The 72089-nt window shown below is 40.5% G+C and overlaps 2 pseudogenes; both read right to left on the reverse strand.

Moving 5' to 3' along the window:
* The window catches only part of LOC113014374 (low-density lipoprotein receptor-related protein 2-like), a 38331-nt pseudogene extending 37678 nt beyond the window's left edge, over positions 1–653 (reverse strand).
* A 24836-nt stretch (positions 654–25489) lies between these two features.
* LOC113014380 (low-density lipoprotein receptor-related protein 2-like) lies at positions 25490–56641 on the reverse strand (annotated as a pseudogene).
* Between the last annotated feature and the right edge of the window lie 15448 nt (positions 56642–72089).

The raw sequence follows: 72089 nt of genomic DNA on the forward strand, positions 1-72089 counted from the left end.
CTACAATGAAGCCATCAGGGCAGTAGCATGCACCACCCTGAGGAGATGGGTGGCAGTAGAACTCACAGCTCAAGGCTGAGCACCTTTCCAGGCCTGTGAGTCAACATCACAGAAATGAACATCATGGACAAATGTAAACAACGGTAAAAGTGTAAAATTAATCCTATTCTAAGAAGCTTGGATGCCAGGACGTTATTGGTATCGTAATAAGCTTTATAGGCCTGAAAATGACCTGCAAAAAGTTAATATTAAACCAAGTGTGTGTTAAGGCAGTGATAAGGAATGCAAAAGTTATGATTATAGTATCTGAGCAGCTGACATCTGGTAAACATTTGTGATTACTCAACACTATAGCCAAAGCCCTTACACCCAAATTTATCAAATTGCGGTTTCTGAAAACGTGAGACATTCTACACTCGACAAGATCTCGATCACTTCAATTCCTTCAGATTCATCTCATTTGTTTGTTGTTGTTGTTTTTTAAGATTAAAGGGCAGGTGTGACATGATATTATCATAAATGGTAGAATTCTTAGTGCGGGACTTGTACACGTCAGGCTTACCGCAGGTTTGCTGTGCAGTGGTGTTGGTCTCATCTGTGCCTCCAGGACAGTCAGGCTTGTCATCACACACGTTTCCCACTGGTATGCACATGGTCGAGCCTGGGCATCCCCACTCACCGGGGGTAACAGTCTCCGGGAGTTACTATCTGAAAACATTGAAAGACGTATAATTATGTTAAAAATATGCAAACATTCTTTCATGTTGTTGTGAGGAAAAAATCTTTCTTGATTTGTTATGATGGTATAATTTGAGCTTTAACTCTTGAAGAGTGATTTCAAAACTCAATGAACCTTCTAATACGTCTAATAGTTAAACTAATCTTGACATTTTCATGAACTTTTTAAAAATTATTTTATTGAAAGTCATAAACAATGTCACATATTAGTAAATCAGTCAAGTTTTCTCACCACATCCTCTCTCATCACTGTAGTCCCCACAGTCGTTGAACTTGTCACACACCCACTGCTGAGGAATGCAACGGCCACTGGCGCAAGTGAACTGGTTGCCACTGCAGCTCTGGTAATCTAGACAACCAGTAAGTTAAATGGCAGCCTGTGCTTATTGAACACAATTTAAAATGTAAAAGAGGCTCATAATTAGCTAGCATGTGTGTTCGGTCTCATTCACCCGTACCACAGTTTTGCTCATCACTGTCATCCCCACAGTCATCCCAGTGGTCACACACAAATGACATCGGGATACAGAAGCCATTTGCACATTGGAACTGGTGGATGGGGCAATGCTGAGTTGCTGAAAATAAAACAGAGACTGGATTTACAGGAGGTCCAGCAATATGTTAATTATTAAAATGAGTTATGACTCACAAAAACTAAAGTAACAAGTGAACACATCTCAATTTAGGTTCATCAAAATCACGAGGAGTCCAGACTGATAAAGATCCAGAGGTACAAAGGTTGAGACTTTACTGCTCTCTGGCACCATAGACTGCTAAACTATAATAATGCATAGCTGGGCTATCATTACCTGTAAACCAAATAAAATTAAAATACTTCATAGCCATTATGCAGAATAAAACTGGCTAATTAGGAGTTAAGCATAACTATCAAAATATATAATATGAAAATAATAAAAATGAACTTTAAAAACTTTTAGTTGCTTTAAAACACGGCAACCGTTTTGTGAATATGTTCTTTAAGCAACTGGGATGAAAACATTCTGCAATGTTGCTGCACAACATCATTTCATGCATCATCTTAACACCCCATGCAGGACCTACCATTAGAGGCCAAACAAATATGGTGTCTGGAAATGGCTTTTTGCTATGTTTATACAACAGGAGAACACTAATAAAATTTAGGTAATAGCATATTTTAAAAATATAATTAATAGAAAAAGTATAAATATACATAAATTTATTAGAATTTTTGTTAAATTAGACGCGAAGAGACTACAGAAGCCTATTTCTGCTACTGAAGAATTTTTTTGCCGTCCATGAGGCCCAACATCAGGTTGGTATCTCAAGTATCTTGAAATTCTGAGTTTAGTGTGACAAAAGTTTGACTTGCTCACAATTAACCTGAAGTTTTGAGTCGAACTTTTGAGACATGTAACTCAACATGTTGACTTAGCTGTGCTCGGCACTTTAAAACGGTTTCACTATCATTGACAACCATCTCTCTCGCTGAATAACACGGCTCTTCATTCTATCAGGAAAGAAGAGATCAAGATACAAAAATAAGAGAAAACAAGCGAAAGATAAGGCCTATACAAGAATCATATTAAAGAACTTTGAAATCGTGGTCCAACCGTTACGTACTTTTTTTCTGTTGCATTGTTTATTGATTGAGGTATTTAGAGTTCGTATAGTGAGTATCAGGAACTGGTCATACCACTTGCAACCGAGAGCCAGCATCATCAATATGATGCACAGGGCCAGAATGTGGTGTTGGCCGTCGCAGATGAAACCAGGTAGGTTCAGTTGCCTATCGGTTGACACTGGAACAGGACCCTGCTGAACAGTAGCGGAGGTGGGCAGTCCCTGAAGGTTCATCCGAGCCATCACCACAGTCCGACTGACCATCACACTTCCCCCAACTCGGTACCCCCTCTAAGAGAAGTAAAATGTACAAATTTTTTTTTACTGCCTAATGATGGTTATCGATGAAGTTCAGTACACAGTAATAAGTATCATGAAATTCTGTCACACTCGAATCTGATTCTCATTCTGTCACCACACAGCGAACTGATGATTACTGGAGCAGATCTAGCAATACTAACCTGGATCTTCAATCCAACAGCCACACCAATGAAGTGATCAGGATGACAGCCTTCGCAGTAGCTCGCTGACCTCCAGGCGCGATCAGGAGACAGAACGCCAGGTCGGTCATGGACGCGCATGCGTTCCTCACACTCTGGGAATTAAGTAACGATTCAAAATATAATTATCTTCTGCCCCAGTCTCTTGTGTGATCCTGGGAATATTAATAGCACACAGCTTCATTATATACTTCTTCGAAGGTTTCTCCCTAGATCGAAAGATCCGTGAATTCATAGATTGGCCGAATGGGTGTTGTTTGCCCCATGAACTGTAGCTCCCTCCGCCCAGTGTAAACTTATGAGCTTTTTCCACCAGTATTGCGTGTTCAGTCTGTCCAGTAGACCCCAGTACCTCAAAATAGAGAAACAGCAAATACATGGCGAAGCGAGCCAGCGATGGCCCGGGCCGATTCTGGCACGTCACCACAGATCTCCTGCAAAGCTAAATGCCACGAATAAGGCACCATTATACACAATGGATTAATCTCACAGTAGAAAGAAGTAGAATCAATGTTTAGATAATTCGTTGAACACATGAATAAGAGCGTTCTGTGGGATACTTAATTGGCACACTCACATCCAAGTATAATGTGGGCATGAGGGAGCCAGATATCATTTTTGTGTATCGTCAGTCTATAGTTACGACGCATTGGCCACTCCAGTTTGTTGTGAAATTGCACGATATTTGTTCCATCCTGCCAGCTGCGAGATATGAGTGCTGCGTCATCACACTCAGTTGTCGGTCAGTACAGGCCGCTGGCAAAAGGAGGATGAGAGGAATGACAAGGACTGTAGGGAGAGATGATGAAAGAGTCGAGAACGCGAGAGAGAGGGTAGAGAGGACTAAAGACATCGAGAGGGAGGTAGAGAGCAAACTGCAAACGTATTTGGATGAGACGTCATCACTAAGATTTTCACTAGTACTCTGTGTGTGCGTGTGTGGTGTCTGTGGGTGTGTTGTGAATACCCATATTTAGGCTGTTAGCGTAGCCGCACAGCAGAGGTCTGGTGAAAACGAGCTGTGTTGATTTCTATCTGTAAAGTGTCCGCGAAAGCAGTTTCTCTGAACGCCGCCCATACCCCACGCTCCATCACACTGAATACTGGCCAGCCTGGTATAAGCCCTGTCTACAATTACCAGTACAAACTTCCTGAGACAGGAAGGAGAAGAATTTAAAATAAATATAGCTAAACCTCCATATAAGATGTTGTTTTTGAAAACACTAAGATGCAAGTTAATAAAAATTACCCACCATTCATATTACTCTTTTTTTTATTTATATTATGAAGATAGTTGTGGGTGTGTGTGTTTCAATCGAATTTTCTTTCTACAGGAAGCGATTTTTGCTACGTTATCAAAAATCAAAATAGCGGAAGTCCCATGTGCAACAATTGTTTCCAATTGTGCGATTCCTTCTGTTAGCTCATAATTTGACCTAAAATTAATGTAACAGAACTATTTATCTTATATCTAGGTGGTTTGTGTTTCTAACAAGATACACACCTGCCAACCAGTCCGCGCAGGCAGACGCTTCAGTCATCCTCCTATATTTGGCTACACCAGCGCTCCCTGGTCGTTCGCGATCGGCGGATCCTCTCAAAAATCTTTCACTGACGCTACATCCAAAGCTTCAGTACAGCCTCTTTCTCATTACGTGATCAAATTCTAATGCCACTTGCGACGATCTGTCACGACCGCTGCATGACGAGGCTCCACTGCTAACCCGTTCAGTGGTCCAAATTGCGGATGTGAGAGCCATGATTTGCGTCTGACAACCCAGGTTGCCAGCAGTGGTTGGGTGATTGGCGCGCGGTGCTAGCAACGGCAGGAGTTCAATTTCAACCGGTTCGCCGACCCTGTACCGCTGGGGCGCCAGTTGGGGGTAACCTGAGCCAAAACTGTTTCTCACAGGCTGATGATGACTGGCCTTGGCAGGACGGCGGGTAGTGAGCATGGACAACTAGCTGTCGTGTGAGGGATCCTACAAGCAGGCTTTAGAGACATCGGCATGAGCTACGTAGCCTTGGGTATGCAGGACACGTGTAATTAACGGTATGAGGTCGTTCGTAAATAGCATGAGTTTGGGGCGACAGCTATCGTTTGTGGACTGCTGGGTTGAGACACTTTATATCATAGTGACCTTTTCCTACAAGAGAAATAAAGAAAAGTAAGCAGAAGCTGAAGACAGATATAGGTTTTTAAAGACCTTCAGCAAAATAATTCAGGTAACAAGATGTACCTCAAAGAGCACTAAACCTGCAATGTAATAAGAGGCAAAGCTAAAATCTGATGGTTTTACATTCATAGTGAAAATTGTATAGATTCTTGATATATGAGAATAACGAAATGTTTTTTAAAAGAGCTACACCACGCTGACAGTAGCTAGTTATTTTTCCACTGATTATAATAATTGCTTCTAAATGTGGAGATTAAACCAATGGAGAAACTCAAATGACGTATTGGACCTTTTATATGCCCTTCATTTTGTGCTCACCTGATCCTTTGAGATGAACTTAAGTATTGTGTACTTTAAGATTGTGAGTATAAATAATGTACATTCTGCCTCACTATAATCGAGAAGTGAGTTGGATGTGAATGACTAGAGCTTGGCAATCGATCAATTTAAATGGACTTATTTGGCTGAACTTGAAGGTCAATAATTGGCCTCTTAGGCCAACCGCCAGGTCAACTCACTATATAACAATCAAGAAAGATTTTTTTCACTCACAAACCAACATGAAGGAATGTTTGGCATATTTTTAAACATAATTAACGTCTGTTCATGTTTTTTAGAATAGTTACTCCACCGAACTGTTACCACGCCTGTCCCGCCCTCTAATTCTTAATTGTCAAGTTTAAGGAACAATCCAATAAAACCATTTTCAAAAGATATGTCATATCTTTGACGTGACCTGATTATTTTTCACCACAATTAAATCATCCTGAGCCTGTTTTGGTGTCTACTGTCACAACAATCTGCAAATGTGTATCTTGAAAACTGTGGATGTTGACTGCTACAAACAAACGAAGACAGACAAATCGTACTCAATTACATATCCCATCCTTTTCAGAATAAATCATCAGTCACCGGTGTAATAGATAGTAGGGACAAGAAACCTGAGATTATAAAGTCCCATTTACTAGAAAGGCCAAAACCTTCATGAAAATAATGAAACGCAATATGGCTTTGGCTCTGATGACAAATATACTTTTGTGACACCTTATCCTTTTTTCATTAAATATACTTTAACCATCTCATGTGAAGATTTGTGCAACCAAAGTTTCTTTTTAAGATGCTGTAAATGACAAGGAAATACATTCATAAATTCTATCAAAATGTCCACAGTTTTCCTATTTTGATTGGCCTCTTACCAGCAGCCGTTTTGCATACCCATGTCGTTCCTGAAGTCGCTTCTGTCCATTGCACACCTTATTGGAATAGAAATCCCGTGCTGACGGTGATGTACTTGTGTAGAGAGCTAGGTAGGGACTGCAAGGGTGAGCACAAGCTCGCTCTCGCCTCGTCCGACATCCAAAACAGAACTTCGTCTTGCTTCCGTCCGCAGATGCTTGAGAAGAGTGAGATGCAGGCCTCCGATTACTGCCAGAAGTGGATAGCTGGTTGACCCTGTCTTGCAGGATCACATAATCCTACAGCAGCAAACTCATCGCTGCCATCTCCGCCAGTCTTCACACTGGGATCGAAGCTACAGAAGACGAGTGTGATATAATTAATCGCCTGTACAATAGAGATCGTGCTTCAGAGACCGAGTAAAACATCTCCTAAGTATTAATACAAGTGTCATCCATGTGCCAAATCTACGGAAGGGAGATGCGGATCGGCAAAGCCGTGGCGCCAGCGCAACTCATTCACTCGGGCAGGTCCGTTGGGACAGCCTTTGGAGCTCATGCAGCTTGCATGGCACAGTCTTTCTCCCCATACACACAAAGCTTAAAGGCCGCCCAGGGATCGGCCCCGGGTACCAGGTTCGGACAGGCTGAAACTGTCAGAATCATACAGGTACGTATTGGCCTCATTCACAGGTGTAACAATATGATATTAAAAAACAGCAAATTTGTGCAAAGTGTGTGATAATGCTAGACATTGTAAGATTATATATAAACGCATTACTCAAAATATATTTGAGAAGCTACGCTGAAACAAATAACGACAGACACTATCTAACTGGTGTCTCACCACACCTCCATGCTCCAGGCAGCTCGTCAGCTGTTATCCAGCAGTCCATTGTGCCCATCCGTCATAGCCAGTGACTCTGGGACGTAAATCCAGCTTTTCCTATTGAGTAACCAAAGTAACAAACATACACAGCAATGTTCTGATAATCTTCTGCACAGTGAATAGAACAGAGAATCAATTTGAGATAACGATAGGTCTGAGTGAGGGAGACTATGAATAGAGGAGAAAAAAAGGTGGATGGCTTTCGCTCAAATACAAGGTGATGTTACTTACTGCAATCCAAGAGTCACTCAATGGTATCTCGAGAATCCTAAAGTATGATAAGAGTCATGTGAATATGTATATAGCTGTCACTAATGTTTCAGCCGTCACGATTCACTCACCCACAAGAGGGAGGTTATCTGTCCATCACATAGCTTTGAGATACTCACATCACCCCAAGTCTGAGGGATCGCACACTTATATCTCCACATTACAAACGGACTGATCGTGGCGCACAATGTAATCAACCCATTCGTGGTAGGGTTGGCATCACATAAAGGGCTGCGCTACAGTGTTGGCTAGATTTTACTCATTTATTGATGTGCACTTTAAAGATATATTTCAGCGTAGGAAGCTACATTCTTTGACTCAGCTCACACAAAAGAAGAGAGGATTCTCATCATCTGGGTTGTCAATCACAAACTTGTATAAAAATGTTTAGCCGTCACATAGTTTCCGAGGGTAAGATGCGAAGTGGTGTTGTGCGAACTTTCATCTGCCCTATGGACATGTACGAAGTCAGCCTGGAGCAGATCTGTTATCAAGAGCACAGATCCGGATCATCCCAAGGCCACTGGCAGCCTTTGACACTAATAACGTAATTATTTATAACATTATTATTTAGCAATATAGAATCATCTTTTAAGGTGTGAGTACAGGCACAGTATTTGCTTGAATATTGTCCAACTTTAGTTTCTGGAGGACACACGGAGTAGATAAACAAGTTGACTCTCAATTCTCATCTTTTATTTATTTTTTCTAGTGCTTGCATGTAACCATCTATTGTTTATATCGTTCAACATATCTTCACGACCCTAACAATTTAGTTCATCTAATATACTCCCTAGGCAGTTGAATTTCGTCGGGTAGCGTTGTCCCGACAGTCTTGTAGGCCATCACGACACAGCTGGTTCGCTAGAGTGACACATCGGTGCAAAGAGGTTACATGTGGGGAAGCGCGCAAGCACTGTTCATCACTTGGGTTGTTATCTACAGATCAATATTGTGTACAGGATGTAGTCTGAGTGGTAAACTTTTGCCACGCAGCGCTCATGATCACCAATTTTGTAAGTCATGTGGCTGAGTCAGCGTTCGAGCTTGGGGAAGGTTAAAGAAACACTCATAGTAGGCATTTTTGCAGATGTTGGTATAAGCTTTATTGCTTTTGCTTCTTGGCTTGGCTAAGTTTGTCTGTTAAATAAGACACGAGTATGAAAAAAAATGTCCAGATTTTCACCACAAAACTTCATCGAGCTCATACACTGTTCATCGGTGGCAGTCATTTACTCTGCATCACACTCCAGGCGTGCTAAGATTACAGTGACCATTGAGGCAGGTAAACTGATCTGCGCTGCACAAGCGTTTTCCCCGTTGTCTTATATACAAGTCTTCGTGCCTCGTTTGCCATATACCAGTTTCCCTCAGAGAGGACACTCTGGCCTCAGAGCAGAGCGGAACCTGAAAAAACCACAGGTACACCAAGAATAACTGCAGGTATAATGATTCCTTGTATTATTGCCTGTCTTTTTTCTGTTGTCTATTACACAACTTATGTGGGATTATGCGCTCGCACTTTTTGTTGTATCAATAAAGCTGCATCTCTACTAGCACAACACAAGACATGACTGAGCACGTTGAACTGCTTGACAGAAGCCTGGAGCAAATCTCCTCTTTGATTCAGCATGACGTGAATGTCTTTTGGTAGGCTACGTTGTCTCAAATTTCTGGGCTAGCCATGTAAGCCATATGCATCATTCCTTATACTTATCTGCCTGAATGACCACACCATTCTGTTCAGTCCAGTCGGGTCAAGTAAGAGATCCTGACTTGTAGACAGTTACAATTTCCTGTGATATGCAAATGATAGCTGACCTTTGCATGATCACTGTCATCGACTTACTCACAATCAGGGTGCGACCGCCCCTGGAAATCAAGTTTTCTGTCGTCACGTATAAAAAGATTTAAACAAGACAAGAATAATCTGCTGCTATCTGTCCTCTCCTCCTAATTTTTAATTTATATGAGAATAAACCTACTAGTCATATGAAGGCGAAACATCTCGGACCCAGTAGATGAGCATCATCTCCTCATGAGTTATAGACAGTTATACCCGTTGGCGTATGTCAGCGTGCTCCAGCATGATGGACAGTCCGGAACGCTCCACCACATTGCTTGCCCATCAACTCTCAGAATGCTGAGCTGGAGATCTCGCGAGTGAGGTCCAATATAAGTAACTGAAAGTGAGAATGCGACTCATGACAGAGTATAAGCAGGGAGTCAACCGCTATCCTTGAAGCATGTGAGACGCTCTTTCAATCTTTGGGACATTTGAGAATGATTAGTTTGTTTTACCTAGCATGGATCAACAACGATGCCTTGGGCCAGTGCCGGGGCTATGATTTGACCGGTTTCTCATCTACACTCCGATCGACTTGACGAATCTCAACGTTTATAATGCTTGTCGGGGTGAAGTAAAGGACGCTTTGTTTTATGCATCAAACTGCCTAAATGAAACAACCCCGCGCTCTGGATTTGTCAAATCTAAGCAGCATTTAGAGATTTGAAATTAAATAAATCACAAATGGAGAAAAATGAATGATGATATCTGAAGAGTGATTTAATGCTTAACTCATTGAGATGATAGTGACAGGGGGGCTTGTGACAGATGTGGGTGGTGATGTAGCCAGTCCGGCCGACCTATCCCGACATATCGAGTTACTTCTGCTGAGAAATTGTTTCTCTCGGAGTCATATATACATAGGCCATTAACAGCCATTGTTCTGCAATGATCACATGTTTTGATAGGGTAGACTATTGATCCGTTGGTCTATCACCTCTTCGGGCTATTAGCCGATGATAGCTGTGGAGAAACCATAAAGAACTCATCCGGTTCATACCAACATGATACTTCGATTATCCTCAAGAAGTGTCCCGTGGGCCTACAGCGCATTTAAATGGTCCTTGGCTTGTCTTGGTATGGCAAGCACGAGACTGGCGCTGGCAAGCTGGTTGTCCTTCGTTTGGAAAATGGGTTAAATATATCCTCTCAGATTGGCAGATGGTGAGCTGGAATATAGCTCAAAGATGGTGACGTCCATCAACACAATCGAGAATTGTCTCGGAATTACTCCTGTAAACAAAGTTGTTATCACTAGCAACACAATCTTTGTCAATAGCATACGGCATAGCAACAGTGAAGAAATGATTGTTAAATGCACAACACACTAGATTCTATCGCTAATTCACTTACATAAAAGTATGACAGACAATTTTTGCCTTCGCTGTTGTCAATGAGCTTTTTCTCTTACATGAGTCACAGTCCCACATGAAACGGTTCTTAATGATAAACCCAAGCGCTAAATTGACCGAGCCCGAGTAAAGACTGTTTTATTTGTGGAGCTGTAACTATTAAGGCAAGTAAACCAAAAAACACGTGACATCAGATGATTATTATAATATTCCAGACTCTTAAAAGAGGTGTATATTCTTCTGTTTACTGCTGTACTATTATGTGTATCTGATCACTGTGGAGAGAATGAGCTAATATATATCATAACTTGTGCTAAATTAGCAATTCAAGCTGTTGCCACTGGCTGGAGGTATTAAGGCTGCGGTCCTCTATACTGGCGGAAAGTTCCAAGCTTTTATTCCGCATCCACGAGTATGTTAGTATGCCTATACTACTCTGTCATAGTTCCTCCATTGCGAGATGGATACGGCCATCCCATATACCAGAATGTAATTCGCCCCTCCTCTGCGCACGTCTATGGCCATATTTGCGTGATAAATATATCAAGCTGAACATCATCTGTCAGTAAGAGGCTATTACTTGTAATCCACACAATGTTAGAGCACACTGAGGTGACGCTGCAGCCTCTCTGTATGGTCCAAACTGTGCGGTTTGTTGCCATCTCGAAGGCCCGCTTGAGTCTTTCGTGGTCTGAGCCTCATCAGTCCAAAAGAGGTAGCGAAGTTTAGGCTACTAGGCCACCACTCAGGGGCTGATCCCATCAGCTAGGACTTATGAAGAATCATTCGGAGAGTCGTGGTTGATGGCCATCACCACAGATTCCAGGTGGTTTCGGTAATCTTATGAGCATTGGTTGCAATACATCAGTTATAGTGAAAAATATGCTATGAGTGAGAAAAAATTCTCCTAATCTTATGTTTTGTAGATTTTTGTAACCATTTACTTAATGCTAGTAAGGTGGATGGATAAAATTGGTTGGTGGGACTTGTTGACTATTATGTGATTGCGAAGCCAGTCAACAGCAGACACCTGAAATGCTCTCTTTCCCGCGAGACTTCCTCATAGGGAGAAAGTCCCGAGCTAGTCAATGCCCTCACTTCATCAGTTCTGGCCATTATGAAAAAAGACCTGTGCCTTCTGTATGGGAGTAAGAGTGCTGTTCTCGAGTGACAGTGACAACATAGCCAACGATTTAGATGTGGTTACAATCACCTTGTATCGATAAGAATGCGACATAAGGTGATCTGGTGAGTAAAAATATCAAGCAGAAGGAAGATTGGGTTATTTACGAACAGTATGATGATTCATACTAATTGCTATATGTATATATGGGAGAAATAAGCTTATGAGGACTTACATATTCACAACAATAAGAGGCAAGATACATGCCGCTGCCAACAAGGCCACCATAGCTTCAGAGTAGCCACGACTAGCTTTGCCTGTGATAGCCACGGATATACCATGAAAGCGAGTGGAGCAAGGCGAAGATGTCATATCTTGGCGCTGGAGGCCATCTTGAATGGTGACACCCTGTAGTGCAGGCAAAGGTCTTCTTATTGTCGGGTTTGGGCCTGAATCAAGGGCGGGACAGCCGCCGTTGTTGAACGCTGCAGGCAATTAGTGGTTCTGCTGAGTCTGAGGTGGAAAAGACAGGGTGGCGAAGGCAGCGTTCTTGGATGCCCATTAAATTTGACTGAGAGAATATAAGATATTTAATACCAATCTCCTGACAAATGAAAGGTTTGACTGAATATTCTGTATTCATTAGTAATATATTTGATGTTGTGAACGAATCTGTATCTTTCAGCAATGAGAAAGATCTATTGAGGAACATATATACACTCAGTTTGGACTTTTTTTTTGTAATAACCTGCTTCCCAATAATACTCTCACAGTACTCTGTCTTCTCGTATTCCTGGCGATCTAATCTCAAACACTGAGTGTGACGCAAACACTTGTTTTTTATGAGTTCAAGGAGTAGACTTAATAGCATCTTAACATAGACAAAAGACATTTAGATGTAAGCTTGTATTTACACTCACAGTGGCAGAGATCACTTGTCTCCACGCAGCCCAAAGAACGGAACCAAATAGCTGAAGTTAAGATATGTTCAGATAAAGAACTGAAAAGTGAAAAAAATGAGATCTAATGAGAATAGAATTTTAATAAAAGCCAATATCAAATATCTATATCATTCTTACGTTACAGATATCTGTCTCATTAAACACAAATAAACCACATTTTTGGATCATAGACAGTATGTATTGTTCCTAGTATGGCCACAATCACAATGAATGCTCCCAAAATGTAAAGATCATTAACATCTTTTGTGAAATATATCAAAGAAAAATGTTATCGATGCAAGAAGACCAAAAGGCTAGATTCAGAAAAAGAATATAAATTAAGCCCCTAATTACTCATTCCTCAGTCACTGGCTGGTTAATTGTATATATAATTAACCAATCTATATTAACCAATAAATCCAAAGAACGGACAACTTCTGTAGTTATTTGTGTAAAGACACTCTCATTTTCAGCATACCTGTCTCTTTGCATGCACTTTTATTGAGACCATTGGAGGGCTCAGGTACGCATTTGCTCTTCAATCACTTACCTATACTCGCGACCAGCCACCCTCCAATGACCTCATAGATAGTCCAGGGTCAGGGTCGTTAGAAGGATTCTCTGCGTAATGATCACCAGAGCCCACTGGAGATTGAGGTACAGACTGCTGACCACTGTCACACGCTTGCCCCGGTCCATTTACAGTGCCACGCTCAAACTGGGAAAATAAGACCCACTGAAAATTATTAAAGAGATTATAGTTAAAGGTGCTACATATTCAAAGGGGTAATTGTCTGGCACGCTACTCCGCTGTGCAAATGCAGTGTGAATGGAATAGCTGATCTGCACGGGCCGCCACTGCCCCAGTAATGTGGGGTGGATGACTGTCCCAGCAGTGGATGAACGCTGATGTTAGCCAAGCTGCTCTGTGTAGACGTGTTGCACAAGGTTGCTGCCGATCCCATGTCCAGGCAGGCGACCTTCTGGAGGAACTCACAGGCCCGAACACCATTGGTGTCTGATCCATTATGAACTTTCTCGATGGCAAGTGGAAGGTTACATGAAAGTGATGGTCGCAGCGAGTCATATACCCGCGCAACCTTCTCTCCCATTCAGTCAAACGTCACACTACCCTAATGGCGCAAGACTTTTTGCTGGGTGCACACAACAAATTGGCAGATAGTAAACAGGAATTTAAAGGTCAAAATACATTACAGAGATTTTCTTAGTTTTGGACGAATAAAGTTACATTAGGGTAGATTTCCCTATAAATGAGCAATAATATTCTATATCATGAATAAAATCATGTAGGACAATTCAGTTAAATCACGTCTTGGACCAAGTTACTGTTTTAATTGGTTATATGTCACAGGAAGCAAAGTAGCAATTGACCAACATAATTCACAAGCGCAACTTTTCGTCTTCTAATGGCTAAAGTTTAGGGGTGCTGTTGCTGTGTAGACTTACCAATAAATTATATACATATATGAACTAAATAGCGGTGATCGAGAGGAGGTAATTATATGTATTTTTAATGTTTATGAAGTCATGTGATTTACCTCTCTGGCTGGAGTTCACAGCACATTTCAAATGGGCTCTCTAACTACCTTGTTTCTCTCGTGATGTGATAAGGTCTTCCTGATATGCTCACTCCTCACTACGGTTAAACCTAAGGTGCGACTTCGTATTTACGTAACTACAAAAACAAATCCCCCAATAAATAACTAAAATGCAAAAACCTAAAGGCAAATCATAACCTCAATCAAAAGATACAAAACACTCTTGAGTTAACCATCCATAGCATTTTTTACCTTGTAGGTTTGTATAATTTGCTAACTAAACTTCTCCAAAGAAACAAAAACTTTTGACCATCATACTCAATTTATGAATAATAATAAAATAATATATAATAAAAATTAAATAGTATATTATACTACAATATTCTCAAGAAACACACAAAGGAAAGTATATGTTTGATTTGGGGTATTTTTTGTAATTTAAACATCACATCATGACGCATCTGTATTTAATGTCTTTTTTGGCCAGGTGTTCTGATCTCCTTCTAAAGTCAAGCTGTTAGTTTAACCTTTGTATGCAGTGTACCGTGAGCCAGGACAATGCACAAGCAACGTATGAGTCACTACATTTAATCAAATGATCTCAGGTTGTCTCCTATGCTGTACTTCAATGGTTTGTGGCAGTAGGGTATTTTGGTGTTATATTTGATTCGGAAACCTATATCCAGTCCTAAAAGTCCGACGCCGGCCGGTGAGCCTATGTATACAACGCGCGCTGGAGCAAACTAGAGTTTATGTATTAGTTCCGTTCGGTTTGTCACGTCCTCACAAATGATATTCCTAAGGCATGAGAAAAAAGAGTCAATTATTAAATATATAGCAGTAAACCTGCATTGAGAAGGATAAATATTGATGTGCATCTGGTATATCTGTATTTTCATTCTCTCTGCTTTTAAAAACTACTTCAAATTTTAAAAATGAAATACAAGTTTCTTCTAATATAGATGAATTGATTGTAAACAATCTTAGAGATCTAAGCATGTGTCACACTCAACATCTATTGCATGCTTTCAAAATTTGTCAGGCCTCTCTTCCAGTTTAAGACCATGCGCACTCACAGTGCTCACTGACACCAATTGACAAACTGGCCTCCTGATACATCAAAGTCAATAATCCTACTCCTGGCTATGCAGCATGCTGTGGGGTCATTGCATTTGTTGGAAAGGGTATGTGGTGTTCCGAGGGGAATGCCAAACATCACAGTATCGGTAACCACAATTAAAGAAAGGGAGTGTCATCACTAGAAATGAAATGGAGAAGATACAAGAGGTGCAGCAGGTTGTAGAAGATCTTTTGTTTAGCAAAAACATTTTACAAAGAATTTAACGCACTGAGCAGAAAAACGCATGTACGTATCGCTGGGATATGTACGTTCAGCCACTGTAACCTCTGCGAACAGGTGAGTCAGAGAAAGGTGTAAAACCAAAATTACCTTGTGCCACACGTGCGTTGTCAGCTCCAGCTTCATGATGACAGTGGAAAGGTGTAGTACTCCTCGAGTGTCTACAGTGTTGACAGCAGGCACAGCTGAGTGCACGCAGGTGTCGGCTGCATGGGTCTGCATGGCTACCCAATCCAAAGCGCGAGCACCTTTCAGCCTTGAATCCGGATTCATTAAACGCTACCCACCACTGGTACATTAAAAGAAGAATTTAGTGAACAAACAGATGACAAATGAAACAGGAAAAGGCTGACTTCCACGCTCACAGTGACCGGGACTGGTGGGACCCACGTTCTGGGAGCAGGTTTGCGTGCATTGATTTGTGAGAATCGCATCCCTATTTTCTTTAGGGTATCAATATTGATGCCAAAGGGGACCAGAAAATGCTGAAGGCCACTCCCTCCATATCCATTTCATACTACCCCAAAGTAGACGCAAATAGATGCATAAACATTTCATGTACTATAAGTTTTTGTTGATATTCACTATTTAAATATAAACATCTACTATTAATAGATGGGTTCACAATAAAAAGAAAGAAAGAAACATTCTCCTGAAGAGTATATGACTTGTAGTTATATATTACAGAGTAGAGGTCATTCAATTGGTGGTGTGTGTGTGAAACTCATTGTACTGCAGTATATAGGACATCCAACACTTTTTGAATACCTTCTTAAGCTACAGTAATCCCAGTAAGATTTGTTTTTATTGAAAACTACCGTGGTTGTTTGAATGGATGAAGCTCACATGCCATAGGGGCGGTATGACATTGTTCATGTGAGTTAGTGATGTGTCCCATACCTGAGAATTAAATGGAACTTGTTGGTCATCTCATCACTCTTGCTGGTATGGCAATTTTTTCATGTTTCTGACCAGTCATAAACTAGGTACGTACTTCAAGATGTCTATCCCATAGTGGGTGCCTGGCGAACCTGGTGTTAACACACATCGGATGTCAAGAAGCTTTGTGAAATGATTATAATAATTTAAGTAACACTACATTGGTATTGTGATGGTTTATTGGCAGTAAACTTCCAATAAAGACATGATCAAACACCCCTGCTATTAATGCATGCTGAGTGAGTGACAACACAAATGTCTTCAGTTCTCTAAACAGTTGAAAGAAATGATTAAAAAGGGTATATACGTTGAATCAAGGAGTAAATAATTGTTCTCTTATATGAGAGAACAGGAAAAACAACACTTAACAATCATTCGCTTGCATATACCTGATATGTGTTGTTTCGCACATATAGCAAGGAGAGTTGCATAATAGTCGAGAATATAGGACAATCTTGCAAGATAGGAAACTCTCTTTGTGTGGAATCCAGGGTAAAGCCATCTTGGCGCAGATAGCAGTCTTAGTGCTGACGGATAGATTATTCTCATGTCAGTCCATGTTGCGTTCCTGCTCAATTCTGGAGGTTCTGGCCCCAGTCTTGACCAGAAATCAGGTTGGTTAAACGGCATGAATGAACACGTAGGAGACAGAAGAGGTCAAAGTGCTGTATTTTTAGAGTATGGTAAAATATAGGGTGAAAATTCTTTAAAGGGCAGTTTGCTTAGACTGATTAAATTACATAATGTATACTGCACATATACATCCATGTTTAAACTTGAGCTGTACTTACTAGGTTAGTCAGACGGGTCCCAAAACCATTACCCACAGGTGGGAGTTGGTATATCTCTACTCATGAAGGACCATCTTGCGAATACTATTACGTAAATCATCCAGTAGTGGAAACCTCAATGTTTCTCCATGACATAGTCTGTCCAATACAGATTCCCGACCATCCAGTCGACAGCAATACTCTCTGTTAACATCAGACAAGAATGAGAAACCTAAAACAACAGGTGACATATTGAGTGCACTCATAAAATTAAAACCGTTCATTTACATGTTGATGATTTAAAGCAAGAAACTCTGTTGTTTAGCCTTTATAGTGCAAGTGGCTTGTCTGGTAGGGCTCCATATCTTTTGTCTTCTTTGGGTATACAGCCCAGGAGATTCTTGGAAGTGACACTAGTTCAAAGTCTACAGTCACAATACTTAAACGGTTGATTCACTGGACTCATCAGGGGTGGTCTTATGTTGACTCGCGTTGAGCCAAGATCACACACGTATTGGCAACAAAAGCACAGCTGGGTGCGAGCGTTCAAACAAGAGATAGAAGTGAGGCTCGTTGAGTGCACTCTGACAGAACTGTAAATTTTTATAAGATTTAATGCTATATAGTTAGACAGTTCCTGTATTGTGTTGCTTGTTGCTTACTCGTGCCTTTGCCAGGCTGACCGTCCATCTGGCTTAGGAGGTAACCATCAGAACAGCGGCCTGAGAGCTTCCTTCTTTCATTGTAGCTGCTGGTGCAGAAACCAGGAACCACCTCATTGATGTCATCGCGACAGCGCTTTGAGTAATTGAGGAGCTGATTCCTGGTGGATCAGGTGCAATTCAGCCCAATGGGCCTGAATACAACTGTCGTGCAGCCCCCGTTGCTCGAGTGGAACAGTCATCTTCAATCTACGAGTCTAGTAATATAGAATGCGTATCTATATATCTTTTTTTCGGAGCTGGGTGTAATGAGGCATATTTTTTTGTTTTTCTTTGTCTATCTGTTCTTATTTATCTTATTGTATTATTTTTTTCTTGATAATCCCAATCTATTTCAGAAGGGCTAATCTGTTGTTCTGTATTATTTGTCTTTGACATTCTATTTGGGTTATTATCTTTTGTTATCTGTTTTTATATTTGTTTTTGTATCTATTAAAGGTACAATTATTGTATTTTTTTTTTTTTTTTTTTTTTTTTTTTTTTTTTTTTTTTTTTTTTTTTTTTTTTTTTTTTTTTTTTTTTTTTTTTTTTTTTTTTTTTTTTTTTTTTTTTTTTTTTTTTTTTTTTTTTTTTTTTTTTTTTTTTTTTTTTTTTTTTTTTTTTTTTTTTTTTTTTTTTTTTTTTTTTTTTTTTTTTTTTTTTTTTTTTTTTTTTTTTTTTTTTTTTTTTTTTTTTTTTTTTTTTTTTTTTTTTTTTTTTTTTTTTTTTTTTTTTTTTTTTTTTTTTTTTTTTTTTTTTTTTTTTTTTTTTTTTTTTTTTTTTTTTTTTTTTTTTTTTTTTTTTTTTTTTTTTTTTTTTTTTTTTTTTTTTTTTTTTTTTTTTTTTTTTTTTTTTTTTTTTTTTTTTTTTTTTTTTTTTTTTTTTTTTTTTTTTTTTTTTTTTTTTTTTTTTTTTTTTTTTTTTTTTTGTTTTTTTTTTTTTTTTTTTTTTTTTTTTTTTTTTTTTTTTTTTTTTTTTTTTTTTTTTTTTTTTTTTTTTTTTTTTTTTTTTTTTTTTTTTTTTTTTTTTTTTTTTTTTTTTTTTTTTTTTTTTTTTTTTTTTTTTTTTTTTTTTTTTTTTTTTTTTTTTTTTTTTTTTTTTTTTTTTTTTTTTTTTTTTTTTTTTTTTTTTTTTTTTTTTTTTTTTTTTTTTTTTTTTTTTTTTTTTTTTTTTTTTTTTTTTTTTTTTTTTTTTTTTTTTTTTTTTTTTTTTTTTTTTTTTTTTTTTTTTTTTTTTTTTTTTTTTTTTTTTTTTTTTTTTTTTTTTTTTTTTTTTTTTTTTTTTTTTTTTTTTTTTTTTTTTTTTTTTTTTTTTTTTTTTTTTTTTTTTTTTTTTTTTTTTTTTTTTTTTTTTTTTTTTTTTTTTTTTTTTTTTTTTTTTTTTTTTTTTTTCGTAAATAAGTGCATTTGTGTGTAATTTAGTACATTTGTCATTTGTCTTACTTATAGCAGTTTTAAGTAATATAAAGCATTTACGCTTCCTAATTCTTTTCTTTTATGTCCATTTAGAGATTTAATGTTACTAACACAATGCTTTACTCACTGCAGAATAGGTGACTCATCTGCTCCATTGGGACAGTCCCTTTGGCCGTACACACTTGTCCTGGTGATGCACAACCTCACATGATCGGACCACAGCCACTGTCCGGAGGGGCAAGTAAGGAGGGGTGGGGCAGTTCAGTTCATCACTCTGTCCCGGCAGTCAATCTTTCCGCCATCACACCACCAACTCATTGGAATGCTATCTTGTTGCGCATTGGAGTAGTTGGATCTACAAGGTGACAGGTGGGGGCGGAGTTGTGTTTCATCAGAAGGCCCATCCTCGCAATCTGAGTGACCACACACTCCCACCATCTGGTACGCAGAAACCGCGCTCTGGCACCTGAAACTCAATCAATCGTGGCAGAGGCCTGGACCTCGGGTGGCTGGAGTTGTCAAACGAAATAAATAAATAATAAACTAAAACTCATTGACTTTCTCTGATAAATTTGGCAGAGAGTGGAATTCCCAATCTATACTTATACAAAACTTATTCTGTGGCAGGTACATACGGCAGCCTTGTTCATTCAGAATGATCCCTGCAGTCAAACACTCATCACCACGATAACTTGAATAGAACACGGTCCCCACTGGCACAGGCAAACTCAACGAGGAACAGAAACTCTTAAAACAACAAAGGAACAGGAAAACAAAGAAAAGACGAGTAAACTTTTTATGGCACAAAAAAAACATAATGTCAATATGCCAATAAATCAGTGGCTTGAAGCTTTGCTGCATCAAACTAGTTGCATTAAATATACGATATTGCTCCAAAGCTCTAAAAAATTACTAAAACATGGAATGATTTTCCAGATACTACCCAATCTTTCTCATCAGAGCCCATCAAGGCAGTCTTGGTCTCCATCACAAACATAGAGCTACTGATGCAACGCGATGCCTCGGGAACACAGAAGTAGTTTGGGAGGGCTGTGGTGAGGTTGAATCTGATAATCACAAACAGAGCTCATTTATTTATTTATTTTTAAACATGTATGTTAATATGTAATAACCTAATAGCTGTATGTGCAGCAATTCGAAGACTTGTGGATCTGTGCTTACTGCAAATTGTGCTCATCAGAGCCATCCACAGTCATTATTCACCGTCGCACCCATTTTTGCAGAGATGCATCTGTTGTTGTTTGCGGTGAAGTAACCGGATGAACGCTGGTAGGGACACGTTTTGAGTGGGACAGTTAAATCTCATCTGAGCCCGTCTCCAGTCGTCCATGCCATCACAGCGCAAACCTGGCATAGTGCACATGCTTGTTGTTGCAGGTGAAAGGCGTACGGAGAGCAGGTCGCTCCTGATAAAGATAATGAGGGCGACATTTGGATTAGCTTAAGAAATAATCTTCTTACAACTAACTCTAAGCAATGTGCGTTTTCTTTTTCATTCACTGAATCTGTCCAGTTGGCCTCATCAGTCTGATTCTGCAGTCCACAATCCCATCAGCGGTCAGAGTTAGGATCGGCCAACGTCCTTCGTCACACTTCGAAAAGTAAGTCCCGCAGATGTTGTCAGGTGGGGAACGGGTCGTCTTGATGCAGTCCCTCTGATTTGACTGAAGTTTATACCATAACTGGACAGCCACAAAACTCGACATAGTTGGGAGTTGGAAAACAGACGTGGCTGCAGTGTCCATTTGGCAGCCATGTATTACCATCGGCTATTGAAGCCTGTCAGAAAGATTACTGAGGAAGAAGTCAGTAGGGTCATCGATTTGCTTTACACTGCTCAATGTGTGTCTTGACCCGGAGATCATTTTTACTTCCTAACCGCCACTCAAAATCTCCAAAGTCTGGTCCTAACAGCACTAAACTGCACCTCTAAGCACTTTCCAGAATCCAGTGTCTTTCTTTGGATAAACTTACTGCTGTGGAGGTCAAGCTGTATAGGCCTTGATATTCATGATGCGGTGTTCCTTGTCTGACATAATGTTCCACACGTCCCTCTTCCTCCATCTCGAAATATAGCACTGTCCTTGTATCAGACCACATACAGGTAGTCTACAAGATGATATTGCTGCGTTACAAGCAGTTGATAATGTAACTAAAATAACATTAAATGGTTATAAATGTGATTTGTGGTTGTTACAAGCTAGGTAGAGTGGCCGTCAGCTACCACTCACATAAGGTCGCGTGTCAATCAGTTCCTGTTCCTGCCAGCTATGTGTCAAAGTATTCTTGAGCAAGAAAACTGAAAACCTGATTTTTGGTCCCGAATTCGCATCATTGGTGTAAATGCATGTGCTTTCTTGGCATAATAAAAGCACTGCTTGATTGTGTTTTGTTTTGGTAAGTGAGATTTGCAGTAGAAAGTACTTTGAATACTAATTGAGTAGAAAAGTGTATGTAAGTTCCAGTCCATTTCAATTCCATTTTTGGACTTGGGGAATTCGAAATAGATGCATACTGTAGAAGCAGAAGTAATCAAATAAACAATAATAAGGCTAACCTTGGTTTTCCTTAAGAGCTTGCTATGGTGAGTATGGTGTGTTTGTGTTTTGTGCAGTAAATTCTTGAAATGAAGGTGTACAGTTGAATTAACCTGTATAAAAGTGCAGAAGAGTAGGGCTGAGTGATCCTGGCCGATGTTTGGTAAATGATCTTGTCGTGTCACTTACTTCAACATCAATGTGGCAATCTGATCAAGAAGGGTTCGACCCAGTACAGGCCTGTTTATTCTGTCAAAGAGAAATCACAAAGAAGAAGGTAAGCTGAGTCCATACACATTACTGTTTATTTTTTAAATGACCAAGCGGTATTCTCATACTGACATAGTTGACCACTCTAACTTACTACTAGTCAACAGCAAGCCCAATGGCCCATCCCGTGTTGTGTTGACAAGAGGGACGCATTGCCTGCATCCGTGAAGCCTCTCATTATTACTGCCTGGACGATACAGTAGACAGAAAAGTTAGCTGTGGAGAAATGTGGTGAAGTAATGCCAGTAGACTACAGTAATATGATATTGTTATCTGAATATAAAGGGTGGAGGCCCATGCTGATGGCTGTGGTTTAGGAAGTTATGTGTAGAGTAAGTGAGTATAGTAAAAGTGGTTTGAATAGACAGCATTTTTTCTATGATCAGAAAAATCTGAATAAAAAAATATTCATTACCATTCTATTGTGTTTATTCTTCCTGTCCCTCTACACACCTAAAACCTCTCAGCGCAAGTATCTTTTCAGGAGTTTATTTGTGATAAATCTGATAAACTCACCCAGAACTGATGCACTGCAATCTCCCTTGGGTTCCCTAATACGTCACAATGTCTCGTCTGGAACTTGTCTGTGGACTCTGAAGGCTACCATCTGAGCTGTAGTGCTTGTGGTCCAAACAAACTTTTGAGGTCCAGTAATATGCATGGAGTACACTATCCACTCTGTAGCCGTAAATCTGCTGAACTGAGATTGGATAAATATCATAGGTGAGATCGCTTTGATTACACACTGTAACATATCAGGTTGAGTTATAAAAATCAGCACCCTAAGTGCCAACTTTTCTTTTTTTTTACCAAGTCCAAAAACTCACCACTGCCAATTGAGGTTCGACTTATAGATGAGGCCTTTGGACCTGTCGTTGTAGAAAAACAGTCCCTCATTGCCGTCAAACTCCATTGCAGAGCCAGAAAAAGACGCCCCAAGGGCCTGTGAGGGCAGAGTGATGTCTCCTGCGTGGAAAGATTCATGGGATTCCCGCACCGCCAGTGACGAGGCCACCAGTAAAGTAGTCCTTCACCTCTGCACAAAAATTAGTGCCAAGGGCTTATTATCATAAATAAACCTTTGCTGTTTAAATGATATATAAAAACAACAAAATTCCCAGATTCTAGCTTTACCAGAAAGGATTGTAATTTTTAAATTGTCAGCCACATTATTATACATTTCATTAACTATTTTCTTTTAAACCCCGAACAGAAACACGTATATAAACACGTGTAGTAAGAGAAGGGTAAGGTCGGTTTTACAAATTAGATAACTCTGAAGCAGGACGCGAAGGCGAATGGAGGTCATAGCCGGCGACACTTACAGCGGAGCCCAAACATCATTGTCAGTGCGGTGGACTTAGACACAAAATTTGTCACAGCCACATTGAGTTTCTCCACAAGGGTTCTTCACTGCATTAACAAAGACAATGTCATTTTATGAACAATCACTCGTGTAGTATGTAGCTTCTATGAAACAGAAATTTTCTTTTTGTGATAAGATAAAATTTGTTCCAACAAGTTTGATTAGATTTTTTTAGTCCAAGTAAGCAGTTCACGATTCTTGGAGAATACATTTTTAATATTTTTATTTTTAACCATAATTAAGAGGCATCTTGTTACTTATACTTCAAGGGAAAGCAGACATTTTAAAGTTGTTTTCTCAGACTGAATGTGACTGAACTCCTTACCCAGAGGCTGCATGAAGGTGGGAGACGACAACATGGCCCTGGCGGTTCGCGCACGATAGAGGAGGGTTGGGGTTGCTGCCATTGAAGCGATTTGCTCTCGATCCCCATCTTGCTCATCAGTGAGAATACGTGGTTTTCAAATAAAGCAATTTCAAAAGGATGTGGCGACTGTGTTCACCATTTGAGGACTATTTCTATGCTGAACACAAGTACGCCTTAGAAAGAACATCAAGGAGGATACAACTGAAGGAAGGTCAACAATTTATTTCTAATGTAACCCTTTCCTGTCAAACCGCTGTACGTGACAGTCTCCATTGTGTCAAAGTGGCTGTCAGACCATAGACCCTCTGGGTGATGATATCAGGGTAATTCCTGTTGGCGTGCCGAGCCTTGGCTTCTACCAGTGCGAACGATTGCTGCTCCATGAAGGCAGTTCGGCTTAGACCTGCACATTGTTCACCACCCATGTCCTGTGAAAACATGTAGTACAAACCAAAAAAAAAAAAATGTAAAAGGATGTTATATGATTTTTTTTTTGTTATATGAGCAAACTCGGTGAACTCCAAGACATCTTGGACATCAATCTTTTACACTCAATTTCTTCAACTCACAAATTATGATGTTATCAAACTTTTTCCTGAACTGATTGTAATGAAAAAACTTGCCAGTAATTCAAAACCTAATGTCCCAAACGGTGAAACTCATATTTCAATCTTTTGTGATTAATAAAACCACGTCAGTTTATTTAAGGACTCACCCACTGTTGGGTCCAGGGCGAGGCCATGAGCGGTCCGCAGGTTTTTCAAGCCACCAGCGATCACTCGATTTGCCTCCATCGAAAGTCAACACATCAATGCGCTCCACCCTGGCCTCCAGTCCATAAACGTTTGAGGTTGATCCAATCAACTGCAATATCTGGACGCTGTGAACCGAAATATTCAGAATTGCCCTTAATTGTCGCCTCCGTACATAGTATTTGCGGAATAAACTGGCAAAAGAATTTCACAAGTTTTTGGAATTATGTTTGTTGTATAAAAAATAACAATAAAACATAATAAGACTTCATCAGCATTAGAATTCAAACTGACTTTTTTGGTATAAGTATCGACTCAGAGAGACTTTGTCATTGTGCCAGCTGTAGGCGACTGCCAACTGCTAAACCTTTTCCCTGGGATGGCACCAAGAACCTGACAATGCGCCCGTGCAGACTCAGCTCATCATCACATCACCCATTGGTGAAACTTTAGCTGTGGCCAGCCCAGCTGAAAAACACAAATAAACAGATACGAGAAATGTAACCATTGATGTTAATTGCAAACAAAATATGAGGAAAAGATGATATTTGAAGATCGTTGTCATCAGCTGGACTGTAAACAATAATGTCTTTTTATTTAATGGATTTCAGTCTCATCTTTTAAACAGCAAAATTAAACCCAGGTACCATGACATGTGCTGCACTCTCTGACCTGACACATTTGCTCTGCAAACAAATGACCTTGCCTCCAAGAGTATCCATCAGCACAGTTGCAGGTGGTGGTGTGCCAGGACGATCCTCACACAAGCTGTCACAGAATGCCCAGTCTGACAGTACTGCGGGGGCCCAGAGTGCCATTAATTTTCACGCTGTAAACTTACGACAGCTGGTCTCATCTGACAGATCCAGACAGTCGGGTCGGTTGTCGCACTGCAGAATAGCGGGGATACAGTGACCCGAGTCACATTGGAAAGAACCTGGACGACATGTCTGCAACTCTGGAAGAGAGCCAAGATGTTATGTTGATGTGTGTGTTTGCGCCCGTGTGTGTTTTGTTTACGGCTGGATGTAATTTTAAGGAGGCCGAGGAGTTAGCATGAGGAGGAGGCGTCTGCTCACCGCAGTCTCGCTCGTCCGAGTTGTCCCCACAGTCGTTGACATGGTTACACGTCCAGCTTCCGGGAATGCACTGCTCGTTGTCACATCGAAACTCACTTTCAGAGCACGGCCTTGGCTCTAGAGAGACACACACACACACACGTGTTCAATATGAGATGTGTGGCCGCTGTGATATGAGGCTTCAAACTACATGAGTAAAAAGCAGTCAGAAGAAACATTTTTAATAAGAAGACATTTTTTGAAACAGATTGAACTGAAAAACTTACGGCAGTTTCTCTCGTCTGAGCTGTCGCCACAGTCATTAGAGCCATCGCACTGCCAGCGGATGGGAATGCAGCGGTGATTGTCACAACGGAAATCTCCCAGAGGGTCACAGGTCACTTCCTCTGTTATAAAGCAGCAGCACAAAAGGTGTTTGAACATGTGGTCATGAGAACATTTTGGGAAATAAGATTTTTAACCTGCTGAAACCAAAGACTTAAAGGTAAAGTGTGTCAATTTTTAGGTTACTTAATAGAATAAAAGAAGGTTGTACTCATAAATATAAATTGATCAGTGTGTTATTACAGCTTCCAACAGATTGATGCATTTTCATAAACTTAGAATTAATCCATTAAAAATACATAGAAGTCGGCGCCAGTTTGTGGAAGCCCCACAATCTTGCAAATAGTGGCCAAGATGTCATCGCGGTCAGGGCTCTGAGACATGGAAATATAAATAAAAGGACGCTTATTTATTCCTGACATTGTCAGTAGACTGCAATCTGCATTCTACTGACATCTGGTGGTGATATCTTATACACTGTAGCTTTAACTTCATGGGTTTTTAGCCTTTTTAACACAGCTTGATACATTTTCACTAATAAATACTAATTGTGTGTGACCACCTTCTTACAGTGTAATTTCTGTCTATAAAATGATGCATCTTTGCTATTTGTTTTTACTGTTCTGCATTACACCCATTATTATTTAATCTTTGGAACCGGAGCTTTAAAGTCGTCTACAGCCAAGGCTGAAACGAATAAATATGTTATTTAATGATTGAGTGGTGCAAATGATCTGTAAAGGTATTCAGATTTCTTTTTCTGGATTAGAAACTACAAGCATTGCAGAGCTTGAACTTTTAAAGTACACCACAATATCATCAGATCTTTAGGAACTAATTTAAGATTTTGACACATGTGCAGTATGCAGCTGGTCTGACAGCCCCGACACATCTGCTGACACATGAGCACTGACCGCAGCCTTCCTCGTCGCTGTTGTCGATGCAGTCGTTTGAGCCGTCGCAGCGGGCCCACTGAGGAATACAGCGGTAGTTTGTCTTGCAGGAGAACTCTGTATCCTCATCGCACTTGTAGTCTGGACCCACTGTGGAGACAAGGCGACAGAGACATCAGGCAAAGGATGGAAGGAAAGTGGTGAGATTAGTAGTAAGATCGAAAATAAAGTCTGCAAGGTGACAAGAGGGTGAGAAATAATGAGGGAGGATGAGTTGAGACAGAGCCAGACAGACAGTAATTAGAAGCAGACGGAAGAGGGGGAGGAGGGATTGACTGTGCAACTTAAATTTAGAAAAATCCACACTACGTGCAGCTTCATTAATTCACCCAGGTTACACCTGCGCTGTGTCTGAATCGATTGTATATCTCTGAAACAGATAAGTCGTTGCTTGATTAAACAGTCGTGCGGTTCTGCAAAGTGCACGGCTATTATCAATTAAGCTGCTCCTTTTGTGCTCATCACAGACAGACATGGGGGAAAGAAAAGGAAATCATGGTTGGGACATATTTAATTCGCGTGACAGTAACACTCACTGCAGACTTCATACGGCTCATCAGATCCATCACCACAGTCGTCCTGGGCATCGCACACATACATTGACGGCACACAGCGGCCGTTTGCACACGTGAACTCTCCCGGTTTGCAGGTCTTCTGGGAGCAAGTCTCCGCATCTTCATCGCTGCCATCTGTACAGTCAACTATTCCATCGCAGTGCCAGGACACAGGAATGCACCTTTTGTTTTTACACTGGAACTGGTTTCCAGCGCAGCGGTGATCGCCTGTGAGGACAGGAAACAGGTTTAACATTGAACCCTCTTCCTGAAAACAGGCTTTCATTTTCAGCAGAAAGAAAGAAAGAAAAAAAAAGAGAAAAAGGAAAAAATAAAGGCCTAAAAGAATCATAGTTAAAAACTTGAATCTGGTAAACGTAAAGTATTTTTTTCTGTTCAATTTTTATTTGATTGAGTTATTTAGAGTTCGTATTCAGGATTCAGGAAACTGTCATACTGCAGAGAGCAGCATCCTCATCTGAGCCATCAGGGCAGTTTTGGTGGCCGTCGCAGAGGAAGCCAGGGTAGGTGCAGTTGCCATCTTGACACTGGAACAGGCCAGCTGAACAGTAGCGAGGTGGGCAGGTCTGAGGTTCATCCGAGCCATCACCACAGTCCGACTGACCATCACACTTCCACCATATCGGAACGCACCTAAGAACAAGAAAATGTACAAATTTTTTTTACCCCTAATGATGGTTAATAAGCAGTACAGTAAAGTATCATGACTTTCTGTCACACTGACTTCTCATTGTCCCCACAGCGGAACTGGGTACTGGAGCAGTCAGCAACACACTGGATCTTAAATCCAACAGCCACACCAATGAAGTGATCGGGACACTCGCAGGTAGCTCGCTGCCCTCCAGGCGCGATCAGACACAGATGACTGCAGGTCAGGTCATGGGACGAGCAAGGGTTCTCACCTGGGGAATAAGACGATTAAATATAAATTATCTTCTGCCGTCCATTGTGATGCCGGGAATATAATAGCACACAGCTGTCATATACTTACTTCGAGGCTGCCTGTAGGGATGGTAGACGTGAATGTCATAGGGGCGATGGGTGTTGTTGCCCATAACTGTACGCTCCTCGCCAGTGTACTTATGAGCTTTTTCCACAGTATGCGTGTTCCAGTCTGTCCAGTAGACCCAGTCCTCAAATAGAGAAACAGCAAATACATGGGGAAGCGAGCCAGCGATGGCCCGGTGCCGATTCTGGCCGTCCATGTCTGCAAAGCTAAGATGCACAGAATAGGGAGGTTTATACACAATGTGATTAATTCACATGTAGAAACATAAAGAGAAATCAATGTTTAGATAATTCAGTGCAACACAGAATAAACGTTCTGTGGGATACTTCATGAACTCACTCCAAAAAGTTAAGGTGGGAATCAGCAAAGAAGATCTTGTTGTTGGTGTAGTCTATAGTTAGAGCATTAGGCCACTCCAGCTTGGTTGTGATAATTGCACTGATATTTGTTCCATCCATGCCAGCTCTGCCGATATATGCTGCGTCACCCCAGTCGGTCCAGTACAGCCATCTGGGCAAAAGAGGGCAGGAATGAAGGAATGAGGGATGAGGAAAAGTCGAAGCAAAGGAATGGGAACAACTAAAAACCGGGAGGCAGAAACAACTGCACACGTTTGGTTTTAGAGTCAATCATAGATTTTCTCTGTATGTGTGTGTGCGTGTGTGTGTCTGTGTGTGTGTGTGTGTGAATACCCATATTTAGGGTTAACAGCCACAGCACGAGGTCTGGTGATAACGTAGGTGTGATTTCTATCTGTAAAGTGTCCCGACAGCAGTTTCTTCTGGTAGCGCCCATCCAGCTCCATCACATGAACTGAGCTGTAATACCTGTCCACCCAGTACAACTTCCTGCAGGAGACAGGAAGGAGAAAAATTAAATAAATATATAAATTAAAAAGATGTTGTTTGTGAAACACATAGATGCAAAGTTAATAAAATTACCCCATTCATATTCTCTTTTTCTTTATTTTATATATGGAAGTGTGCGTGTGTGTGTTTACTCAGGATGTATTTTGTGCTCTGAGAGCGATTTGCTAGTTATAAAAAATAAAATAGGAGTACATGTGCAAACAATTGTTTTCCAATTGTGCGAATCACTTCTTGTTACTTAATGACCTAAATACTTATATGTAACAGATTATTATCTATTAGGTTTCTCCTGTTTTACAAACCTGCCAACCCAGTCCAGCGCCAGGCCTTCAGCTCCTCCTATATCGTTGCTCACCAGCGTCTCCCTGTCGCTCCCATCGAAGCGCATCCTCTCAATCTTTCCTGCCCCTACATCCAGCCAGTACAGCCTCTTCTCATAGTGATCAAATTCTAATGCCACCACATTTGTCAGGCCCTGCAGGACTATGCTCAACTGTAACCCGTCAGTGGTCAAATTGCGGATGTAGTAGCGATTGGTATACAAGAGGTATGGGTTGATGCCGCTGTTCTGACGGCAGGTGCGTCCATCCGGTTCGCGGATGTACCCTGGGGCGCATTTGCAGTGGTATGAGCCAAAACTGTTCTCGCAGATCTGGCTGCAGACGGCGGGTGTGCTGACACACTCGTCGAGGTCCTCGCAGGCTTTGCCATCTGGCATGAGCTGGTAGCCTGGTTGCAGGAACAGTAATAACCGGTGAGGTGTCAGTGCAGATTTGGGGCGCACTTGTGGACTGCTGGGTTTGAGACACTCATTAATTCCTAAAGAGATAAAGGAAAAAGTGAGAAGCTGAGCAAAGACAGAATATGGATGAGGTTTTAAGACCTGCAGCAAAAATACAGGTAACAAGAGCACTCAAAGAGCACACTCTGCATGAAGGGCAAGAGCTATACTAAAACTCTGATGGTTTATCATAGTGAAATTGTATAATTTTGTATTGAAACAGAGAATGTTTTAAAAGAGCTCAAACAATGACAGTGCTTATGTTTTCCACTGACTATATATTGCTTTAAAAATGTGGAGATTAACCAATGGAATCTCAAATGAGCCTTTTTCCTCATTTGTGTCACCCTGACCTTTGACCTCATGACTTTAAAAGTATTATGTACTAAAATTGTGTATTTTATTATCTTTGCCCACATGATTGGAGGTGATTGGAGGTGATTGACTGAAATCTTTGGTTTCGTAAAAAAAATTCAATTTAAATTGACTTTTGGTGCAAACATTGAAGGTCAAGATTGGCCTGCTTAGCCAACCCAGGTACTCACGTCCCCAAGGCCCTCTATTTTATTGTCAAGTTTAAGGACAATCCATAAAACATTTTCACAGATATTCATATTTGACGTGACCTCTGATTTTCACCAAAATTAAATCATCCTGAGCTGTTTTTTGTGTCTACTGTCACAAAATCTGCAAATGTGTATCTTGAAAACTGTGGATGTTGGACTGCTAACAAACAAACAGACAGACAGACAAATACGTCTCATTACATACTCCATCTTTTCAGAATAAATCATCAGTATTTATAATATGTAGCACAAAGAAACCTGTATAAATATACATATATTTATAAAAGCAAACATTTTCATAAAATATGAAAGCACATAGGCTTGGTCTGATTGACAAATATACTTTTTGTGACACCTTATCTTTTTCATTAAATATACTTTAACCATATGCATGGGGAAGATTTGTGGAACCAAAGTTTCCTTTTAGATGCTGTATGACAGGAAAATACAGTTCATAAATTCTATCAAAAATGTCCCACAGTTTTTCCATATTTGTTTGCCTCTTACCCAGCCTTAATTTCATCACTGTCGTCCTGACAGGTCCTTCTGTCCATTGCACACCTTATTGAATCGATGCACTCTCCGACTTGCACATGTACTGTTGAGGAGAGCAGGTGGGGCTGAGGCGTGAGGCACAAGCTGTCCGCCTCGTCCGAACCATCCAAACAGTCGTTCTGTCCGTCGCAGATGTAGAAAGAGTAGATGCAGGCTCCGTTACTGCAGGTGAACTGGGTTGCGGCTGCAGGTATCATATGTACAGCGCAACTCATCGCTGCCATCTCCGCAGTCATTCACGCGATCACAGCTACAGAAGAGTAGTGATTAATTACTTGCCTGACAATAGAATTTGTCTCGAGACCAGTAAACGCATCTCTACTTTTATTCAATCACACATGTGCCACACTTACTGGAAGGGGATGAGGATGGCAAAGCCCGTTGGCGCAGGCAAACTCATTCATGTGGCAGGTCCGGTTAGGGACAGTTCTGGAGCTCATCAGCTGCATTGGCACAGTCTTTCTCCCCATCACACACAAAGCTTAAAGGCACACAGCGTGGATGGCCCGGGTACCAGGTCGGGACAGGTGAACTGGTCAGAACTACAGGTTCGTTGGCCTCCAGGTGACAATATGATATTAAAAAGCAAAATTGGATGAAAGTGTGTGAGAATGCTAACCTGAGATTATATAAACGAATCAAAATATTGAGAAGCCTAACGCTGCACAAATAATGACGACATATCTAACTGGTGTCTCACCACACTCCAGCTCAGGAGCCTCGTCACTGTTATCCCAGCAGTCATTGTTGCCATCGCACACCAGTGACTCAGGGACGCAGTTTTCCATTGGTACAAGTGAAATGGTTTGGACTGCATGTTCTGATTATATCTTCTGCACAGTAGAAAACACAGAATCACATTTTAATGACGATGGGAAGTGTGAACTGAAAGAGAAAAAAGGGCTGGCTTGCTTCATACAAGTGTGTCTTCCTTATGCAAAACACGAGTCACTATGGAAACTCACATCAAACCTAAAGTATAAAAGTCTTTGAATTTAAGTTAGCTGCACTAATGTTGAGCACTCACCACAAGAGGGAGGTTCATCTGTCCCATCAGTGCAGTCTTTTGATGGAGTCACATACCCAAGTCTGAGGGATACACTTTCCTACATCACAACGGAACTGATCGGGAGCACATGTACGCCCCGCTGTAACACACATAAGCGCAAGTTTGCATAGATTTACATCTTTATTGATGTGCAGTTCAAATCAGCTGAAGCTACATTCTTTGACTCAGCTCACCACAGAAGAGAGGATTCTCATCACTGTTGTCTCCACAGTTGTTAAAGCCGTCACATAGGTTTCCAGGGTAGATGCAGATGTTGGTGTTGTCACACTTGATCTGGCCATTGGGACATGTACGATCAGCTGGAGAGATGTTGTAAAGACACCAGATCGGATCATTCACCCAAGGCCACTGGCAGCCCTTTGACACTACATACGTAACATTATTTATAACATTATTATTTAGCAATATAGAATCATTTTAGGTGTGAGTACGGGCACAGTATTTGACTTGAAATTGTCCAACTTTAGTTTCTGGGGAGGAACGGATGGAGAAAAACAGTGACTTCAATCTCATCTTTTTTTATTTTTTTCTGTGTTTGCAGTAACCATCTCATTGTTTAACATAATCAAATCTTAAGCCCAACAATTAGTCTCGTCATTACTCACGGCAGTTGATTTCGTCGGAGGTAGCGTTGTCCCGACAGTCGTTGTAGCCATCACAGACAAAGCTGGCGCTGATGCAGCGTCCGTTAGCGCAGGTGAACTCGGTAGCAGGGTTACATGTGGGGAAGGGGCAGCCCTGTTCATCACTGTTGTCACCACAGTCATTTGTGTAGTCACAGGTGTAGCTGAGTGGGACGCAGCGCCCATTGTCGCAGGTGAAGTCTGTGGCTGAGCAGGTGTGAAAGGCTGGGGAAGGGTTAAAAGAAACATGAAGGCTTTTGCAGATGTTGGTATAGCTGTTTGCTTCTTGGCTGGCTAAGTTTGTCTGTTTAAATAAGACAATTTGAAAAAAAAATGTCCAGATTTCTCACCACAAACTCTCTCGAGCTCATCACTGTTATCGTGGCAGTCATTGTAGCCATCACACTTCCAGCGTGCTAAGATACAGTTTACCATTGAGACAGGTAAACTGATCTGCCTGACAGCGTTTCCCCGTGTCTTGTATACAGTCTTTGCCATTGTTTGCCAGATACCAGTTCCCCTCATGAGGACACTGGCACTCAGGGCCGACGGGACCTGAAAAACCACAGGTAACACAGATACCTGAGGTAAGATTCCTTGTATATTTGCTGTCTTTTTCCTGTTGTCTATTACACAACTTAAGGTGGGATTTGGTGCCTTTTTGTGCATCAAAAAGCCTGCTCTTACCAGAAACACAGACATGACTGCAGCCACCGTTGAACTGCTGACAGAAGCTGGAGCAAATCTCCTGCTTTGATTCAGCATGAACGTGAATGTCTTTTGGTAGGTACTCCAGATTCTGGGCTAGCACTGTAAAGCCAGAGCCATCATTCTTACTAGCCCTGAAGACACCTCTTTCAGTCCAGTCGGTCCAGAAGATATCCTGCTTGTAGACAGTTATACCAAATGGATAGCTGAGCCCTTGCATGATCACTTCTCGATTCTCACCAGTCAGGGTCGACCGCTCAATCTTGTCTCTGTAGAAAGAAATTTAAAAAAAGAAAAGAAAATCTGCTGCATAATCTGTCTCTCTCCTAATTTTTAATTTATATGAGAATAACTAGACATACTGTGAAACATCGACCCAGTAGAGCATCCCTCTCCTCCATAGTCTATAGACAGTCCGTTGGGTGATGTCAGACCCGTGCTGATGATGACAGTCCGGAAGCTTCCACCCAGTGTTGCCCTCTCAATCTTAGCTGGAGATCCCCAGTCAGTCCAATATAAGTAACTGGAAAGTGAGAAGCATCAGACAGAGTAATAAGAGGGAGCTCAAAAGCTATACTTGATAGCATGTTTAATATCTGAAAGTCATCTTCAATCTTTGGACATTTGAGAATATTAGTTTGCTTTTACCCATAGCATGGATCAACAACGATGCCTTTGGGCCAGTTTGCAGGGGCTATGATTGACCGGTTACCTCCATCTACTCCGATCGACTGGACATTACGTTTAAAGTTGTCGGTGAAGTAAAGACGCTTGTTTATCCAGTCAAATGCCAAACCCTCTGGATTGTCCAAATCTAAGCAGCATTTAGAGGATTTGAAATTAAATAAAGTCACAAATGAGAAAAATGAAATGATGAATGTGAAGAGTGATAATGCTTAACTCACTTGAGATGATAGTGACAGGGGGGCTTGTGACAGATGTTGTGGTGATGTAGCCAATCCTGCTCCGACCTATCCCGACATACTGCATGAAGAAAATTTCGTTTCTCTCGGAAGTCATAATCCAGGCCCATTACGCCATTGCCCAAGGTCACAGTTGGATAGGGTAGACTATGATCCGTTGGGTCTAACCTCTGGCTATTTAGCGTGTAGCCTGTGGAGAAAACTAAGAACTCATCCGGTTCATAACCACATGATACTCCATTACCAAGAAGTGTCCCGTGGGCACAAGCGCATTTAGGTCCTTGCTTGTCTGGAATGGCAAAGCAGAGCTGCTGGCAGCGTCCGTTGTCTTCGTGGCATGGGTTAAATCCTACCAGATTGGCAGATGTAGGCTGGACATGTGCGTCAAAGATGGTGACGTCCATCAGCTCATCGAGATTGTCTCGGATTACCTGGTAACACCAAAAGTTGTTATTTCTTTGTCAGATAGCATAGGCATAGCACAAGTGAAGAATGATTGTTAAATGCCCACAACTAATTCCAACTGCTATCACAAAAAGTATGCCAATTTTTTGCTCGCTGTTAGCTCAAACTTTCTCTTACAATACTACAGACAGAAAAACGGTTCTTATGTACCCAAGCTAAATTTGACGAGCACTATTATATTATGTTATATTATAGCTTAACTATTAAGCAAGTAAACCAAAACTGACATCAGATGTATTTAATTTCCAGATTCTTAAAAGAGGATTTTCTGTTTACCTGTACTTTATATTATTGTAAGCTATCACTGGAGAGAATGACAGCTAAAACTACAACTGTGTGCTAAATTAGGCAAATTCAATGTTCACCTCTGGCTGGTCGGTATTGGCTGGGTCCTTACTGGCTTGGAAGAGCTTTCCAAGCCTTTTATCCACCCACAGAATGTAGTTTCCTAATATAGCTAGTCCCATTGGAGATGGATACCGGCTCCCATACCGAATAATCTGCCTCTCTGTGCCGTCTATGGCCATGCGTGAGATCATATCAAGAACATCATCTGTCCAGTAGAGGAAGTTATTACTGTAATCAACTGTTAGGCCACGAGGTGACGCTAAGCTCTCTGATGCCAACACTGTGCGGTTTGTGCCATCCAGCAAGGCCCGCTCAATCTTCGGTGTCTGACCAGCATCAGTCCAAAAGAGGTAGCGAAGTTTAGGGCTGACAGCCACATCCCGGGGCTGATCCTCAGAGGACTTAATGAGAATCATTCGGAAGGTCGTGTTGATGGCCATCACCTCCAGGTAGGTTTCGGTTTTATGAGCATTGGTGAAATACAAGTTATCTGAAAAAGTAAATAGAGAAATTCTACATTATTTTGTAGATTCTTTACATTTTACATTAATGCTAGTGGAGGTGGATGGATAAAATTGTTGGTGGATGTTGCCACATACTTGCAATCCAGTCAACAGCCAGACCCTGAATGCCTCTTACGCCAACTCCTGAAGGGAGAACTCTGGTGTAATGCCCTCCATCAGTTCTGGCTTTGAAAATACCCTTGTATGTGGAGTAGGTGCTGTTCTCAGTCCAGTACACATAGCCAGATTTAATGTGGGCATCCACCTTATCATGAATGACATATGATGCTGAGAAAAATATCAGAGAGGAACTTGGGTTAACGGAAAGTTGATGATTATAATCTATGCTATATAATATGAAAACAGGTTTGAACTTCATATTTCACAACAATAAGAAGCCAACATACATCCGCCAACAGGCACCATAGCTTCAGAGTGGTCAGAGCTGTTTACGTGGAAGCCACGGATATATGAGCGAGTGGAGACAACGGCGAAAGATTCATACTCTTGGCAGCTGGAGCCATCTGGAGATGGGTGAAACCCTGTAGTGCAGGCACAGGTCTTCTTATTGTCGGGTTTGGGCAAACAGAGGTGCGGACAGCCGCCGTTGTTGGAGCTGCAGGCATTAGTGGTTCCTGCTGAGTCTGAGGTGGAAAAGACAGGGTGGCGAAGGCCAGCGTTACTGGATGCCCATATTTGACTGGAGAATAAGAATTTATACCAGATCTCCTGACATGAAAAGGGTTTGACTGATATTATACAAGTAATTTTTGTGTTGTGCCGAATCTGTGACTTTCAGCAAGAGAAAATCTTTGATCATATAAACTAAGTTTGGACTTTTTTTTTCTTTTAATTAAACCTGCTTCCCAATATCCTCACATACTTGTCTTCTTCGTATTCTGCGATCTATCTCAAACACAGAGGTGACGCACCCTTTTTTGTCAGGAGTCCTAGACTTAAATGCATCTTAACATAGACAAAGACATAGATGTAGACTTGATTTACACAGTGGGGAAATTCACTTGTTCCAGCAGCACAAAGAACAGGAACAAAAAGTGAATTAGAGATATATTAGAAAAAGTGAAAAGTGAAAAAAAAATGAGTAAGAGAATAGAAAAAAGGCCAAAATATAGTACTACGTACAGATATGTTCAATAAAAAAACCCCACAAACATAGACAGTATTGTATATTCTAGTATGCACACACAAGTGAAATCTCCCAAAATGAAAGATCATTTACTTTTTGTGAAAAACAAGAAAATGTTATGAGCAAAACACAAAAAGCTAGATTCAGAAAAAGAAATAAAATTAGCCCTAAATATCATTCCCTCAGTCACTGGCTGGTATTAATTGTTATATAATCTAACCAGTCTGCATGAGAACACCAAAAACCCAAAGAACGGACACTTCTGTAGTTATTTGAAAGACACTTGATTCACATACTGTCTCGTGCATGCACTTTGAGACCATGGAGGCCAGACACGCCGCTCCTCATCACCACCATATTGGCGCCAGTGTCCTTCTCCACCCTCTCAATGACCTCATAGTCCAGGTCAGTGTAGTAGAGGTAATTTTGGTAAATAGTCAGCCCCCATGGATGGGACAGACTGCTGACCACTGTCACACGGCTTGCCCCGTCCATAGTGCCACGCTCAATCTGGGAAAATAAGAACGAACTGAAAATATTAAAGTGATCACATTTCTAGTTAAAGTCTACATATTAAACAGGTAACTTGTACTCACCACCCCTGTGCCAGCCACGCCCCAGTACAGTTTCATGGTGGAGATGTCAGCAGTGATGAACCCTATGTTAGCCATGCTGCCTGTGTAGAGGTTCACAAGGTTGCTGCCATCCATGTCAGCGCTGGCGACCTTTGGAGGAACTCCACTGTCCGACCCCTTGTCTGACCAAAATAACTTTCTGTGGATGGAAAGGTTAAACATGACAAGTGATGTGATCTCAGCGAGTCATACCGCCAACTTCTCCTCCCATTCAGTCAAACGTCACACCTATGCGCAAGATTTGCTGCTGGTGCCACACTAATGCTGATAGGTAACAGGATGTTAAAGTCCAAAAAACAGAGATTTCTTAGATTTTACGCTAAAAAAGTTACATTAGGTTAGTTTCACTAAAATGGAAAAATATTCTAATATCATGAAATAAAAAAATCATGTAGACATTCAGTTAAATGACGTCTTGGACCAAGTTACTGTTTTAATTGGGTTATATATGTCACAGGAAGCAAAAGTGAGGGGAATATATTGCCAACATATTCACCAGCCAACTATTGTCTTCTTAATGGTAATGAGGGTGCTGTGTGCTGTGTACTATCTACATATAATATATACAAACTAAATAGCGCTGATCAAGGTAATTATATGTATTTATTAATTTTTATGAACATGTGATTTACCCTCGGGCTGGATCCAGCACAATTCCAATGGGCTCTCCTACTCCCTCTGGTTTTCCGTTAGAGGTGATAAGGATCTTCCTGTAATGCTCACTTCCATCAACACGGATAACCTAAGTGCGACATTGTATTTTATTTACGTCTACTAAAAAAAAAAAATCCCCCAATAAATAATAAATGCAAAAGAACAAAAGGCAAATCATAACCTGCAATCAAAAAGATACAAAACCTCTGAGTTAACCATGCATAGCATTTTTAATTGTAGGTTGTTGTAATAATTTGCTAAACTAAACTTCTTCAAGTAACAAAAATTTGAAAATATATCAATTTAATAAATAATAATAATAAAAATAAAATAAAATAGTAATATACCACAATAATATCCAACAAAAAAGGAAAAAAAAGGAAATGAGTATATTTGATTTGGGGTATTTTTGGTAATTAAACACAACATCATGACGACATCTGTATTTAATCTTTTTTGCCACGGTGTTTTCTGATCTCTTCTAATTCAAGTGTTGTTTACTTGTTTGCAGGTACAAGTGAGCCTAGGCATGACAGCATCTTATCAGTAATTGATAATCAAATGATTCTGTGTCTCACTATGCTTACTTCAATGGTTTTGGCAGTGGGATTGGTGTAATACATTATTCGGCCTATCCAGTCAAAAGCCAGACCGGCCGGTGAGCCCATGAAAGCAGCTGGAGCAAACTGAGTTTTGTTTGTTCCGTCGGTTTTCACTCTCCAAATCGAATCCTAGCATGAGAACAAAAGAGTCAGTTAATTTAAAATAATTATTCAGAATCTGCAGGTACTATTGATGTGCACTGATCTCATTTTTCTTCTGTTTTAAACTTATTCAAATTTAAAATGAAATACAATTTCCTTCCTAATATAATGAATTGATTGTAATAAGACATCTTAGAATCTATGCATGTTTCACACTCAAATCTATTGCATGTTATAAAACTCTTTCCGCCTCTTCAGTTTAAGACCTCCACTCACAGTGCTCTGCACCCAATAGACAAACTGCTCCTGATCATCAAAGTCAATATCCTGCCCCTGGCTGATGCCAGACACTGGGGTCATTGCATTGTTGGAAGGGTCTGTGGGATCCAGGGGAATGCCAAAAATCACAGTATCCCTAACCACCATTAAGAAGGGAGTCTCATCTAGAAATGAATGGAGAAGAACAAAGAGATGCACAGTTGTAGGAGAGATTTTTTTTTAGCAAAACATTTACAAAAGGAATATTAACCACGAGCAGAAAACTCATTACTGACACTGATTTGTATTCAGCACTGTTAAATTCTGCGAACAGTGAGTCAGAGAAAGGTGTAAAACCAAAATTACCTTTAACACAGGTGCGCTTGTCAGCATCCAGCTTCCAACCTGATTGGCAGTGGCAGGTGTAGTACCTGGGTCTCAGTGTTGACAGCAGGCACAGCTGAGTGCACAGGTGTTCGCTGCATGGGTTGATGGCTAAACACAAAAGCGCAGAGTCACTTTCAGCCTTGAAATCGGATTCATTAAACTACCACACTGGTATCATTAAAAGAAGAATTTAGTGAACAAACAGATGACAAATGAAAGGAACAAGCTGAGCCTTCCACGCTCACAGTGAAGGGATCTGGTGCCTCTGGGAGCATTTTGCTGGCATGATTTGATCCACCTATTTTCTTTAGGGTATCAAAATTGTGCCCCAGGGGACCAGAACTGATAAGGACCTCCTCCATATCCATTCATACTACCCCAAAGTAACCAAGTAATACATAAACATTTACATGACAGAAAGTTGTTGTTTATTCACTATTTACAATATAAATTTCTACTTTTATAGTGGGTTCACAATAGAAAGGAAAAAAGAACATTCTCTGTGAAGAGTTAAACTTTGTTTAACTATTACAGTAGAGCATCACTGTAGTGTGTGTGTGAAACTCATGTACTCAGTTATTATAGACATCAACACATTTTAATACACTTCTTAAAGCTACAAGTATCCAAGTAAGATTTGTTTTTTATTTGAAAACTACCTGTGGGTTGTTTGATGGGATGAGCCATCACAATGCCCATGGGCTGGTAGACATTGTTCATGTGAGTAGTGATGTTGCCACCATGGAACTTGTTGGTACTCATCACCTTGCTGGTATAATGTTCTGACCAGTATATGGTGTCTTCAAAGATGGTCATACCATATGGGTGCTGGAGAACCTGGTGTTAGACACACAAAGGATAAAAACTTTTTGTGAACAATGATTATATTTTAAACGTAACACTCATTGTATTTGAATGGTTTATGCCAGTAACCTCCAATAACAGACATGATAACACCCCTGGCTTTAATGCATGTGGTGAGGAGTGACACCAAATTGTCTCAGTTCTCTAAACAGTGTTGAAAAATGATTAAAAGGGTATAAACTTTAAACAAGTAGTAAATATTTCCTCCTTATAATGAAAAACAGGAAAAACTAAACTTACCACATCGCTTGCCATAACCTGATATCGGTTGTTTCCATTATAGTCACAGTAGTCAATATATCTGAGATAGGCATCTGCAAAGTAGACTCTTTGTGTGGTGTAGTCCAGGGCCAAGCCATTGGGCCAGTAGATCTTAGTGCTGACGATGACTTTTCTCATGGTTCCATCCATGCTGGCCTGCTCAATCCTGGGGTTCTGGCCCCAGTCTGACCAGAACATCAGGTTGGTACTGGCATGAATGAGAAAGACAGAGAGGTCAATGATGTACTTCTTGAGTATGGTAAAAAAGGGTGAAAATGTATTTATAAAGGGCATTTTGCTTAACTATTAAATTAAATAATGTAATACTAGCATAACATCCATGTAACTTGAGTGTACTTACTGGTTACGGGGGTCCAAAACCAATCCACGGGGGTTGGTAATATTTCTACTCATGAGGACCTTGCGATAACGACCATCCAGAGTGGAAACCTCAATGTTCTCCATGACAGAGTCTGTCCAATACAGATTCCGACCAACCCAGTCGACAGCAATACTCTCTGTTACCATCAGACCAGATGAGAACACCTAAAACAACAGGGACATATTGAGCACTCACAAAATTAAACCGTTCATTTAAATGTTGAGATTATAAAGCAAGAAACTCTGTTGTTAGCCTTACCGCTTGTTTGCCAGTGCCGTTCTGGTAGGCACTCCATATCTTTTTCTCTTTGGTATCAGCCCAGTAGATTTTGGAAGTGACACTGTCAAAGTCTACAGTCACAATACTTAAACCGGTGATCACTGGACTCATCAGGGGTGGTCTTATGTTGACTCGGTTGGCAATGATCTGGCTACGTTTGGCAAGCAAAAGCACAGCTGCACTTGGGTCTAAAGATGGAAAAAGAGCTTGTTGGTCACTGAAAGAACTGTAGTATCTTTATAAGTATCTATATAAGTTACACAGTTCCTGTATTGTGTTGCTTGTTGCTTACTCGTAGCTTTGCAGGTCCGTCCATCTGGCTCTAGGAGGTAACCATCAGAACAGTGGCACCTGAAGCTTCCTCTTTCATTGTAGCACTGCTGGCTGCAGAAACCAGGAACCACACACTCGTTGATGTCATCGCAGGTCTTTGAGTCATTGAGGAGCTGATATCCTGGTGGACAGGTGCATTCAGCCCCAAATGGGCCTTGAATACAACTGTCGCTGCAGCCCCCGTTGCTGAGTGAACAGTCATCTTCATCTACAGGAGTTAGTAATATAATGTATTAGTAATATAATGCATTTGTGTCTTAAATTCTAGTACATTTGTCATTTCGTCTTACTTATACCAGTTTTTAAGTAATATAAAGCATTTTAGCTATCCTTAATTTCTTTTCTTTTTATGTCCATTTAGAGATTTAAATGTTATACACAATGCATTTAACTCACTGCAGATAGGTGACTCATCTGCTCCATTGGGACAGTCCCTTTGGCCGTCACACACCTTGTCCTGGTCGATGCACACCTCACTGATCGGACACAGCCACTGTCCGGAGGGGCAAGTAAACGGAGGGGTGGGGCAGTTCAGTTCATCACTCATGTCCCGGCAGTCATTTTCGCCATCACACAACCAACTCATTGGAATGCATATCTTGTTGGCGCATTGGAAGTAGTTGGATCTACAGGTGACAGGTGGGCAGGAGTTGTGTTCATCAGACCCATCCTCGCAATCTGAGTGACCATCACACTCCCACTCATCTGGTACGCAGAAACCGTCGCTCTGGCACTGAAACTCATCATCGTGGCAGAGGCCTGGACCTCGGGTGGCTGGAGTTGTCAAAGAAAATAAATAAATAAATAACTAAAACTTCATTGACTTTCTCTGATAAATTTGAGCAGAGAGTGGAATTCCCAATCTATAATTATACAAAACATTATTCTGTGCAGGTAACATACGGCAGCCTTGTTCATCAGAATGATCCCTGCAGTCAAACACTCCATCACACCGATAACTTGAATAGACACACTGGTCCCCACTGGCACAGGCAAACTCAAAGGAGGAACAGGAAAACTCTTAAAACACAAAGGAAACAGAAAACAAAGAAAAGACGAGTAAACTTTTATGACACAACAACAAACATATGTTCAATATGCCAACTACAATCAGTGGCTTGCAGCTTTTTGCTGCCATCAAACTAGTTGCATTAAATATACGATATTGCTCCAAAGATCTAAAAAAATTACTAAAACATGGATGATTTTCCAGATACGTACCACAATCTTTCTCATCAGAGCCATCCAAGCAGTCTTGGTCTCCATCACAAACATAGAAGCTACTGATGCAGCGATGATCGGGACACAAGAAGTAGTTTGGAGGGCATGTGGTGATGGTTGAATCTGATAATCACAAACAGAGCTCATTTATTTATTTATTTTTAAACATGTATGTTAATATGTAATAACATAATAGCTGTATGTGCAGCAATTCAAGAAGACTTGTGGGATCTGTGCTTACTGCAGTTGTGCTCATCAGAGCCATCCCCACAGTCATTTTCACCGTCGCACACCCATTTTGCAGAGATGCATCTGTTGTTGTTGCAGGTGAAGTAGCCGGATGAACAGCTGGTAGGGACACGAGTGGGACAGTTAATCTCATCTGAGCCGTCTCCGCAGTCGTCCATGCCATCACAGCGCCAACTGGCATAGATGCAATGCTTGTTGTTGCAGGTGAAGGCGTACGGAGAGCAGGTCGCTCCTGATAAAGATAAATGAGACGATCAGTTGGATTACTTAAAAATATCTTCTTACACTAACTCCTAAGCATGTGCGTTTTTCTTTTTCATTCACCTGAATCTGTGCAGTTGGCCTCATCAGTCTGATCTATGCAGTCAACAATCCCATCACAGCGGTCAGAGTTAGGTCGGCAACGTCCTTCGTCACACTCGAAAGAGTAGTCCCCGCAGATGTTGTCAGGTGGAGGAACGGAATCGTCCTTGATGCAGTCCCTCTGATTTGACTGAAGTTTCATACCATATGGGCAGCCACACACTCGACCAAAGTTGGGAGTTGGAAAACAGAAGTGGCTGCAGTGTCCATTTGGCAGCATGTTACATCGGCTATTGAAGGCTGTCAGAAAGATCACAGAGAAGAAGTCAGTAGGGTCCTCGATTGCTTTATCACTGCTCATGTGTTGTCTTGACCCAGGAGATCATTTACTTCCTACCGCCACTCAAAACTCCAAAGTCCTGGTCCTACAGCACTAAACTGCACCTCTAAGCACTTTCCAGAATCCAGTGTCTTTCTTTGGATAAACTTACTGCTGTGGAGGTCAGCTGTATAGGCCTTGATATTCATGATGCCGGTGATTCCTTGTCTGACCATAATGTTCCCACCACCGTCCCTCTTCCTCATCTCGAATATAGCACTGGTCCTTGTATCAGACACATACAGGTAGTCTACAAGATAGATATTGCTGCGTTACAAGCAGTTGCATATGTAACTAAAATACATTAAATGTTATAAATGTGATTTAGTGGTTGTTACAAGCTGGTAGAGTGGGTCAGCTACCAATCACAAGGTCGGTGGATCAATCAGTTCCTGTATCCTCCAGCTATGTGTCAAAGTATTCTTGAGCAAGAAACTGAAACCTGATTTGTCCCGATGCATCCATTGGAGTGTAAATGCATGTGCTCTTGGGCATAGATAAAAGCACTGCTTGATTGTGTATTTGTTTTGGTAAGTGAGATTTGCAGTAGAAAGTACTTTGAATACTAAATTGAGTAGAAAAGTGCTATGTAAGTTCCAGTCCATTTACCAATTCCATTTTTGGAATTGGGGAATATCGAATAGATGCATACTGTAGAAGCCAGAAGGTAATCAAATAACAATAATAAGGCTAACCTTGGTTTCCTTAAGAGCTTGCTTATGGTGAGTATGGTGTGTTTGTGTTTTGTGCAGTATTCTGAATGAGTGTACAGTTGAATTAACCTGTATAAACTGTCAAAGAGTAGGGCTGAGTGATCTGGCCGATGTTGGTAAATGTCTGTCTGTCACTTCCTTCAACATCAATGTGGCCAATCTGATCAAGAAGGGTATCGACCCAGTACAGCCTGTTATTCCTGTCAAAGAGAAATCCACAAAGAAGAAGTGTAGCTGAGTCATACAATATACTGTTTATTATTCCTTAAATGGAGCCAAGCAGGTATTCTCATAACTGACATAGTTGACCACTCTACTTACATATAGTCAACAGCAAGCCCAAATGGCCATCCCAGTGTTGTGTTGACAAGAGGGACAGCATTGCTGCCATCAGTGAAGCCTCTCATTATTACTGCTGGACGATACCAGTCAGACCAGAACAAGTAGCTGTGGAGAAATGTTTGGTGAAGTAATGCAGTAGACTACAGTGAATAATGATAATTGTTATCCTGAATATAAAGGGTGGAGGCCCATGTGATGGCTGTGGTTTAGGAAGTAGTAGTGTAGAGTAGTGAGTATAGTAAAAGTGGTTTGAATAGACAGCATTTTTCTATGATCAGAAAAATCTGAATAAAAAAATATTCATTACCATTTATTGTGTTTAATTTCCTTCCTGTCTCTACAAACTAAAACCTGCTCAGGCAAAGTATCTTTCAGGAGTTATTTGTGATAAATCTGATAACTCACCCAGCACTAGGATGCACTGCAATTCCCTTTGGGTTCCCTAATCCCGTCACAATGTCTCGTCTGGACTTGTCTGTGACTCTGAAGGCTACCACTGAGCTGTAGGTGCTTGTGGTCCAAAACAAAACTTTTGAGGTCCAGTCATATGCCATGGCATCAACTATCCCCACTCTGTAGCCTGTCAAAATCTGCTGAACTGAGATTGGATAAATATAATAGGTGAGATCGCTTTGATTAAACACTGTAACTATATCAAGGTTAGGTTATAAAACTCAGCACCCTAAGTGCCACTTTCTTTTTTTTTTACCCAAGTCAAAAACTCACCACTGCCATTGAGGTTCGACTTATAGATGAGGCCTTTGGACCTGTCGTTGTAGAAAACAGTCCCCTCATTGCCGTCAAACTCCATTGCAGAGCCAGAAAAAGACGCCCCGAGGCCTGTGAGGGGCAGAGTGATGTCCTCCTGCGTGGACAGATTCAGTGGGATTCCCCGCACCGCCAGTGAGGAGGCCACCAGCAAGTAGTCCTTCACCTCTGCACAAAAAATTAGTGCCAGGGCTTATTATCATATAAACTTGCTGTTTAAATGATATATTAAAAAAAAACTTAAAATTCCCAGATCTAGCTTACCAGAAAGGATTGTAATTTTTTAAATTGTCAGCACATTATTATACATTTCATTAACTATTTTTTTAACCCAGAACAGAAACACGTATATAAACACGTGTATAAGAGAAGGGTAAGGTCGTTTTACAAATTAGATAAACTTACTGAAGCAGGACCGAAGGTCCGAATGGAGGTCATAGCCATGGCGACACTTACAGCGGAAGCCCAAACCATCATTGTCAGTGCGGTGACTTAAGACACAAATTTGCTCACAGCCACCATTGTTTCTCCCACAAGGGTTCTTCACTGCATTACAAGACAGATGTCATCATTTTATGACATCACTCAGTGTAGTATGTAGCTCTTATAGATAACAAAGAATTTTCTTTTTGTGATAAGATAAAAATTTGTTCACAACACAGTTGGTAGATTTTTTTAGTCAAGTAAGCAGTTCACGATATCTGGAGAAATACATTTTTAATATTTTATTTTTTACCATAAATTAAGAGGCATCTTGTTACATTATATTCAAGGGAAAGCAGACATTTTAAAGTTGTTTTCCTCAGACTGAATGTGACTGAATCTCCTTACCCAGAGGCTGCATGAGAGGGTGGGAGACGACAACATGGCCTGGCCGGTTCGCAGCACGATAGAGGAGGGTTGGGTTGCTGCCATTGAAGCGATTTGATCTGATCACACCCATCTTGCTCCAGTCAGTGAAGAATACGTGGTTTTCAAATAAAGCAATTCCAAAAGGATGTGGCGACTGTGTTCCACCATTGAGGACTAATTTTCTATATGAAACAAGTACGCCTTAGAAAGAACATCAAGGAGGATACAACTGAAGGAGGTCAACAATTTATTTCTAATGTAACCTTTACCTGTCCAAACCGCTGTACGTGACAGTCTCCACTGTGTCAAAGTGGCTGTCAGACCAGTAGACCCTCTGGGTGATGATATCAAGGGTAATTCCTGTTGGCGTGCCGAGCCTGCTCTTTACCAGCTCGAAACGATTGCTGCCATCCATGAAGGCACGTTCGAGCTTAGACTGCACATTGTTACCACCCATGTCTGTGAAGAACATGTAGCTACAAACCAAAAAAAAAAAAAATGTATAAGGATGTTATATGAGTTATATGAGCAAAACTCAGGTGAACTCAAAGACTCTTGGACATCCAATCTTTTACACTCAAATTATCTTCAACTCACAAAATTATGATGTTTATCAAACTTTTTTCCTGACACTGAATTTGTAGATGAAAAAATTGCCAGTAATTCAAAAACTAATGCCCAAACCTAAACTCATATTTCAATCTTTTTGTGATTATAAAACCACGTCATTTATTTAAACTCACCCTACTGTTGGGTCCAGGGCGAGGCCATGAGGAGTCCGCAGGTTTTCAGCCACCAGCGTCACTCGATTTCCTCCATCAAAGTCACACACATCAATGCGCTCCACCCTGGCCTCCAGTACATAAAGTTTGAGGTTGATCCAATCAACTGCAATATTCTGGACGCTGTGAACCGAATTATTCAGAATTGCCTTAATGTCGCCTCCGTAATAGTTGGCGGAATAAACCTGGCAAAAGAATTTCAAAGTTTTGGATTAATGTTTGTTGTATAAAAAATAACAATAAAACATAATCAAGAACTTCATCAGACATTAAATTCAAACTGACTTTTTTGGTATAAGTATCACTCCAGAAGACTTTGTCATTGTGCCAGCTGTAGGCGACTGCAACTGCTAAACCTTTTCCCTGGGATGGCACCAGAATCCTGACAATGCGCCCGTGCAGATCAGCTATCATCACATCACCCCCATTGGTGAAAATTAGCTGTGGCAGCCCAGCTGAAAAACACAAATAACAGACACGAGAAAATGTAACCATTGATGTAATTGCAAACAAAATATGAGGAAAAGAATGATATTTGAAGATCGTTGTCACTCAGCTGGACTGTAAACAATAATGTCTTTTTAATTTAATGATTTCAGTCTCATCTTTTAAACAGCAAAATTAAACACAGGTACCATGACATGTGTGCACTCTCTGTACCTGACACATTTGCTCTGCAAACATGACCTTGCTCCAAGACATATCCATCAGCACAGCTGCAGTGGTGCGTGCCAGGACGATCCTCACACAGCTGGTCACAGATGCCCCAGATCTGACAGTCATTGTAGTCTGGGCAACAGAACAAACAGCCATGTTTTGGATGTATAATGTGAGGGACATTATAGTAAGAGTCTACACAAATGATTTGCAGCTAGAACACACTGAAATTACACAGTTTATGCTTCCTCAAAGCTCTGTGCTTTTTCCAGGACGCAAAACACAAGTTGCTAAAACTGTGTGTGCTGTCGATGTCTGATTCAATTTTAACACTGCCACACATAGAGACGATGTTTTTAGGGAAAAAATACATATAAAAGAACTCACCTACACACGACCGACTGTCATTGGCTACAATGAAGCCATCAGGGCAGTAGCATGCACCACCCTGAGGAGATGGGTGGCAGTAGAACTCACAGCTCAAGGCTGAGCACCTTTCCAGGCCTGTGAGTCAACATCACAGAAATGAACATCATGGACAAATGTAAACAACGGTAAAAGTGTAAAATTAATCCTATTCTAAGAAGCTTGGATGCCAGGACGTTATTGGTATCGTAATAAGCTTTATAGGCCTGAAAATGACCTGCAAAAAGTTAATATTAAACCAAGTGTGTGTTAAGGCAGTGATAAGGAATGCAAAAGTTATGATTATAGTATCTGAGCAGCTGACATCTGGTAAACATTTGTGATTACTCGACACTATAGCCAAAGCCCTTACACCCAAATTTATCAAATTGCGGTTCTGAAAACGTGAGACATTCTACACTCGACAAGATCTCGATCACTTCAATTCCTTCAGATTCATCTCATTTGTTGTTGTTGTTGTTTTTTAGATTAAAGGCAGGTGTGACATGATATTATCATAAATGGTAGAATTCTTAGTGCGGGACTTGTACACGTCAGGCTTACCGCAGGTTTGCTGTGCAGTGGTGTTGGTCTCATCTGTGCCTCCAGGACAGTCAGGCTTGTCATCACACACGTTTCCCACTGGTATGCACATGGTCGAGCCTGGGCATCCCCACTCACCGGGGTAACAGTCTCGGGAGTTACTATCTGAAAAACATTGAAAGACGTATAATTATGTTAAAAATATGCAAACATTCTTTCATGTTGTTGTGAGGAAAAAATCTTTCTTGATTTGTTATGATGGTATAATTTGAGCTTTAACTCTTGAAGAGTGATTTCAAAACTCAATGAACCTTCTAATACGTCTAATAGTTAAACTAATCTTGACATTTTCATGAACTTTTTAAAAATTATTTTATTGAAAGTCATAAACAATGTCACATATTAGTAAATCAGTCAAGTTTTCTCACCACATCCTCTCTCATCACTGTAGTCCCCACAGTCGTTGAACTTGTCACACACCCACTGCTGAGGAATGCAACGGCCACTGGCGCAAGTGAACTGGTTGCCACTGCAGCTCTGGTAATCTAGACAACCAGTAAGTTAAATGGCAGCCTGTGCTTATTGAACACAATTTAAAATGTAAAAGAGGCTCATAATTAGCTAGCATGTGTGTTCGGTCTCATTCACCCGTACCACAGTTTTGCTCATCACTGTCATCCCCACAGTCATCCCAGTGGTCACACACAAATGACATCGGGATACAGAAGCCATTTGCACATTGGAACTGGTGGATGGGGCAATGCTGAGTTGCTGAAAATAAAACAGAGACTGGATTTACAGGAGGTCCAGCAATATGTTAATTATTAAAATGAGTTATGACTCACAAAAAACTAAAGTAACAAGTGAACACATCTCAATTTAGGTTCATCAAAATCACGAGGAGTCCAGACTGATAAAGATCCAGAGGTACAAAGGTTGAGACTTTACTGCTCTCTGGCACCATAGACTGCTAAACTATAATAATGCATAGCTGGGCTATCATTACCTGTAAACCAAATAAAATTAAAATACTTCATAGCCATTATGCAGAATAAAACTGGCTAATTAGGAGTTAAGCATAACTATCAAAATATATAATATGAAAATAATAAAAATGAACTTTAAAAACTTTTAGTTGCTTTAAAACACGGCAACCATTTTGTGAATATGTTCTTTAAGCAACTGGGATGAAAACATTCTGCAATGTTGCTGCACAACATCATTTCATGCATCATCTTAACACCCCATGCAGGACCTACCATTAGAGGCCAAACAAATATGGTGTCTGGAAATGGCTTTTTGCTATGTTTATACAACAGGAGAACACTAATAAAATTTAGGTAATAGCATATTTTAAAAATATAATTAATAGAAAAAGTATAAATATACATAAATTTATTAGAATTTTTGTTAAATTAGACGCGGAAGAGACTGCAGAAGCCTATTTCTGCTACTGAAGAATTTTTTTGCCGTCCATGAGGCCCAACATCAGGTTGGTATCTCAAGTATCTTGAAATTCTGAGTTTAGTGTGACAAAAGTTTGACTTGCTCACAATTAACCTGAAGTTTTGAGTCGAACTTTTGAGACATGTAACTCAACATGTTGACTTAGCTGTGCTCGGCACTTTAAGGCATGTAAAGGTAAGATAGGTAAGAAAAGTGTTGAATTTTAAAGGTGCAGACAAGACAATGGAAGCTAGTTTCCACAACTGAAAAATGTTTTTCTCCTGTTGGTGAGTTCAAATTTCAGATTGGTATCTTAAAATTCTGACTCACTAACTCAGAATTTTAAGTTGTCAATCTCAAAAGTTCAAGTTACATATCGCAAAGTTTGGATTGACATAGTAGGTGGAAATCTTGAGTTCAGTATGTTGAAAGTCTGACTTGCTCAGACATAACTTGAAATTTTGAGATAAATAAAATTTTTTTTCCTACTTTGGTGGAGTTGAAAACAAGAAGAGTAGAAGCGTTATCTACTCACTACAGTTGAATTCATCAGAGCCGTCTCTGCAGTCTTCTCGTCCATTGCAGTGCTGTGAGTTGTTGTAACAGGCCCCGTTGGCACAGGTTTTCTCAGTGCATTGTGGATAGTCTGCAAACAACAAGTAGTTCCTCCATTACAATTAGAATACTATCATCTAGTAAAGTAACCATGGCCGGTTACATCTAGATCTAAAACTCTTACTGCAGTTATTCTCATCAGAGTTGTCCACGCAGTCCTTTACGTGGTCACATCTGTACTTGCTGGGGATACACTGGCCCTCCCGACAGGTGAACTGGTTTGGGCTGCAGGTCCGTCCACCTGAACCAAAAATATGAAGCTAGGCTTGTTTCAAAAATCCACTTTGTGGGAGAATTAGACTTCTAACAAGGAGCGTAATGTGATTATAGAATTACTTCTTGGTTCAATAAGTCTTTGCCACACTGAAAGCCAAACACAGACTTTACAAAAGAAATGGTTCATAATGTAGATTGTCTGTTATAACGGGTTTGTGTAATGAATAAACCACAGTGTTAACTTTAAATTCATGAATATTGGAAGACCTAAGTTTTAACATTAGATACTTGAAATGCTTAGTTTAGATAGCTTCTTTTACAGATCATTTAAAGAATCAACTTTTTTTTAAATTTTGTATAGTTTCTGTTCCTTTTGAAATTATGAACAATACCTTTAGAGGCCACCTAGTTTAAGTCTTCATTACTTCATTATAAGTACACATTTTTTTTGTCTTGTGATTATGACAGTTTTCAGGACAAACAAAAGTGTTTGTTCATTTCTCTGTTCTTTGACGCCACGTTCAAGCATTCATTCTGCATACCACAGGTTCTTTGCTCATCTGAGCCGTCGATGCAGTCCTCCTCCCCATCGCAGACAAATCCTGATGGGATGCATTCACCGCTTGTCACACATTTAAATTCCTGTGAGGTGCACGACGGAGGTGCTGCAACAAAAGGAGCAAAACAGTTGTTTAGGATACAAAAGAAATGTAAGTCATACAGTTTATGCTTGGCTTCACATTTCTTCTCTTTGTTTTATTTTTGTTACATTAGCAAGAGCACATGTACCAACATATGTCTGACTTCTTAAAGGGATTTTTTTCTGTGATTGTTTGCGATGCTTACGACAGTTCAGCTCATCTGAATCATCTGTGCAGTCTTTCGTTCCGTCACACCTCCAGCCTATGTCGATGCATTGTCCATTGTTGCACTGAAACTGATCACTTCCACAACTTCCTGTAGAGAGATAAAATATCTTTCTTTCTTTTTTTAATGGCCAGCATGTGTGCTTCACATGCACAGGTTTGGTTAGAAATCGTTTACAAAATATACATATAAAAAATAGGTGGAAATCAGGCAGCTAGCTGATATTTAATTGCTTGAAGTCCACGTTTCTTAAGTAAGATGAACATGTTTTATAGTTTTCTTCACAAATGAGTTACTATGTTTATGAGAGCTACTTCCTCCGTGTGCAGCTTCTGAACTTTAAACATGTGAGTCGGCGTTTTAAACATGACTAATTAACACCTCAGCAGTCCAACTTATGACCCAGGAGATTATGAGACCATCATTTTAAACTCATTATCAAACTTTAATTTAGCACAACGTTAACTGAATTCGTGTACTTAGTAGAAAAGCTAGCTTTTTTAATTCTGCTTCATTTTTCCAAATGAAATTTGTGGTTAATCATTTAGTTTTGATTGCAGTTTGGTTTTAGTTAAGAATGAGTTTGCTCTGTTGTTGTTTAAAAATGTTAAAATTTATTAGATCACCCTGGATCACTTCGCTCTTAGACTGAAGGCTTACTTGTTGTTCCCAGAGTATTTAAAAGCAGAATGGGAAGCGGAGCCTTCAGTTTTCAGGCCCCTCTTCTGTGGAACCAGCTTCCTGTTTGGATTTGACAGACAGACACCCTCTCTACTTTCAAGATTATGGTTAAAACTTTCCTGTTTGATAAAGCATATAGTTAAAGCTGGATAAGGTGATTCTCCCTTAGTTGTGCTGCAATAGGTGTAGGCTGCTCGGGGCTTCCCATGATGCATTGTGTGTTTCTTCTTCAGTCACCTTTCTCACTCACTGTGTGTTTACACACCTCTCTGCATTTAACTATTAGTTATTATTAATCTGTGGCTCTCTTTCTCCCCTCACACCAACAGGTTGCAGTAGATGGCCATCCTTCCCTGAGCCTGGTTCTCCCAGAGGTTTCTTCCTGTTAAAAGAGAGTTTTTCTTTTCCACCAACACCAAACCTCTTGCTCATGAGAGGGTGATATGATTTTGCCACATCTTTTCTTTTTTTTTTTCTCTTTGTATTAATATGTGGTCTTAAGCTCATGATATAAAGCACCTTGAGGGAACTGTTGTTGTGATTTGGTGATTTATAAATAAATAGGAACTGAAGTTATTAGACTGGATTAAACCAAACTGCTAAAAATTAAAACCAAAAACATACAGTAGTTTCTTGTTTTTTAAAAAATATTATTTTAGTTTTGTAAGTACACAACATGTTTTCAGATTTTTAAAAATTTACTTTTTGTTTAAGTTCAGTTAACTGAGATTTTTACATTAAATTATAGCATTTATTTTAGGTAGTGGTTAAAAGTATTAACTTTTTTCAGATTTTAGAACTCAAATCACTTACAGAAATTACACATTTTGGTGAAAAAAATCACTGGTATGACACAGTTTTCCCCTTTTTATTGTACTACTAGTGTATTACTTACCTAAAAGTATGCTTTCTTGAAATGAAGAGTGCACACCTACCTTGAACAAGTTTAAATCCCTGGAACAGCAGCAAAAGAATTAGAAGATGAAGACCTTTAAGGTCCATAATTTAAAGCTCTATTTTCTTTTGGAGTGATCTTGTCTTCCTCAGGTCTGGCGTTAGTTTGACAAAGTATGTATGCTCATGTTAAATCTGTGCCCTTACTCTCCCAAACCCAAAAGAGAATGACTTCAGATAGTAGATGTATGGCTCAGACCAATCAAGGAAGGAGTGATCTGAGATGGAGTTATACAGCTTTTTATGGCCAGCTATTTTACATAAACTTGATCTAAGATTAACTTTTAATTGTTGGAATGTTGTCTATGTCAGCAAGAAAAAGCAACTTGTCATATTTGTGTAAGATTATTAAAAAAAAAAAAGGTTAACTAAGTTAAAGCATCGATTATTGGTTCCTTTTAAGTAGCTGGAAGTAGTTATTTTTTAGTTCTATATAAAACATTAGGAATTTATACATTTTAAATTTTGTTGGAAATGTAATGACTATGATTGAGGCATGGTTGATGCTGCCAGGCAGGTTGAAATTAGTATGTCAGAAACTGCTGATCTACTGGGATTTTTTTTCAAAGATCTAAAAAAGAGAAAATATCCAGTGAGCAGCAGTTCTCTGGGTCAGAATGTCTTACTGATGTCAGAGGAGAATGACCAGACTGCTTTGAGCTGATAGGAAGGTAACAGTAACTTCAACTGTACCTTAAAGCAAATTGGCTTTTGGAGCAGAACAACACACCAGGTGCCACTCGAGTCAGTTTAGAGCAGGGAAATAAATATTGTCTGATCAAGCTTGTCTTCTGCTGTGACATTTAGATGGTAGGGTCAGAATTTGGCATAAATAACATGAAAACATGGATCCATCCTACCTTTATGACCTCAGTGTACACATCTACAATTTTTCCAGCACCCTGTTGAATCTACACTACTGGTCAAAGGTTTAGGACCACCCTAATATTATGCTGAAATGAAAGCATAATACAAATAAGCAGTTGGAGTTAAAAAAGAAATCATGTAATCAATTTATAGACCAAAGCATATTCTAAACTTTTGACTCGTAAAAGTAGCCACCTTTGGCACATATAATAGCTGAACACACCTGTGACATTCTTTCAACAATAGAAATCAAATATTCTTCAGAAAGTTCTTCCCATATCTGTTGGAGATGTTCCCATAAATGTGTGGCACTCATAGGTTTCTGTTCCCTGAAAAGGGCCTTTTTGTATAATTCTGTTAGGATGCCTGGGTCGTTGACCCAGGGTTTTGAGTTTATTATATTATTTATCCTTTCTAGTCTTTGGTTTCTTTGTTAGAGTTCTATCTTATGGTTTATGTCTCTGTGTTCTCTAGTTGCTCTGTCTCCCCTGTCAGCTGTATCCCTTTGTCAAGTTCGCGTCTCTGTGTTAGGTTTCCTGTTTTACTTTGAAAGTCCATGTCTCATGTAAATGCGTCTGGTTTTGCTTCCTTTGTCTCGTTAGGCCTGATTTGCCCCAGCTGTGTTTCCCTCCTGTTACCCATTCCCTGATTGCTCCCTCTGTGTATTTAAGCCCTGTGTTTCTCTGTCTGCATAAGTTTACCTTAGAGTCTCAGTTTTGTTACTTTTGGAGTTCAGCCTTAAAGCTGTATTTAAGTTCACCTTTTGTCTCAGACTGTCTGCATTTTAGGTCCTTTTCCTGCCTGCATACAGCCTTCACATAACAAATTCTGATTTGTACACGTTTCTTCAGTTTTGGGAAACCTTACCTTACCTCTGGCAGTTCACCACTTACCTTTGTACCATTTCCAGCTATTCACTGGACTTGAACAACTTAAATTGGAAAGAATAGCTGGAAAAATTGCAGTGTTCTAAAACTTTTGACCAGTAGTGTATGCCACAAAGAATGACGGAAAAGGGGGGTTTAGCTTAGTACTACCAAGATCTAATTAGTAAAGTGTCTAAGTGTATATAAAAAAATTGTGATTTGCATGAGATTTAATCATGCAAGATACAACATCACACAGCATCAGTATTAATCATAGTTAATGCTGTTGCATTTTGACAGTTGTATTTTTTGCACAATATACACTATTAAATATTGTCAGCAATTTTTGCACAATCAAAACAAGCTAACAATTTTTCACACAGGTCTTTCATGTCCCTAAATCCCCTCCCTTCCAGCACACACAAACAACAATAAGTCAAAGATGCTGCCTTAGTGTCAAATGGTGCCACATCACTGAAACATCATCACATTTTCTGACAGTTTCTGCCAACTTCTTTATTGCACTTTATTACTACAGTGTATGACCTTGTCAAAGCAACTCTGCTCAATTGCTTTATAGCACAAATGGATGTCTCCTTGCAGGAGAAATATATAATGATCAATGTTCTTCCAGAATAAATGAAACTAAGCCTAGTGAACAATACTGCATGAGTGAGAGGTCTGTGAGAAAAGCTTCTCTCTGAAATTGTTAAAATTATGTCAATCCCACATTTAAGATTGAAGCCTACCCCTAAAAAGAAAAAATAACAGAAATTGACATAATTTAGTATTTTGGAATTATAATTAACTCTTTCTCTGTCCACACACACACACACACACACACACACACACACACACACACACACACACACACACACCTTTCTATAACGGTTCCTCTTCTTGCTCCTGTTTTTTCTCGGGTCTGCTGACGGAGGTATTCACTAAGCACATCATCAGTTGTGGGGATCTTCATGATGTACTCATAGATCATAGTTCTGACACTCTAGTCCTCAACCTGCTTCACTTCTGCTTGATGTACACTCTTAGGGTGAAACCCTCCGTGCATGGTAAGGAGCTTCCTTGTCTTGATATCAGTGGCTTCTATCGCCTTCTTTGACCAGCTGATTATCCCAGCAGGGTATCTGAACACCGGCAGGGCATGGGTGCTGATTGACCAGATTTTGTTCTTCACATTCAGCAGACTTCTCAGGACTTGCTTTACCTTGTTTGGTTTTATAATGTTACACAAATATAATGTTACACAAATAAACACAAATGTTTATAATGTTACACAAATAGGAGCAAGAACCCAGTGGTTCTTGGGCATATCCTTGACTAATGCCCTTCTACCCCGAATGTTCAGATTGCCCGGGCAGCCAGCTCTAGGAAAAGTCCTGGGGGTTCCAAACTACTTCCATTTACACATGATGGAGGCAACTCTGCTCATTGGGACCTTCAATGCTGCAATTTGTTTTTTCTGTACCCTTCCCCAAATCTGTGCCTCAATACAATGTCTGCAGACATTTCTTTGGACCTAATTGCTTGGTTTGTGCTCTGATCTGCATTGTCAATGCCATATGTACATATGCAGGACCTTTCCAAATCATGTCCAATCAACTGAATTTACCAGCGCTCGAAATATCAGGTTCTGAATTATTTCAAGACAAATGAGGAAATCATGTGGTTTTCCAATTGGTACATCTGCTGTGCATAAAGTTACTGTTTTTCTGTTGTTGTACGTTGCTGTTATAAATTCTATTACAGTGTTTGTTGTTAACTTTTAGTACAGCTGCAGAAATACTCTAATTCTGATTCTACAGTGGTTGGATGTATTAGTGATGGGCAGGAGGAGGAGTCCACATCACTAGTGGATGATTTTGTGGAGTGGTCTGGGAGGCATCAAAAGCCTCTGAGTGTGAAAAACATCATCTTCAGAAGGAAGAGAGTGGTGACATGACCCATGTACATCCTGGATGAAGATGTTGATGTGGTAGAGAAATATAAGTATCTGAGCTTCCACACCAACAACAGACTGAACTCGAATACCAAGACAGGGAACAGGCTCAATTTCCACAGGAAGCAGAGATTCCTTAGTAGCCACTGGCTTGCAAAAGTATTTGGCCCCTTGAACTTTCCCACATTTTGTCACATTACAGCCGCAAAAATGAATCAGTTTTGTTGGAATTCCACGTGAAAGACCAACACAAAGTGGTGTTCACGTGAGAAGTGGAACGAAAATCATACATGATTCCAAACATTTTCTACAAATACGTAACTATAAAGTGGGCTGTGCGTAATTATTCAGCCCCCTTTGGTCTGAGTGCAGTCAGTTGCCCATAGACATTGCCTGATGAGTGCTAATGATTAAATAGAGTGCACCTGTGTAATCTAATGTCAGTACAAATACAGCTGCTCTGTGATGACCTCAGAGGTTGTCTAAGAGAATATTGGGAGCAACAACACCATGAAGTCCAAAGAACACACCAGACAGGTCAGGGATAAAGTTATTGAGAAATTTAAAGCAGGCTTAGGCTACAAAAAGATTTCCCAAGCCTTGAACATCCCACGGAGCACTGTTCAAGCGATCATTCAGAAATGGAAGGAGTATGGCACAACTGTGGCACCACCTAAACTCACAGGCCGAACAAGGAGAGCGCTGATCAGAAATGCAGCCAAGAGGCCCATGGTGACTCTGAACGAGCTGCAGAGATCTACAGCTCAGGTGGGGGAATCTGTCCATAGGACAACTATTAGTCGTGCACTGCACAAAGTTGGCCTTTATGGAAGAGTGGCAAGAAGAAAGCCATTGTTAACAGAAAACCATAAGAAGTCCCGTTTGCAGTTTGCCACAAGCCATGTGGGGGACACAGCAAACATGTGGAAGAAGGTGCTCTGGTCAGATGAGACCAAAATGGAACTTTTTGGCCAAAATGCAAAACGCTGTGGCGGAAAAATAACACTGCACATCACTCTGAACACACCATCCCCACTGTCATATATATATATGTTCTTCCTCTACACCCCCCCCCCCCCCAATGTTTGCACATGTCGAGGAGCGTGTCAGGCTACATTTCACTGTGTGTTATACTTGTATAACTATGCATGTGACAAATAAAGAACCTTGAACCTTGAAATATGGTGGTGGCAGCATCATGCTCTGGGGGTGCTTCTCTTCAGCAGGGACAGGGAAGCTGGTCAGAGTTGATGGGAAGATGGATGGAACCAAATACAGGGCAATCTTGGAAGAAAACCTCTTGGAGTCTGCAAAAGACTCGAGACTGGGGGGGAGGTTCACAAAGACCCTAAACATAAAGCCAGGGCAACAATGGAATGGTTTAAAACAAAACACATCCATGTGTTAGAGTGGCCCAGTCAAAGCTCAGATCTAAATCCAATCGAGAATCTGTGGCAAGATCTGAAAACTGCTGTTCACAGATGCTGTCCATCTAATCTGACTGAGCTGGAGCTGTTTTACAAAGAAGAATGGGCAAGGATTTCAGTCTCTAGATGTGCAAAGCTGGTAGAGACATAGCCTAAAATACTGGCAGCTGTAATTGCAGCAAAAGGTGGTTCTACAAAGTATTGACTCAGGGGGCTGAATAATTACACACACCCCACTTTTCAGTTATTTATTTGTAAAAACAATGTTTGGAATCATGTATGATTTTCGTTCCACTTCCCACGTGTACACCACTTTGTATTGGTCTTTCACGTGGAATTCCAATTAAATTGGTTCATGTTTGTGGCTGTTATGTGACAAAAGGTGGAAAAGTTCAAGGGGGCCGAATACTTTTGTAAGCCACTGTACGTGCAGCAAAAATTATGGAGAATTTTTATCAGTCAGGTAAGGTTAGTGGTGTGTACTTTGCTTTGGTCTGCTTGGAGCTGGTTGAGAGAATTAACATGGATAATCCTAACCACCCCAGTGTTTACAGGATATAAGAAACAAGTGCTTCTTCTTGTTATTATTATCATCTACAGACAACATGCCTGGAAAGGAAAGCTGACATCCCGTGGATGCACAAAGCATGACACTTCTTTACTTCATGAGTAGCACGGATGCTTCAAAAATGTTTGTCAGTAAAACTCTGGTGCCCTCCAGTGGTTAAAACAAACACAAATTACAAATAGAATTGTCACAGATTGATGATGAATTGTGTGGGAATATTGTGTGTGCCCTTATGCTTTATCTGTATGTAAATTAAATAAATATGACTTAAAATGATTAAACTCTTCCTAAAGCATCCATCCTATAAAAGGATTCAGATGTGTCTTTTCAGCCAAATCACTGAAAAAAAAACAAACCACCTTTATATTTATACCAGTGAACCCCCAATATTTTAAGGTGTCGCGTATAAATACAACAAAATTAAATCTGTACATGTACCAAAATAAAAGAAGATTTATTCATAACATGCGGGAAAAGACCCAGGGAAACCGAGTTAACGATAAAAGCAATCAAAAAATATTACCGCCTAAGCACTATAATACAGGTAAGCTGTGTGTGCGGAGTACAATGGAGGGAGCAGAAAGAGTGAGAAGTAGAGGAGGCCGAGGAAGAGGACGTGGAGGTGAAGAAGTAGGATGAAGAGGACGACAAGGACAAGGAGGAGCAAGAGGAAGACGAGGAGGGGGAGAGGAAGATGAGGAGGGGGGTGACGAAGGGTAGGAAGAGTAAGAAATAGAATTGCTGATGATATCAGAGCTACAATAGTGGACCATATAATCACACAACCCAGGATTCAAATCATGACTACAGTAACTAATTACTGATTACTTCCCCCCAAAAGTAATCCCGTTACTTTACTGATTACTTATTTTCAAAAGTAATTAATTACTTAGTTACTTTTTAAAAACACGATTTACAACCTGAATAGGTGATAAAGCGATAGATCTTTCAGCCCAATTCTACTTTTTCTACATAATCCATCATACAAAATGTAAACAAATGAAAAAGTCTCTTTTTAAAACTTGTTTTATTAGTTTTAATCTTTTAACTTCATGCATCAAGCAAAAATTTTATTATATGCAACATTCTCTGACTGGAAGAAATTTGTTTAATATTTAAACCTATTTTCTGCACATTCCAGCACATAAAAGAATTTTTTTTGTTTACGCTCACTCTTTCAAATAGATGCAAGTAAAACACAGCAGAAAATAAATAGAGACAAAGACTCAGCGGTCCTGTTGCTCTATTATCACCTGTAAAGCAGGAGTAGGGTAGGCGGAGGTTTACCCTGGTGCAGGTGTGCAGCAGCGGTCAGTTGAAGAATCCGCGAGTTTCTCTGTAAGTTTCCCATTACGTCGTAGCGCACTCGGTGCTTGCTTGGAAGTTTAGGGGTTTTTTTTTCACTGTAAAAAGAAGTTTTCTTCCCACGCACAACGGACACTAATGTTTTTGTCACTTTTTATGGAATCAAACTCAAAGTAAGGTCAGTACTTCCACGCTTTAAACGCTGCACGCTCATACTCTCTCCCGCACTCGATATATTATCCATTGTTGATCTGCACACAGCTGTTGTCACGAACGTCGCACTTGCGAACGTCACTGTCATGAGACATTCTACTAAAATCACGGTTTTAGTAACGCAGTAACGCAGCGTTCCTGCGGGAAAGTGACGGTAATCTGATTACCGTTTTTGCAATAGTAATCCCTTACTTTACTCATTACTTGAAAAAAGTAATCGGATTACACTAACACATTACAAGTTACTGCGTTACTGCACATCTCTGCTGTAAATTATAAATTTTAAATTGTTATTGATCCCTTTACTCCTAGTCCTAAAGTATATATTTATTTTCTTACTCTTCTTATATTTATTGTTTGTTTACTTGCACTGATGTAACTTGGGCCTCGCCTGTATATAGCAGAGGTCACAATAAAGTTTACTTTGACTTCAGCACAGCAGCAAGCAGGCGTACCGAGGGCTCTCGTGCTCTCTTTATCGAATTTCGAAAAAAAAAAAAACGTGTATCATAAAAATCTGTATCATAATGTCTGCTGCTTTGGTGTTTGTTTGTTTGTTTTTATTTTGTTTTATTTTGCGAGTTGGTTATTAGATGTTGTTCCAGCCAGCGAATCCCCTGCCACCCCACCCTCTCCTCCCTGTGCCGCAAGCAGCAGGCGCACCTCGCAAATGGAGGGCGCCCTTACTCCCAGCAAATGGGCGGCAGAAAACCGACCGGTGCCTATGCCATCTCCAAAACGCTCGCTGATGTCGGGGCAGTATGAGTACCAGCAACTTTTTTTTTGGAGATGCCTGTGATGCCACCCCCACCACGATGTCGCCCTGGGCAACCGCCCATGTGGCCCTATCAATAACCGCTAGTGAGTAATAGTAGTTCCTCTCATGTTTTCAAGTGCCCTGTTCCTTTGAGTATTTTTATGCTGATTGAATGTTGTTAGGAAGCCAATTGACTGCACGGGTGTGGTGTCAAAGCTAAATGGTTAATTACTCTATATGCTGTTCTCACTAAAGTTTGTTGCAGGCAACATAATTTCAGCTATACAGCTAGCTTAACATTCTTTATTCACAGCACCTCATCCTCCAAGAAACAGGCTACTTGTTGTGTTTGGCAGGATTTAATGATGAAAATAAAGTCTCTCTCTCTTTCTTTTTTGTAAAACTGTACAAAGTAAAGGAATACAAAATGTTCCATTACACTGAGCGAATAACATTGCTCTAGTAAAAGATATAACCACCACATAACCACTAGGGGTGCAACGATAAAATTCACGGTTCGGTTCGGTTCGGTTCAATACTTTGGTGTCACGGTTCGATATTTTTTCGATACAAAAAAATGTTCATGCCTTTTTAAATTTTTCATTCATTAAAATTATAAATATATATTTTAACTCAAAAGTACAGTTTTTAAATTTAATGTTGCTGAAACAACAAAATAATAAAAAAAATAAATCTATCTGATCAAGAAATCACTCATCTTTGGAAAAGAGAGTTTATTACAGATTTATTTATTACGGTTGTTGTGATATTTTGATACCACGGTAGCATTTACAGGATATTGCTTTGTAGTGAAAACTGTTACTCAATAAGGCCCATTTACTAGTTGTTTTTCTCTTTCTCTCTGACCCAAGAATTAATGTGTAAGACTCACAGGCTGGTACCCCAAGGTCGAAAACACCACAGAGACGAGACCACTTCCTTACTCCCATCCTCCCTTTTTCTTTATCTCCTGGAAAAGGCTCGTTAAAGGCCAGGTGGTTTGTTTCAGAATTCACTAATGAAAGAACTCTGTATTCTATGTTTAGGAGTGTATTTTGCTGGGATGATCATAAATTGTAGCTGAACTGATAAACTACACAAGGGATACTTTGCTCAGAAGGCAGGAAGACGTTTCCTTATTTAGTCTGTACCGGTTTGAACTGGGAAAGCTGACACACGAACCTTTTTTTCTCTATATAAACTGCTGTGTACCAAATAAACCTTTGAGTTGATTCTGGGAAAGCAATCTGAACAGTCTCTGTATCACTTTGTTCTCCTAACTGCTCCCGATATCGTAACTAACCCAGCTGAACGGCATACCTGAGTGTTACTTTGAATAATTAGGAGTCTTATAAGGAAAGGACAAAACTCTGCTTATCGCTCACGCCTTGGAGGAAACCGGGGACGGAAATTTCCTTCAATTTTGGTGTCAGAAGTGGGATCCGCTGACAGAAGGTAAATACACGTCTTTAATATTTATATGAGACCGTATTATGCCTCTCTCAGTGATCGATCCATAAAGAAACGGGATATGCTGACGAAGTTTCACTTAGTGATCCAGAGAGATACACTGACGACTTCCTCAGTCCCCGAATAAAGTAAATTAACCCTTGTGTGGTGTTGGTGGACCCGCTCAGAAAGACACAGGAAGTTGCCTGTTGTTTTGCGAGAAGTTGCTCGTTAAGCGAGAAGTTGCTCGTTAAGTGAGAAGTTGCTCACCAAAAAGTGACACAGGAAGTTGCCTGTTGTCTTGAATATTTTAATTTTGTTGAAAAAAAAAAAAAAAAAAACGAAAGAAAAGAAAACTGAACACGGGTCTCACAGACCCGATTACCATACAAGGGTTAAAAGCAGTAAAGGTTAAAAGCAGAAAGACACAGGAAGCTCCCTGTTGTTTTGCGAGAAGTTGCTCGTTAAGCGAGAAGTTGCTCGTTAAGTGAGAGTTGCTCACCCAAACAAAAAATTGCTAGCAATAAATTTAAAGTAACCTCAGCTGTGCCGCAGCGAAATACTAACATAAATCCTTCAAGCGTGTAAACCCCTCTGGAAATCACTGAACATGGGTCAGAATAATTCAAAGACCACAGACAAGTCCGATAAAAAATCAAAATTACCTGTAAAACCAAAAAAATTAAATTTAAAGTCTCAAACAACAGCTCAGTACGACTCCCATTTCCGGTTACGTGTAACCCACGTCCACGAATCGGCGAAGACTTCCATGATTACGTATCCAGAACGTGTGGAAGTGCTTATGTGACTGACTTTGTTTACAACTTACGGACTGTAAGTTCAATGCATTCTAATTTATTTCTGGAGCCTTATCCCGAACGATTATCGCCAGAAACCAGGTCAGTAGAAATGTTGAATATCATTTGTGATAAGAAAAGTAGTCTGCTTAAAAAGTCCTGTAGAAAATATATGATAGAATGCCGCGATGTGATGCATCAAATGTTACCGCTATGGACAAAAGGACCGGAACCAGGTGTAGATACTTTTACATCAAATAAAACTAGTGCAGGCTCCAGCATAGAAAATAAATCTACCGCGGGAAAAGCTAGTCTTGCATGCTCAGCCATTCAGCCTACAGCCCCGCCGCCTTACGAAGATGAGACCGAATTAATAGTTGCTGCAGCAGCCGCATGCAAACAACGTCAGCGCTTTGATCCAACCAGCTTAAAAGACAGTGACAAAAAACCTGAATCACATGCAACGGGTCTCAGCCACCTAATTGAACAAGATCAGGAAAAACAATATATATGCCGCAAGGAAGAATTAGCAGAACATAGAAAAAGAGAAAAACTTTTGAAAGAAGAATGTGAGGAACTTATGAAAAACAATTTAGACGACTATGAAGAAAAACTTTTGCATCAGGCAGTGTCCACAATAGACACCCACATGAAACGCCACGATATCGTAGCTAGAGGTTTAGAGGTAGCTAAAGAAATACCTGTTACCCGAACTTTAATAAAGACTTATCTAAAAGGAAAAAAGGAAAAACAAAGCCAAGATGACAAAGGTCCTTACGCCAACACTCGCGGTAGTAAACAAACAGACCCAAAATCTAGTGACGTCAATGACACTTACCCCTTTATGATAATAGGAGATCAGTGTTGTATTCAGCCCCCTAAAATCTCAGAATTAGTGACAACTATTAAAGAGCTTCCCGATCCTCTTAAAAATCCTACAGCCTTTGTCTCTGCACTACAGAGAAGTACCAGATATCACCATTTGGGTGGTCCGGATTACAGGTACATATTGTGTCAATGCATTCCTGGAGTAACCGAGTCACAACTCATAAGAGAGATAGGTGAATTAGACCCAAAGCATGATAAAGCATCCACAACTGCAGAGTTTTTGTGGGTAAATAATGACAAAGTCGCCGATTTCTTTAAGAATCTAAAGAAATTCCTGCTCACAATGTCCAGAGACAAAATTGACTTAAATGCAGTAACTATGTGTAAACAGAAGCCTGATGAATCTATCCTAGTATTCATAAAACGCTTTATGCACTGTTGGACTGATGAGGCATGCATGCCAGAGGATGGTAATGATCAGATTTTCATCACCACCTTTTTGAACAATATCCACCCTGAATGCTCTCAGTTGCTAAAAGTGACAGCTACTGATAATCTCTACGAATTGAGTAAAGATGCTTTCTTAAAGCTTGTACAACTGAAGGCCAGTGCAGACCTTTTTCCTACTATCACAAAAGCTAACAGTATTAAGATGATGTTGAATTTTGATGTTCAAGGCTCAGAGGAAAGTGAGAAATTAATGTATGCAGGATTACCCGCTCCAGCACAGCAAGGAAGTTTCAGAGGACGGAATGGTAAGAGTAGAGATGTTTGTTTTTGCTGTGGAAGGGTAGGACACTGGTCCAGAGAATGTCGCTTTGCAGCCACCAACAGGGCACACACGCCTCGACCACAGAACGCAGTACAAGTTCCCGCCACTAGGCGTCAGCAGAGCTCTTCCAGTCAAGGTAACTGGCAACCACAAGAAACATGCAATAATGGCCCCACATCTAGGCTGCAGCCTTACAACCCACATTATAACCCACAAGGCAGACAAGCTAGAGGTGCAAATTTAGCTCAGTTTTCCAGTAACCGCAGACACCCGGAGCATGAATCAGAATGGGAAAGGGTGCGTTACAATTCTCACCATGATCTTTTCCCATCACCTGATAATCCCCGGCTGGATCGCCACTAGGGGGGCCCAGGTGAGGATGAGGGACAGCAGTGTGAAGCACTACACACGATGCTGCATCTGCAGCTGTCCCCTAACACAGAACATTTGCCCATGCTACAAGTAGAAATAGATGGTAAGAAATACCCATTTTTAGTGGATAGTGGAGCCACTAAAAGTTCACTGTCTGGGAAATTCTATAATGGGCCTGTGTCCTCTGTGTGCATCAACACTATGGGAATTAATGGAACTGTAGTGCAATGCCCTAAAACTCATTCTCTAAAGACACGTTGGGGCTCTAAACCAGATGAAATCACATATCATCCATTTGTAATTATTCCAAACTCGCCTGTGAATTTATTAGGCAGAGATTTAATGGCAAAAATGAATTTGTGTATTTCATTTAACACAAAGGGTGAAATGTTTGCTGATACTGATAACAGCTATGTTTTCTCTGCCTTATGTACCATGGAGAAGGAACAGCCTCTGTGTCAGCTGGACGGCTCAGCAGAGACTGAACTCAACACCTTTTTGTCTGGTATTCCACGACACACACTGTGCCAAAGACGTGTTCAAAAACCACTGCCAGGTAATCCCATATCTGGGAGCCACACTTTTGTTTCTCTCACACTGTTCAACAACATGATAACTGCTCACACAAGTGAAGGTCAAACAGTGGTTTTGTCACATAACTCAGACATAGGTTATGACATAACTACACCATGTCGACACATAGATCTAACCTATCCTATCCACTGTACTATTTCTGCAGTTACGTTGCCAGCTGAATACCAGAATATGACATTGTGGTCTAGAGGTGAGAATGATGTAGGATTTATTGACTGTACACCTTATCACGCACAGCTAAAAAACAACAAGCCAGTATATGTCAAGCAATATCCCATTTCTGTCGAAAAAGCCTCAGCCCTAGATGTCATCATAGGAGATTTATTGACTACAGGAGTGATAAAGCCTACAGTATCTCCATATAATACTCCTGTCAATCCTGTGCCAAAGCCTAACAAACCTGGCGTATGGCGTTTTACACAAGACTTAAGACAAATTAATGCAGTCATTATCCCTTTGCCACCTCTGGTTCCAGATGTCCCCAGCATATTGACATGTATTCCATCCACAGCCACACATTTTACCGTGGTGGATTTATGCTCTGCCTTTTTCTCAGTGCCTGTGCATGAAGACACACAGCCGTTATTTGCATTCACACATAGAAATAAGCAGTACACTTGGACTCGTCTGCCTCAAGGCATGATAGACAGCCCTGCTGCTTTCTCAATGGTGATCTGTGCTACCCTGGACAGCTTCACTCCTCCTGAGGGCTGTACTCTGATCCAGTATGTGGACGATCTCCTCCTCTGTGCTCCGAGTGAGGAATTGTGTCAAACTGCTACACACATGCTTCTCCAGCACCTCCAAAAGACTGGCCACAAAGCATCAGCAAAGAAAATGCAGTACTGTCAGACTTCTGTTCAATATTTGGGATTCACACTGTCTCACGGAAAACGTTCCATGACTGCAGACAGGGTCAAAGCTGTGACCTCCGTCCCTCGGCCCACTACACAGAAGGAAATGTTGTCCTTCCTGGGCATGGTGAACTATTGCAGACAGTGGATACCAGACTGTTCTTTTCATGACCACATTCTGCGTGACTGTTGTAAAAAAGAGAAGCCTCCTCGAATACTGTGATCCACAGAAATGACTGCCTCTTTCAATGCATTAAAGGGAGTGCTGATCTCCGCCACTCAAAGGTGCTGTCCGTGGTTGTTCAGGAATGCCGGCCTGCCTGAGGGCAGTAGCAGCTTGCTCTATCATGATAAGGGACTGCGAGAAGCTCACACTCTCACATGACACTATTCTACACGCCAATCACCAGGTCACGACCATTCTAGCAAACATAACTACACAACATATGCAAATCTCACTATAAAAGCGAGCAGCACACCTGATTCGCCAGCACATTTATTGATCCTATGCTGTGTTCTTCTGACCGACAGGATGGCTCAGACAGGTTTGACGATCATGACTGCATGACACGTATACAGGAATCCACAGCACCACGTCCAGATTTAGAGCAAACACCTATCCCAGACTCAGCCACGGTTTATGTGGACGGGTCCTGTTCAAGGCCGAGTGACAACTCATTTCTTTGTGGCTATTCAGTGGTAACAGTGCCTGACATCATACTAGAGGCTCACTCATTACCATTTCACTCAGCACAAAAAGCAGAGCTCATGGCTTTAATACGCGCCTGTGAGCTCCATGTGGATAGGCGTATGACAATTTACGCAGACAGCCGCTATGCATTTGGCGTTGTGCATGACTTTGGCACATTGTGGAGACAGAGAGGATTTAGATCTGCTGATGGAAAATAAATTGCTAAATTCTGATTTTGTTCAAAGACTTTTTCAGGCTATACAGCTACCATCGGCCGTTGCAGTTGTAAAAACGAAAGGACACAGTACAGCTGACACAGACGAAGCAACAGGTAATGCCTTAGCAGACGTGACAGCCAAGGCTGCAGCTGCATCACAGCTCCCACCTCCGCAGGAAGTATTATCTGTGCCCCTACAGCTGCCACTTGTTACACTCCCAGACTATTTAGAAACAAATGTTGATTTAAAATTCATACAAGAGCAAGCCTCTGCATGTGATTACACCTATTGGGAGAATAATGACTGTACCTTAGATGACAGAGATGGCTTATACAAAATCTTAAGGGTTTGATTGCCCTCCCATATTCCCTGATGCCAGTCCTTGCCCGACATTTTCACTGTGTGAGTCATGTCGGACAAAGAGGGGTAATAGGGGCAATAAAATCAAGATTTGTAATTGAGAAAACATCACATGCAGTAAAAAGCATATTAGCAACCTGTCTAACATGTGCACGGACTAATGTAGGAAAACCAAAAGCGAAACATCAGCATTTACCACAACCAGATTTTCCATTTCATACATTACAAATTGATTTCACACATATGCCAGCACAAGGAAGCATCAAGTACTTACTGGTAATAGTGGATCAATTTAGTAAATGGGTAGAAGCTTATCCAACCTCAAAAGAAACTGCACAAGTAGTCTGTCAAAAGTTGTGCAATGAAATAATACCCAGATTCGGAATACCTCACCAAATTAACAGTGATAGAGGACCTTCATTTACATCAGAAGTAATTCAAAAGTGTGCTAAAACTCTAGGAATAGACTGGAAATATCATGTGCCATACCATCCTCAGAGTTCAGGAGTTGTAGAAAGAATGAATAGGACCATAAAAAATCGCCTGACTAAAGCAATGATAGAAACAGGAATGACCTGGGTCAAATTACTTCCTCAAATCCTCTGTGAGATTAGAATGACTCCATCCGCAGCAACCAAATTATCTCCATTTGAAATAATCATGGGAAGACCATTTCCAACACCATGGTCAGCTTCCAGAGGGGCACCGCTATTGGAAGGGGACATAGACACTGCATTGTCCGACTATGTCCACAATCTGGTAGAAACACTGAATAATAACTATCAGAAAGTTTGTCTCTCCCAGCCTCTCCCCTCCACAGATCCAACCCACAAGTGGAGACCAGGGGATGCGGTGTTGGTGAAGTCGCTAAAACCAAGGACACTCGGGGAGGCCGCGTTTTCCAGCCCCCAGACTGTACTGGCAGTGACGAGAACCAGCATCCTTACGGACGGACAACCTCAGTGGATTCATGCCAGCAGGGTTAAGACCAGCCCAATCGGACCATCTCAGGCGTCGGATCAAGCAGACGACATCTCAGGCGGGCCAGCGCCGGGAACCAGAACAAATAAACACACACGGGTAGATGACATCTCAGGCGAGCCAGCGCCCGGATCCAGTGTAGATAAACACACGCAATCACTGATTAACACACAACGTCTGAAAGAGCCACAGCAAGGTACTCGAACATCCAGCAGGAATAGAAAGCCAAAAGTACCACATGATGTCTAACCTGATAAAGCTAGACTCACTCCATCCTGATAATGGAGAAAATGAAATGCCCATTGTCATCATACGGCGCTTATTCAATGTCTCTCGAACCTGGGACCAGGCCAGAAGACGACTGAAGAACTGTTTTTCTTATATATTTAGGTTATTTATCATATCTATCGCATTAACCTTAGGATTTTTCTTTGCTATTTTGTATTGTAAACTGCAACCATGTTCACATTTCTGCAGGTCATATTTTGCTGACTATACCTCATGCTCTATTTTGCAAGACACCTACTTAATGCACTCATTACGTTCCCTAAAATCAGTAAATAGCAACATAGACGCCACTAATAAACCCTTTTATGCACCCCATAGAGCAGGAGTCAACTCCTGGTACGAAAATGCCAGAACAGCCGCTCGTGATTTAGGAAACAGTAACTGTTATGTCTGTTCAAAGGCTAATCCAGAACAGGTAATAGTAGGATACCCCATATCCGGTTTCCCCCTCACTGAGGGACTAGAGGAAATCGGCGGAGATAATGCTCTCCTTAAAGACACTTTACAGTTGACTCTGAGCCCTCTCGACTGCTTACTTAGACACACACACACACACCAACTAACCCTGAGACTCCATTAGGCGAATTATTGAAGTTATCTAATGACACCGCAGGGACCTGCGCCCCAATGAAACGCCCCAAGAATAGGTTAAAACCCTCACTGCCCTTAGGACAGATCCCTTTCCATTTTAATACTAGTATGATATGTCTGCGCAGACTAAAGTTAACTGGCCCAGACACACACATAGATTATACAAAGGATAACTAAAGATTTTTCTCTGACTCCCCAGGTGCACGCTGTAATGAGACATGGCTAGCTGTCTCTGTGGCTGAAGTTGTATCATATCTGGAGGAACACACACACAGTTCAAGTTTGAGCAGAGACTCGATCATTGTTCCCCCAGAGGGTGTATTAAATGACACTGACTGGGGGGAGTTAGTTAAATCACACATGGTCACGCGCCTAACTAGAGCAATCCCTAATGCTTATTGGTTGTGCAACAATACTCTTAGATTAGCTCTACCTGTTAATTGGACCGGTACCTGTGGTCTAGTAACCGTTGATGTATGCTGTACTTTCATTCCCAATAATACCGCCCCTAACGGTCCATTCACACAAGCTATGAATAGACTTGAAGCATTGAAGATAGAACTAATTGCCAATACAGGCCACGGTCAGTGGCTACATAAGTGGCTACAGGACACGTTTGGAAAATGGAGGGAACTAATTGTAGCCTTTGTAACCGTTGCAGCATGTTTTCGATGATTATTGTCTGTTGTGTGATACCATGTATACGCTCTCAGAATTTTTGATATTAAGCTTGCTCGAAGGACCAGTTACAGTTATGATTTGTCTTTATATTATGTTATTACATTCTGTCTTTATACTATGTTATCATTTCATGATAAAAGGAGGGAACTGTTGTGATATTTTGATACCACGGTAGCATTTACAGGATATTGCTTTGTAGTGAAAACTGTTACTCAATAAGGCCCATTTACTAGTTGTTTTTCTCTTTCTCTCTGACCCAAGAATTAATGTGTAAGACTCACAGGCTGGTACCCCAAGGTCGAAAACACCACAGAGACGAGACCACTTCCTTACTCCCATCCTCCCTTTTTCTTTATCTCCTGGAAAAGGCTCGTTAAAGGCCAGGTGGTTTGTTTCAGAATTCACTAATGAAAGAACTCTGTATTCTATGTTTAGGAGTGTATTTTGCTGGGATGATCATAAATTGTAGCTGAACTGATAAACTACACAAGGGATACTTTGCTCAGAAGGCAGGAAGACGTTTCCTTATTTAGTCTGTACCGGTTTGAACTGGGAAAGCTGACACACGAACCTTTTTTTCTCTATATAAACTGCTGTGTACCAAATAAACCTTTGAGTTGATTCTGGGAAAGCAATCTGAACAGTCTCTGTATCACTTTGTTCTCCTAACTGCTCCCGATATCGTAACTAACCCAGCTGAACGGCATACCTGAGTGTTACTTTGAATAATTAGGAGTCT

The sequence above is a fragment of the Astatotilapia calliptera genome, chromosome 3 (assembly GCF_900246225.1).
Source record: "Astatotilapia calliptera chromosome 3, fAstCal1.2, whole genome shotgun sequence".
NCBI lineage: Eukaryota > Metazoa > Chordata > Actinopteri > Cichliformes > Cichlidae > Astatotilapia > Astatotilapia calliptera.